We start from the raw sequence: 72,089 nt of genomic DNA, 5'->3' as shown, positions 1-72,089 counted from the left end.
GTCAGAATATTTAGCTCATAGAATGTTGCCAGAGTGAAATAAAAACAGAAAAAAGGATTTGGCATTCGATATGTGATGTCTAGCATGAAGTAGGTGTTCCATAAAGATAGTTATTTGTGTAATTAAAATCAATTTAAGGAAGATGAATGTGAAAAAGTAGATATTGAATTATGTGAACTCAGTTAATTTTGCATGTTTCCCACAGAATATTAAGACTTCCAGTCACCTATGAAATAGCAGCTGCTTTCAATTATGTACTAATTTGAATAAACCAACATCAACTCAGGGAGGTTGTATGAGACAGAGGAAAGGCCAAGCAGGCACATAGCAATCTTTCTATTCCGGGCTGAGAAGCTCAGCAGCTCTGCCAGTGGGCCAAGAGGACTGGTGATTTTGTTCCAGTTTTGGATTGAAGAGCAGAGCTTGTTTCTTCAGACGTGTGCTCAGTCCCTGTTGCTGTGCAGAAAGCCTGTGTGTATAGCAAGAAGGTTTCTCCACAGCCCTCCAGGGGTGTTGCCACTGCCTTGGATAGGCCATGAGCTTCCCCGCAGATTTCCTTCCCTGTCCCTAGATTAATGTAAAAATTATGAGACCTGGTCAAAATATATCTGGAGTTAAACAGAAGGCTTTTGTTTGACAACAGAATCTGTAACAGTAATTCCTCTGACTTCTTTGTGTTTTAAGACCTTCATCGATTTCCCAGGACTGCATAGGTCAGGCGGTGTGTGATACCAAACTGGGGTGCAGCACCTGAGCATGACTGACATGTGGCCTCCAGATGATTTGGGGGCATCATTAGTAGAATTTTCTCACATCTCCATTTTGTGGGTTTTTCCCTTCTACTAAATACAAAGTTCATGGAATTTTAAGCTCAGACACAAAATTTATGGGTGAGCATGTCAAGGCTGGACAGTTTTACTAGGAGAGGAATCTAAACAGATGGCTTTCCCTAAAAAAGCAAATCTGCTGGCTGAACCTGGCTTGTGCCCTGGCTCAATGCACTGACCACCGAGGGAACTCAGAATCCCTGGAGAGGATTCATGAACAGTGTGTCAGCAGCGGCTAGCCCTGCCTCGGATGCATGACCGCCTCTCAGTGGAAGAATAAACGGCACTACTGCTTGGGGCTCTCTCAGAGATGAAGTTGGGATTGGATCTTTTAAAATATCCTTGACTCACTTTTTATTTTTCTGTCTTAAAGCTCATAAATCACACCCAGGTACTTTCTAAAGGAAATATGTACACAGAAGAACAGTCTTTATATGGTCATTCAGTTAGTTTTGAATGAGCTCTAATTGTAAGTTTCATTCTGACTATAACTAGCATTCTTTGGTTCCACCCCTCACCACCCACCCCAGCCTAATCATTGTCATTGAATGATTTTCCTTCTGTAATGCATTCACAGTACCAGTTTCACGGGTGTGCAATCTGTGCAACTGCACAGTGCCCACACTTAGAAGGACCTCATGCTTGTTTCAGTGCTCAACTGTTACTGTCTCAAAATTATATATATATATATATATATATATATATATATATTTAACAAAAGGTGCTGCATTTTCATTTTGTATTGGACTTTACCCTGGTCAGCAATCTGGATTGCAAAGTTAAGCAGAGAAGGAGTCCTTTGTAAGAATATTAGTGGCTTGGAGTTAATGGCTAGTCTCAAGAGACAATCTTGGCAAATCTAGCAACTACTGGGCACTTCAAACCCTAGTGCAGATCCTTTCACAAGAAGGGGTGGTTCTGTTGTCCTCAGTGCTAAACACAGGGTGCCAGTGCCAGTGCCACTAAGTAAGGAGTCTCAATTGTGCCTGTTTCTTTGTGCTACTTGCTCCCAAATTATGCTCCTACTTGGAACTTCTGGCTTGCTGAGATGGATCATTGTTTCCAGCCTAGTTACTAGGTTTGAGAGAGAAAGTGAATATGCTCTTCCATCTTCTGTATTGAGAGTGAATCCTGCCAACTAGCAGGACCCCACAGTGACTTTCCTTAAACAGTGACCAGAAGGTGGTTCACATTCAAAGAGCCAAAACACTGTTCCAAAAAGGGACACCTGTCCCCCTCACCTGCCTTCTAAAAACTGCACTTTTGGGTTCTTTAAACATTGGCTCAATCTTTCTTAGTGTTCTTTACTATGTTATCTTTGTAAGTCTTTTGAAGATGTTGCTTTGAGGCCACTCTAAGTTTTGATTCTTATGTTCATTTTGTGTGAACATTTTTACCCACATGGCTAATGACTTTAAATATCTTTGAGATCAGTTTACCCATGTTCCTCTTCCATGGTATCAATCTCTCTCAGAAAATTCATCTATAACACTGAAATTAGAACTAACTTTTAATATGTTAATTCAAATAAGCCTGATTCAATTATTGCCTAGAACCACTAAGATATCTAAATATCTAATGGCAATTTCCTGAAAACAGAACTACTTTGGTATCCAATTCGAGACTAAAAATCTTTATTCAAATTATTAACCTAAGGAATGGAGTTTAAATATTGAGGAAACTAATTGGGCATGTTTGTTTTTGATATTCCTCCAGGGTGGTTATGCAGGAGAAATGCAATCATTTTAACTATTCAGCTGAGAACTTTTGTTTAAATATTTCTTTTAGATACATGTGATACAGTAGAATATATATTTTTAAAAATTATTTTAGAATTTCTTTCAGTTCTTATTACATTGACTATAGACCTATTGAATCTTTGATAAAGCCCTTTAATTTGCACATCATTAAGAAATCCATGCACTAGCAGGTTCAAAAGGAGAGTTAGGTAGGCCTGAATACACTTTACATAAGTCAAGGAGTAGGCCAGCCTGCTTTCATTTCACCATTGTTCAGGATCATATTAAATTTTACTGGGACCTGTCTTAAGACTGTCTTGTTGCCTTTCTAAAAAGTACATGAAAAAAGGAAGACAGATGAAGGTGGAAGCAGAGGACAGTAAAGAAGGATAAAATACACCAAAGTTAAGACACTATCCCAGGTCTCCACTTACTTTCTCTCACCTTGTCTTTCTTAGCTCTTGAAGCATGAGCCGTGAGCAGAAAAGGAGATGAGGCCTCAGTGCAGCATATACTAACAAGCATTCCTTAACTCTACTTCCTCCATACTTTCATTGAAGTTAATGTATCCTAGAGCAAGTTGTCTGATCAGCTAAAATATAATATTGATATTATTATCAAAATTAAATATTTCCACTGCTGTCTACTATGCTTTTTAAGTAATGCCAATTTAAATGCCTTCCTATGAACAGCTTTTATTTTCACAGTATGTATTTCAATCTACTCACATGTGTCTATTTAAAAGCATCATCAATAAATACTTCATGTTTTTGGTAATAGTTCAGATATTAAGTGATTATTTAAAATATTGCAGGAGTTTTGTTAATATAGGAATAATTGAATAGGGAACTGCAAACACACTGACAGTTACGGGAAATACAAACTACAAGGGCATTCAAAAGAGAAAAACACATATGTACTCATAACACAAAGGCTCATATTTCTGAATTTTACTCACATTTCTTTGTCTCAGGATATACTTCTCTTTTCCAAGGTAAGCTCAAAAACAGAACACTGGAATGAGAATAAATGAGAGCCACTACTCAGTTGCACTGTTCCTCTTTAAATGGTGTATATATCTTACTAATTTCCAAAGTTAAAATTTTAGAACTATGTTCCATGGGTTGTCAGGATCCTTGCGGGTGTAATGCTTGTCATTTCTTCATTGATCTGAAAATCATACAAAACAAAGGTAGATATTAAGCATGGAAGTGCCAAAATTAAATTATGGACATATGTAAATTTGTAGCTCAGTATTCATTTTATCCCTGTTTCCCTTTGCTGTGGTTTCTCCTTGCTGTGGTTTGCAGAATGACATTAAATATTGGAAATGGATTTTATAGAGGTACTTCCTATGATCTTTGTTCTTCTAAGTTCTTTTGTTTCTTTCTACACAGTGACTTTAAGCCATATAGGACTATCATGTTATGCCAATGTCAATTTATCTTTTGTCACAGTAAGTTTCTCAGGACCTGTTCTCTTTACTTGTTCTTATTAAAATCGTAGTCATCCACAATCCTTGGAAATTTCCCCAGGATGTAATGTATTCCTGCATCACGTCCATGTACATTCCAAAGGCAACTGCATTCCATGAGTTCTACAGCTTTTTTCCTGTAGACTTTGCTCCAGAGTACATTGCTTTAGCACAAAGCCACATCACTCCACTCAATTGTAGTCAAGTCCTAACCAGTCACCTGTCCCCAGTTGACTTTCCTTTACTATCTTCTCATTGCCAGCAGAATGGTCTTATACTCAGAGATCATTTCATTTCTCTGATTCAAACTATTCTATGCCATCCAACTACCTTCAGCTAAGATCCAAAATCTTTATTATCACCTACAGTTTTGACAATCTCTCCATCCTGACTCACAGCATCCCTGCCCCAGGTTTTGTGGCCAGTTTATTTCAACATCTTAACAATACCCACAGCCCTTGGACTAACTGCGGCCAGTCTCTTTAAGCACTCTTTCTTGTAGAAAAAGACACTTCCCACCTGCTGCTCATCTGTGTAGTCACCATCAAAACTCACTTCATGTTACACAACTTCTATGAAAACTTTCTTTGCTATCCCCCCAAGTTTTCCAGTTCTTTCTCTGTAACCAACTCCTTTATCCCCATTATACTGTGTAGTTTTCTATCAGAGTGCAGATGGCATTCATTTATGTTTTATTGATCATTACACAGGAATACATGAATTATTATTGATAACTCTGAAGCTGATTTTTTAAAATCAGATATAATTCACTTGTCTGAAATAACCAATTTGAAAATGTACACTTCAGTTGTTATTACTAGATTCACAAAGCTGCACACCCATTGCTACTAATTCAGAATATTTTTATCACCCCAAAAGGAAATGCCATAGCTCTTAGCAGTCTATTCCCGATCTCCTCTTGCACCAGACTTAGAAACCAATAACTGACATTTGTTCGCTATGGATTTGCTTATTCTGGACAGTTCTATAAATAGAATAGTGTAAAATGTGTTCTTTTGTGTCTGGCTTCCTTTACTGGGGTAGATTCATGTTATAGCATGTATCCACACTTATGCTCCATATGTCCTTTACATGGCTGAGGAATGTCCAGCCAGAAATAGGTGTGGCACAGTCAAGACAGTGGTTGCCTTGGGAGAAGTGGGGGGAAGTCTAATAAGAAAGAGACACAAGGGAGACATATTTTCTGGGGTGAAAATGATGAATTATTTCTTAACATGGGAAGTGGTTATGTGAGTACTCACTTTGTATCTATTGGGTTTTATGTATATTCTGTGACTATCTTATATTTATTATGGTACAATTTTTAAATTGTTATCAGGAAAATCTCATTGGTAGGATTATAGATTAGTTTTTTTTTAATTTTGCTTGTATATACAGGCTAGTTTTCTACAATAGAGATGTCACTTTAAAATAATCTTTCCCCAAAGATATTTACAATAGTGATAATTATGGGATAAAAATTGCCCCATAGTACATGATTATATAGTGATTAGTACTTTGTTGACTTTAGTGATTTCTTGTTGATATTCATTTCTTGATGAAGGAAATTCAGAAAACTTTCTCATCAGTCTCTAGAAAACAAACACAAACAAACAACAACTTTCAAACCATTGATGTAAAAAAGGAACCATGTTGGCAAGATAAGTAATTATATGAGTGAGATGCCTTGGATAGGATATCTATCTTAATAGTTGTATGAATTTTCCTTTATTTTAAAATCTAAATGGTCTTTATTAACTAGTTTAGAGTTTCTATAACTGTAATATTCTAAAGAGCAAACAACATGGTAAAAAGGTAGCATATTTACCTTTAATCATGAATTATCAAAAAAAAAGTTTTGGAACACATTGTGTAGTTGACATTGTCCTGCTGAATCTTATTTTTTTTTTAGATTTATTTTATTTATTTATGCATACAAGAACTGGAGTGTAGGCCAGGGGTGGGAGGGAGGGTGAGAGGATTCACCAGAGACAGAGTGGGGAACGGAACAGGCAGATTGACTGTAATATACTGTTGAGGGGAGCAGCAGGTGAGACAGGATAGGTCTGCTGCACCATGTGGGTCACCTCCCTGGCTGGGGATTGAACTCATGTTGCAATGGCTGGCGGTAGCTTGATTGTTCTGAGACTTAATCCCTTGTACCATCAGGGAGGCTCTGAATCTTATTTTTATGTCATCAAGGTCTGTAGTGATTTTGGCATCAAGAAGCCAGAACCTCTTCTCTTGAGTATTTGTTCCTAGTGGATGAGAGAGTAAGATGCAGAGTTTGTATCTTCCCACGAGAAGCTGAGTTGTGCTATGTCTCTCCTATCCTAGAACTAGGGCACTAGAGAAGGTACAACGGTGTGTGCACTGCACACAGTTGTCAAGTGGCTATAAAATCTAGTTGATGTTCCAGGAATCTCAGATTGTACCCTGTTATAGCACTGTCCTGTTTCAAGGAGAAAGGGATTTTATTTTTTGAGGTTCCACTTGTTTCCTAATTTACCTTCTAAGGAGACACCTATTTAAATTTTACAGCAAGGATCCTATTATGTAACATCAGCTGTGCCTATGATTCTATCTGGGTAAATACTGAACAGAATTGTCTTGCACAAAGATAGTTCACTGAGTTTGAATGAAAATATAGTACTGAGAAATATCATTATACCACTGGGAGCCACAGAAATGCATTTGTAGACCTAATAAGTAGAGCGATGGCGCAAGTCAGCTAAGTTCAAGCCGGGTCTCTTCACCCTTTGGACCAATATTTTCTATATTGTATTTGTTTCTTACTGGTGTTGTAACAAATTACCAACAATTGTGACTTCAAAATGCACACATTTAATGTTAAAGTTCTTGAAATTTGCATTCTAAAATCAGTATCACAGAACCAAAATAAAGGTGTCACAGTATGGTGCTTTTTCTAGAGGGTTGAGGAAAATCCATTTTCTTGCATTTTCCACTATGGAGCTGCATTCTTTGTCTTCTTATCTTCTCTCTAGACAAATTGGACATCTTCCCGGTGCATATTTTTCTTCCAGAACTTTTTTGTTTTGTGCTATTTTACACAGGTTATGTATGCATGTATGTATTTTATGGGAAACCACCTTTCTTTATTTGCCTTTAGTAAGAAAATTAATTTTGGCCACATACCATCTTAAACAAAATCTTGGCTACTCCATCTTCAAAGATAGCAGCATAGCATCTTGCTTCACTCCTTACCTTGCTTTCTTCTCTGTAGATAAATCTTCCTCTGCCTCACTCTTACAAGGATACTTCTCATTACAGTTGGGGCCACCCAAATAATCCAGGCTAATTAATCTATCTCCAATACTTAATCCTATCTGCAAATTTTCCTTTGCCCTGTAAGAAACCACACCTCTGGCCTACACCCCAGCTCTTGTATGCATAAATAAACCTTAAAAAAAAGAATATTCTTAAGGTTGGGGGATCCAAACCTGGACATTATGGCAGGTAGGGGGGCATTATTCTGTCTACCACAGGTGCCGTGCTCCCAGCCAATCAAGTATCATGGGTGAGCCCATGAAGTGTTGGAGAACATATGGTTTTAGGGCAATTATATGTCAGATATATGTGGGCGTTAATTGTGAGGAATGGTAACCAAATATCATTTTTAGAATAAATGCTTTAAAGAATGTATTCAAAATCTCTCTTAAAAATGAAAGAAATAGTGGAAAGAATATGGAATTATCAGTCAGGAGGCCTCTAGATTCTGAGTGGTTAGGTCATATTTGGTTAACCAATAAATATCTGTGGGGCACAGTAGATTTATGGGCTTAAAATGAGGGAGCTGTATTTGTAACCTCTAAGGCTCCTTCAGGTCTTAATATTTGTGCATGCATTCATGATTATAGCACATTACTGTACACCTGCCATGTGTACTAGCTGACATTCATATAAATTCTGAATCTGTAAAGAGGAAAAGAAAGTTTTATAATAGTACTACTCCATAAGTTTATCTTAAAAGATACTGAAAAATACAAATGACATGAAATACACACACACACACCCTAAACAACTACATGAAAAATGAGAATAAGAATCCATGTAAATTATTTTGCCAAGAGGAGATGGAATAAACTGGCAAGATATGAGAAGAGGGAGAAACATTTTTTTCTACCTAAGACATGATCTTGGTTTTTGTATTTAGGGGAAAGAGGATGACTGCTTATTTATTTCACTATAGTAAGGTTTCCAATAATTGGTAAGCAGTTTTAATGTGTTAGAGAAAATTCAAGGGAAAAAGTTGCACTACTACATTTTGAAATGTATAGCACTTAAAATCACTGTCTAAATATGTGAGAAAGCAATCTTTCATACTGAATAATGACAATTAGAACCTATGTATTTTAATTGGGTATAAAAAAGGAAAATGTTTATACCTGGAGTAAAATTTTTATAGCTAGAAGAGACTTTAGAGATCATGCATGAATTTTTTCTTTAAACAGATAAAAATAGGTATACAGAATTTCCCAAATATTTACTAAAACATAGGAATAAAACCCAAATATCTTTTTCTCTCGTGCTGTGTTTTCCCCCTATAAACTCTGAATCTGTAAATTATTTCAAATGGAAAATTAATTCAAAAGAAATCCAAACAACAAAAACATTAACAATATTGTGAAATTGTGTATTATTATACTACTGACAAAAATTATTATACTTTCTGCTTGCCTTAGAGTGTGACAACATAAAATCAAGTGATACAGTAGGGGGGAAAAAGGGATCACAAATCAGGAAACCTGAATTCATACCCAAATCTATTATGCCCCAAACTGCAACCTTGGGGGGAGATGTTTAAATTCTCAAGCCTCTGTTTTTTGTCTGTAAGACAAAGGAGTTGAAGGAAATAAAGTTGAGAGAAACTATTAGAATGACTGATTTAAGTGTCATCTTGTGAAATTTGAAACAGACATAAGGAGCTCACAAAAAGGTAAATTGAACCTCATTAATTAGTCCACATCTTTTTTTTTTTTTTGGTATTAGTCATGGCAGAATTGATATCTTTAGGTATAAGTTTTAAAAGTTTTTCAAGAAATCATACTGTCATTTCATCTTTACCCTATGCACCAATCCTATGGTAGATTGTTATGAATTAATGCATAAGTCTCATACTTGAATAAAAAGAGAAATTTTGCTTTTAATTCCATCACAATGTTTTCTCCCGAATAATATTTATGATATTTAGGAGGAATTATCGCTTGATTTTTTTTTTTTTGGTTATAGAATCAAAGGCTAGATTTACATCATTATGTCCTTAATTTTGATTATTGAAGGTGAAGAATAGTCTGCCCCCAAAATGTACAGACATCTTAACCAAGATGTCCAGAACAGGCTTTTACCAAAAAAAAAAAAATCACTGTGGCATGTGGAGTCAAGTTCAATTGAAGTCTGGTGGGCTTCAAAAAAAATGGTCACCATTAGCCTAAAGAAAGATTATCCAGATTTAGAGGCATCTTCTGATATGACCTTTCCAATGAAGAAACTGATCTTGTGGCAGGACAAACATCTAGAGTATCTAGTCATAGTCATATGAGTCACCCTCTTTTTGTCATTTTAGCCACCCCTACCCTCTCCTTGAAGCTGCAGGCTCCTATTCATTCATTAGCTTAAGAATATAAACCATAGTCTAGTCCATTTGCATTAGAATTTACAACCATACAAATTCACCTTACTTATGTAATAAATGTTTTTCCTTTTCTCCTATGAATCTATTTGATGTTAATCTGTTTGCTTAAGCAACTCAGAGGAATATTTTCCCTGTAGCCCAACACAGAAAACATGTCTCTTTCTCACAGACCATTGCTCTTTCCACTTGGGAATTTATTGATTTTATGTGTGACATGTTCTTCATATCCATTTGAGGAGGAACCTAGGAAAAAAGAATAGTTCTATTTAGAAGAGACTTCCTTAAAAACAAAAGACTCATGCATTGTTTTGATGTTTATTGAACCTGCCTTTGTTATATTCCAATTGAGATTCAAACCAGCTTAAAGAGTCAAATGTCTAATGTCCATGAAAAGTATATCTGTTGAATCTTTTATTTTGAATATTATACATATTTCATCCCTCCTAGCTAAATTTTTTCCTGTTTTTAAAATGGTCACATTATTCAGAACAACCCCCCTTGGATAAAAAAAAAAAAAAAAAATCTCCCAATACACCAGAAAAAAGGATCGAAGAAATTTCATTGCAAATGAGACCATGACACCAGTGATTTAGATGGGCTAACATGTTCTGGGTTTCAGCAATAAGATAACAGCTCCCTTGGCTTCTGCTCTTGGAAAGGTTTGAAACTATTCTGGCAGCAGCCTGGCATGATTTAAGGCAGTGATTCTGGCATGCTGTTCATGCTAAAGCAGAGATGAGAGCAGTGGGGGAACTAGAGAAATGCTTGCTTGCCATGGATAGAATGCTGTGGAGAAATTCAAAGGGCTATTTAAACTTGTAGTCAACGATTGAAGATTTCAAAGTTTGGTGAGTGAAAATAAGAAATGTTTGTGGCAGGCTGAAGCAAACAATGGAGGCAACTGTTTTAACTGAGAAAATTTTTGTGGAAGTTCCCTGTTCTGGAAAGTCTAACTGGCTGAGTGTGCTGAGTAATATGACTGGGTTTATGAGATGCAAAGCAAGTGCTTCGAATGTAGGATGTCACTAGATGTCACTCTGGATTTCATTATTTGGTAGTGTGAAAATTTCAGCAGCTTTGCCATTTTGCTACCAGTGTCTCTCGCAGAAGCTGAAGAGACAATGTGAAATGTGCATGAATAACAGGGAACTGCTGACTGAATGTCAATTTTCGAGTGTGTGACTTCTATTGATCATTCATTATTGACATGAAGGTCTCTAGCGTCTTTGCTTTTTCACTTTAAACTCTTTCTCAGCTAAAATTTCCAAGCATCTGAACAGTGAGGCCTTGAAGATCGGGATGATTCAGGTCTCACAGGATGTTTTACAAAGTACTTTGACCTCTGGAAAAAATCACAGATACTTTTCATAAAGACTCAACAACTGCTTTGAATAAAAATTCAAATAGCAAGACAGGAAAGAAAGTACATCCTTTTCATATTTAAACAGGTTAATTTGTACCTATCTGAGTTTATAAATAGCTAAGGAGAACTTTGATGAGAAAAATTCTTGCATTTTTATTGTTATGTTTTATAAATTTGCATGCTTTATTTGGTGTGCAGCTAGTAAAATTGGAGTGTCCCCCCACCCAATGGTGATAAATGACATGCCGTACAGTCTCCTGTGATTGTGGATCCATGGTTTTATTTCTTTTAGCTTTGTATACATTAATTAGGTATACACAATCAGAGCTGAGTGCAGAGGCAGCTAAATAAACAAATGACACTGTGGAAAGGTCTTTCTGCATACTAATCATATCCTACATCTGCAAGCAAAAGCTCTATAAATCGATTTGCTCTTTCACATCAAAAGACAAACAGTGATGCAAGTCAGCAGTTCCTTTGTCAAAGTCACAGAGATTGCTGTTCTTCACAAACGCATCTTTACAAAGCTGGATTCAACCATTTGACGATTAGCATTATTGGCAACTCTTCAAAGAAGATTCATCAAGTGATTTGCAATTGGATTGGTTACCACTTTTATGATGCTGCTCCATGAAATCTAACTAAAAGTGATTGACATTTGAATTCTTGTTTGGAGGATGAGGAAGCCAGCAAAAGAAAAGAAGTCTTCTGGTTCTATGGAGATGGTGCCATAGTTGTGTGTGTGTGTGTGCGTGTGTGTGCTAGTGTGTCAGCCACAGGGCACAATTGGCAAGGCTGACATGAAATAGATGGCATCTCCAAGGAATGGCCTGAGAATGGGTCCTTGAATTGACCTATTTGTGCTAAAAGTACAATCACCAACTCTCAATCAGTTTTTCAAGAATGTAGTAAGATATCCTATTTTGTTCCACTATTTGAGAACAAAATGTCAGTTTGCACTGGGGAAAACCGAGGTGGTCCTCTTTAACTAGACACTGAGTGTGTTGTGTTAGTTGAATAGAGAGTGAGATGAGGGGGGTGAAGCAGGGAAAAAAGATGTGGGATCTTCTTTATAAAGAAATATGTATCAAAAATTATGAAATGCCTGCATGATCTATAGAGCAGTGAGCAATTAAGTTAATAGTGCACCAACTTAGTAGAACTTAGGCATGGCCAGTATCTCTAAGAGCAGAGATTTTTAAGTATGAGTCAGGTATGTAAAGGAAAATTATAGCAACATTTCCTATTGAATATGACATTACCTATTTAATCTGGTTATTAAATGTTACATTTTCTTTAGCTTTACATGAGATACCTTTAAGAAATAGACTGTTCCTAAAACAAAGATTGATAGTTCCATGACCTCTCCAGGTTATTCTTGATACATTTCAGGTGCATAACTGAACTCTTTCATTATTTTCAAAAGAGTTCTAACATTAACCTTGAAAGACTTACTTACTAAGTAATGAACCTTAAACAGATGGAGATGTAACTTACACATTTATTTTGTTCTCAAATTATACTTCAGTTGAGGAGATTTTCACTTTGGGGAAATCTCCTTAAGATTGCATCTTAAAATATCAGAGAATTGATTTTAAAAATCACACTTGTCGTTACTCCTCTTAGAAGCAGTATTCACAGTTGTTGAGTGAAACCAGGCTGACCTGGGAGCATGGCACTTTAAGTAACATTGCTGAGTTTTCAGCTCAGGGCACTGACTGACTTTAAACAGGTGACTCGAGCCCATTGTGCCTCAATTTCCTACTTGTTAAGTGGAGGCGAAAATATTGACTTATTACTGAAGAGTGTTCTGACGATTAGCTAATAAATGATGGTAGGAGAGCTCTGTGCAATTCTAAAGTGCTATATAAGTGATATATTGTTATCACCATCACTACTAATAATTATAACGATCATAAAAAGTGAATGACTCTGCTGTGGAGAGCTTGAGTCCCACAGGAAAGTTATTTTTTCTTAGTCTGTTTTCACGTTTTAACCGAATCCTTAAAGCTGCTTAATTGAATAAAAGCAGGATGTCAGTGCTTGCAGCATTTGTAACCTCATGTGGAAACTTTGCCCCAAAACCCATGGTGGCTAGAATTGCCATCTGTGGGTGCTCTACATTTAAGGAATTATTCCTATCTTCAGATTATTTGTACAAAATAAAGAGAAGAATTGTTATTGACAGCTATTGCCCCTCTTTAGATAACTATCGCATATAAGCACTGGAAGGAGTCTAGATAATCTAAGTCAACAGAGAAGTTGATATAAATCATACACATTATTCATAGAGGAACATTCTGGTCTGTTATCAGGGTGTTTTTACCCTTGTTTATGCCAAATTCCAACACATCTATTTATCTGCTTCATAAAAGAGTGAATTGGAAGAGTAAGGCTAGTGTGTTCCAGTTGTCTCTTGTGTAGCTAACCACCCCACCATTTAGTGGCAGAAAGCATCGACCAAATTTATTTACCTAATGGGTCTGAAATTTGGGTAGAGCTCAGTGGGGATGGGTCTTTTCTGTTCTACTGGCATCTAGCTTCACTGGTTCAAACCTGGGGATTGGAACCCCCTGAAGTCTCACTCACTTAAATGTGTAGCACTTAGGCTGCAAAGACTGGAAGAGCTGGACCTGGAACAGCTAGTGCTCCTCAGGCCTGCTTCTCTGCCTTTATGTGTCTCACCTCATGATCTTCCCAGCATGGCAGCAGCATGTTAGCTAGATCCCATGGTATGTTTTCTGAGAGGGAGGGAGGGAGGCAGGATGAACCTGTATGGCATTTAAGACCTAGGTTTTGAAATCACATATGTTCACCATCTTAGTCAACTTGAGCTGCCTTAACACAATACCATGAATTGAAAGACTTAAACAATAGACACTTATTTATCACAGTTCTAGAGGCTGAGATAGGGGAGCAGCATGGTCAAGTTCTGACGAGAGCTTTATTCCTAGCTGATATGCAGTCTCACATGACAGAGAAAGGAAATATTGGTCTCTCTTCCTCTTCTTATAAGGGCCCTAATCCCATCATAGGGGCTTCTGCCTCAACACCTTATCTAAACCTAATCACCTCCCAAAGGGCCTCCCTCCTACTACCATCACACTGGGGGCTAGGGTTTCAACACATGAATTTGGGCAGGGAACAGGCATTCAACCCATCACTTTGGCTACATTTTGTTGATTAGAAGGAAGTTTCTGAGATCAGCCCATGTACAAAGAAATAGGAATTAAATTTCATATTTAGGGAGGTAGGATGTTAAAATATTTTCCGAACTGTTTTCAAGCCACCATAGTCAGAATAGAAAGGTGAGTGACAGATTATGGCACCTTCAGCAAGACTCAAGGGCTGCTGCCTGACCTCTGCCTGCTTTGCTGTTGTTTCCATCACTAAGTTGCAACCACACTTGCATCTCTCAGTTCTCACATTTGGGAATGTGTACATGGTAGTCTCTTCACTCTTGTGTCCCCACATTCTCTTCTTTCCATATTTCTCTACTGTTCAGTCTGGCTAACTCTCATACACCTAAACATAGTATAGTGTAGGATCAAACAGTTTGGATTTTGGCAGTGCACTGTGGGTTTGAATGCTCTATCAACAACTAGACTAGTGACCTTGGACAAGATACTTAAACTCTCTTTCTGGGGATATAAAAATTGTAACAGCTGTCTGTTGTTACAGAACAAAGTACTTCATAATTTGGTACCTTCAACAGCAGCCTGCTGTTTCTCATGATTCTGTGAGTTGGTGGGTGATTCTTCTGGTTTTTCCTGGGCTCCCTCAATTCGCCAGCGGTCATCTAGTGACTGAGTGGGACCAGGGGATGGAGGAAGTTATGACCTTCTAGGGTCACCAAAGTCACAAGGCCAGCTATGATTTAAGGATGGTGACACAGACTTCATCTGTTGATGAGAGAGTTAGCAAACTATCATGTCCATATTTTTCAATCTATTAATATAACAGTTGTACCTACCTCATAGTGTTTTTTGAAATTAACTAACTCTATAAAGCACTTCATATAACATCTCTCTATTAGTTTTGAAACTTAAGTTTTGATGAATGTTTTGCTGTGTTTTTCCTAAATACTCCAATGATCTATTAAAGATTCATTAGCACTTTTTCTGTATGCTCAGACAAATCAAGTAATTTCTACTTTTTCATTCCCCTATTCTCACCTGGTCATCTATGTTGATATTGCAATGATCCTGACTGATAGAAAGGCTGAGCAACTGAGCTAGAACATCTTCAGTAATCAATTATGAAGCAACCACTTGTTTATGAAGAGACTGATAAGCAGACACATGAAAGATAAGTTCAGATAAAAACCTGGCTATTCTGAGATGTTCCTTCTAAATCAAAATTAGTACATCATTCTGATAATAAGCCTCTGAAAAGTAGTATAAAGAAAGGGGCTGAATTCAAGGCAATTTGAGAAACTTATGGACTCCATGCTTGTAGTCTTGAAGCTTTCTTCAAACTTTGGTGAGAACCTCTGGAAACTCCCACACTGAGAAGGCGGCAACCCTTCCTTGCAGATGGAAGGATTCCAGAAACTCTCTAGATGAGGTCCCAGCCTCTATGCATACCATTCTCCCAAAATTTTGCCAAAAGGAGTATTAGCTTCCCATTTTTGCTGCCAGTTGAAATGCTTGCTTATAAAGTGGGCTTATTATAAAGTGGGCTCCCTCTCTCTCCCCCCTCTCCCCACAAATTCATATTGTGGTTCTGTGCATTTGGTTTGAATCATAAGTGACACCTTCCTGCCATGACAAAATACTACAATCTGGGAGGTCTAAACAACAGAAATTTATTTTGTCATATATTGGGAGACTGGAATTCCAAGATCAAGGTGCTGGCAGGTTTGGTTCCTCCTGAGACCTCTCTCCTTGGTTTGGGAAAAGCACTTTCTCATAGTGTCTTCACAAGCTGTCTCTGTGTACATGTATACCTGGTGCCTTCTTTACTGTCCAGTTTCCCCTTCTTATAAGTACATTGGTCAGATTAGATTAGTGCCTACCCTAGTGGCCTCAGTTATTTTTATCACCTATTTATAGGTCTTATCTTTGAATACAGTGTTATTAGGTACAGTGTTTCAACATATATGTGTAGGATGAACACATTTCAGTCCACAACAAATATTTAATAATTTTACATTTCTTTGTCAAATTTTATGTCACCAAATAGGGTGACATACTTGCATGTATTTGAATATAAGTAGGCTATATTTAACATTTAATAAGTATGTAAGATTTCAATTTGAAGTTAGCCCAGATACAGAAATACTGCAAATTTGTTCAATTGCAGCCTATTGAAGTCAACCCTCAAAAAAAGGTATTAGATTAGTACCATGGCTTCCCTAAATTGAATCAGAATTGGAAACTCAGGGGAGGAGACCCAAGAATTTATGTTTTAAACAGCACCCTGGTGATTCACATGTACATTTCGTTTTGGGAACCATTAGATTAGATAAAACAGTGATATTTAAATCTACCCATTACCAATTATGCATATTTATTTTTTAATATAACAACAGTAATCCAGTTCTAATCTCTTATGGTTCTCTGGAGGTATACTAATTCTACTTGTTACTTTTCTGCTGAAGAATCTGCATCAAAAAAATGGAGAGAGCCAAGTATTAGCTAGAAACATAATTTCCATAGAATGGCTGGATAGTTCTATTCTTAAGCACTATATAAAAATTGTAAATTAAAACAATGATGCACAAAATGACTCTTTAAATATTACAGCTATTTAATGGAGAATGTAGAACTAAGTAAAGAGTAAAATTTATCTAAAATATCTTTTTTTCTAGAGCAATGTATTTTGTAGATAAACAGTTTTTTTTTTCCTTTCTACAGATGTTTGAGCAGGCAATGCACTATATTATCGTGCATTAAGAATGTGGGTATAAATGACACAAAACATTGGCCTACTACAAAAGAAAAAAAAATTGAGTAGTTTGTGCCAGTAGTTCTTATTAATTACACCTATAACTACATCTATGCTTGTAAATTTTGACTTACAATGGAAACATACACTTAACACTTACCCAGATACACATGCATTTCCAAACTATTGTGGGGGGACTGCTCTGAGTTGTTAAGATTATGAAACGTTGTGAGTCAAATATAATTGAGATTTCTTCTAATCAATGTTTTTTATTTACAGAAGAGGAAACAGAGGCACAGAAAATTGTATAACATAACCTATAACCCAAATCATTATTTTAACTCTTATTTTGGTTTCTTTTAGGAAAATATGCCATAATTCCTTGGTATATGATCCTGGATTTGGAGACAGTACACACACACACACACACACATACACATACACACACACGCTAACGCACATGCACATGCACACACACACGGCATGTAATAAGATAAAAATAAAACAAAAATAAGATTATAGATCAGAAGTTACAAATGGTTACCCTACAACTGATCTTTGTCTGGTTCACACTATTAATTTTTTTTTTTCTAAATGAGTAGTCAACATATAAAATGTGTGAGATTTTATAGGAAGAGCATCCTTTTTAAAAAATTAGCTCCCGCAATACTAAGCCCCTCCTTACACAAGACATTTGTCCTGTAGTTCACCTTGAGCCCACTGGATCCATAAGACTGAGTCAAGTTTTCTGCTTCCCCTCACTATTATTTCTTTTTAAATAATAGGGTTAAGGAGAAATGCAAATATTTCTTGTATCTATAGCACACTCAAAATTAGAAAAACAAAGTCATATTTCAAAAAATAAACTCTCTTTCTTACTCTCAAATCCTTCATTTATATTATGTGTCTAGCTCTTGCAAGCATCCCAGTGAGCAATGACTGGTGAGAGTGATGGTTCTCAACTTTCCTGCCCCATTATCACTCTTAAGGTCAATGCAAGAGTCACATCATGGCAACCATTGTATTCTGAGGTGGATGGTGGGGCTGTTCCAAGGAAAGATGTGTCAAAATATTAGGCAGGAAAAACTTGAGCATATGAAAGCTGAAAAACTTTGATCTGCTTCTCTCATAAGTACGTCCTTTACTTCATCTCTTCCCACATTATAATAATTTCATACAGTGTCTGCTTTGAAATAGATTTTCTCCACTAAAGCACCCATTTATATAGAATTAAAAACCAAGAATATCTACACATAAACTAAATCTATTCTATGTTTAACTTTTGTTAATCATTAGTCTGTGAATTTTTAAACAAAATTTCCGTTTTGATTTTTCATAACATTTTAAAACAATTTCATTTGAGTGAATTTCTGTTGTTTTACTAAAAGGAAGGAATCCAAGTGAACATGCCAGTATTGACTATTGGAAGTTTCTGGAAACAATATAAACCACAAGATCAAAAGATGAATGACTGGGGGAAGATCCAAAAGTCAGTAGGCATGACCTGGGAAACTCAATTAAAATCATAAAATAAATGCTCTCAATGTTCTATCCAACTATCAAAGCATTTCTTTTATTAGAAAAATGAGCTTTCACAACCCAGAGAGGGTAAATACTCTTCTAATTTCTTCAGTTGTCTTCCATTTAACAGAACCCAGGATGCCATTATTGTCATTGCCTAGCCCTAAAAGGGAATTCCAGACACTCCATAAAAGCATCAAAGTCCATATTCACTTGAACTTCAGATAGACCATTTTTTTAAAGTAACCATTCCCAGATTTGACTTTATATCTGAGAACAGAATGCTGAGAATTAATGACCAGGAAGTCAAAATGGATATTCAATAAAAGCTTACTAGTTAGTGATCAGATTGTTCAAAGAATTGCCTACTTCAAAGTTGTAAGCATTTCTTCAGGAACTGATGAGATAAAAATCTGTACCTTTCTGTTACAGAGCTCCCTCTGCATCACTCTTTTTTATACCCCATGTATCTGGATCTATGAAAGTTAAATTACTTTCAGCTCAGTTATTTTCTTTCAAATGATTTGAGATTTTTGTAAACTAATTACACTGAGTGTGAGAAGATAGTCGTTACTTACCAACAAAACTAACTAACTTCTGGGCCTCCCCGGTGGCGCAGCGGTTGAGCGCTGGGTTGCGAAGCTGCCGGCGACCTCTGCGGCGCCGGTTCGATCCCCAGCTGCTCCCCGGCCACTGGAGGAGGGTCCCACATGGCGCGCAGACCTCTCCTGCCGCCCGCTGCTCCCCTCAGCAGTGTACTTCGGTCCTTCTGCCTGCTCTGCTTCCCGCTCTGGCTCTGGTGAATTCTCTCACCTTCCCGCGCTTCTGACTGTGCCCAGTGCATGTATAAACAAAACAAACAAACAAACAAATAAATAAAAAAACATGCCTCTATAAATAAAAAAAAAAAACTAACTAACTTCTCCTTAATTCTTCTTTTCTTTTCTTCCTTTTTTAAAGTAAAGTTGCTTTTTGGGAGAAGGGCAGAGGGAGGACCCGGCAAGCAGCAACTCAAAATTAATAAAATTAACTGTATTTGAAGAGAGTTGCCATTTCCCCCCAAATAATGGATGTTTCAAAGTGTTTGTGGGGAATCACGGGGGGAAAAATGACAGTATTAATAACTTATTCTAAACAACTTAAAAATTGTATGATAAAGAAAACCTCAGCACAGCAAGGATGGGGTGAGCATTTACACAGAGTCTTCAGGTCTGTGGACTAGCAGAATACATGACAACTTAACAGACCAGTGAAATATTTAGCCAGTTTATTCTTACTGAGGGACATGGCATTATTAATTATTTTTGACACCTTGAATTCAGCTTCCATACTAATTTGAAATAGTAATTTTATTATAAAAGTGATAGAATTCTGGAGGGTGGAGGTGAGCAATAGGCAACTACATTAAAAATAGTTGCCTTAAATATCAGATGCATTCACTTATATGAAGAATAAAAAGTAACAAACAAAGGAACAGCCCAAACTAAACTAACACCAACCTGATAAATCTGACTGCAGATTTCAAGTTGTCATAGTGGAAGGGGGAGAGGTGAGGAATAAAGCATGGAGGGAGTCCAGAGGACCATGGTGGGGGTGATGGGTGATTTTATGGTGAGCATGGTGTGGTAGCTTACATCTGAAAGGGTGTGAGCCTATACCTACCTCTAACTCATATGCAGTGTTGTAAACCAATGTTGCTGCAATAAAAATGTAATTAAATACTTAAAACTAAAATGTCTTATGGATGAAAATATCCAGGACAAAAAAATGAACTGACTAGCTCAAAATAAAATCATTGGTTCATGACAAATGTGTTCATTCAGCAAATCTTTAGAATCTAAGGCTTGTGAGTCCTTCATTTTACATCTGCTTTTCTTATAAATATTTTGTAAAATGTGTATAAACATCTTTCCTGATAAAACAGGGAATTTCTATGTAACATATATATTAACATATAAGCAACATATATTGAAGATTCAAATTCACTGTCCTAACTGGCCTCACCTAAAGTAAATATGTTAACTACAAAAATATTAAAGATTGAAAAGCCCCTCTGTTCCTTATGATTTGTAAGACTGATTTGGATGGCTGTATCCATAAAAAAAAAAAGGTGTCAAGGAAAATTTGAACTACTATCTTCTTCCTATGTTATATGTAAAATTATGACTTTGTCCTAGTGAGTTCCTCATCTACATGCATAGTTTTCCTCAAAGTCGTCTTTTATATTTATCACCATGGAAGAATGCTTGCTGTCCTGGATGTGTGCCTGACCACCATGAAAAATGGCAGATGCATTTCCAGAAGTTACATCTTGAATTTTTGTTTTTGTATATTCTTATTGCCATTCATGCTGACTATCAGAAGAGTAACAGTCACTTTTAAAGCAACAAAGTCCTGATTCAGAAGTGAGATTCTATAAAACTCTTCAAATAGTTCACATGGCTTAAAAAATCAAGCCAGCTCAATGGAGTGGAAGTGTTACTCCCTCACTCCCTATGGTTTCTGAAAGCCATTAGCGACACATCTCCTTAGAAGCATTTATGCTAACATTATTTTCTTTGGTTTGTTTCCCAGTCCTGCTGCCTTTCTTATAAATAACACTTGCAAACAGGAACTTAACTACACAAATGGGGAGAAAAGTTGTCTGGGTTTTTTGTAGTATTTTAGCATCCAAATGGCTGAGAAGATGACCAGCAAATATATCCTCAGCCAGAGGGGATGAGATAAAATTATAGTGTCAAGACTGACTCTCCTATAGCATCACATCCTGAAGACAAACATTACAAATGCTATATAATGGTGTTTCTGCCAATATTCAGTCTTAAAAGTATTAAATATGTATATATGTTATCTAAAAGTAATAAATATATATTTAATACAAAAGAACAGTGATGGGAATTCAGATTTTCATTTGCCAACCTCTTCACTACGAAAAATATTTATTTAATATGATCATAATATGTTAAAAACATGGCATTAATTTTGAATCTTTATTTTTATTTCTTGTCTATAGAAATTAAAAGGCATTTATTTTTATTGAAATCATTCCCAATAGGGGAAAAGTCAGTCACATGATATGTCATGTCCAAGACATGAAACGAGATTGGACTTAATTCTTGAGTTACTTTTCATGTCAGTCAATTAGCATTTTGATGAATGAATCTCCTCCAGTAGATTTTGTTAATGTAACTATTGTGGTGAAAATGAATGAATAAAGAACACTTCCAGGAAGATTGCTTGGGTGGTCAGTCAAATGGTGGTCCTGGACTTTAAGGGCAGTTTGAGAGCATTGGCACCAGAAAGATATAAAGGCTCTGCAAAAGAGTCGAAATACCCAAATAAGAAAGAACACTGTGGACCAATTTTGCTAAAATGAATGACTTTGTCATTAGTATAAATAGTGTCATTGAAATGAAGATTCTATTATTACAGTTATATTGGGGTGAACTAGACGTTTTATGATCTTGGAAGGTCATAAAATTGCCTCTCTTAAAAGAGGTAAGCAAAAATGGATGAGGAAGAAATACAATGTATGGTGAATTTATATCAACTGGGTCACATTTACCTGTATTTTCATTACTCTAATTATTCTACTGCAAAGGTGTAGGAAAATGACATGGTGGTAATGCAGCTACAGGATGGGGAAAATAAAATAATGAATGAGGCATTAGAATAAAAGGAAAATTAGAAAGAAATAAAGTAAATACACTATTTTTCTAGCCAACTGTATTTTACTCAACTTGAAGAAATATGTCCATATACTAATACGCATTTGCTAAGTATTTCTTCAAAAATGTCTTTCAGGTATATTTATCTCATTTAATCTTAACAAAACCTCAACTATTTCTCCTAGTTTTCAGAAAAATGAGGAACTGAACACTGATCAGTTAAATGACTTGGCTAAAGTCTCCTTGTTAATAAGGAAAATGAAAAAAAATTTGCTCTCATAAACTAAATCCCATGTTCTTGTTTTGTCACAACAAATATGTTTCCTGGTAATGTTAAAAAATTTCTATGCGTCACAATATGTATATGCACACATATGTGTGTGTATATATATATATATATATATATATATATAAATGACTCAATTTTAGTATGAACAAAACTTAAAAGAATTCCACAAAAATCAGAGGCCAGGAAAGGTCATTCAGGAAGCCAGACCTTGTAAGTATCCTGTTGTACATCCAGGTGTAGTGCCCAGATGGCCCAGGTATAAAACCTATGAAATGGGAAAAATGAGATTGTGAGTGCTATTATGACTGCTCTATATCTATAATACATTTATCCCAAGAGGCAGTTGTACAGCTGTTAACATATATGGGCTTGTATTTTCTCTTGTACTTGCAAAGATATTTAAGATTTATGATGATGGGTATCTTTCCTCTATAAAGACTGCAAAATAAGGAAATTTACCAAGGGTACAATCAGGCAATGAGATAAATTCACCAAGGATTATTACAGCAAATGAATAAGTAAGAATAAGTAAGATAGTAAGACTTCTTGGTCCTGCCAGCTACAGAGGAATTAAGAATAACATTCTTGTTTTCTCAGTTGGCTTCTATTATTATGTTATCTTTTATTAACTACACTGAAGAATAAATGAACAAACTGCAAAACTGCAGTTTTGCTTTCAGAAAAACTACCTTTAAACAAATGCCCAATTTGACATCATTTTTGAACTTGAAAGAGTGTTTTAATCCTAAAGTGCAAATGCTCTTTGTAGTGTTGCATCAATATAGCTATTGTACAATTGTAGTTAAAAAATAATTTTACATGTCTGCATGGTTTTAAAAAAGATATACATTGAAATTGGTTCATAAAAATGTACAGTCTTCTTCGGAAAGCTTGGGTGTGATTTTAGTTACTATTCCTGATGTTACAAATAAGCCACAAACTTAGTGGCTTACAGTAACAAAATTAATTTTCTAATCCAAAATGGGTCTCACTTGGTTACAATCAAAGTATTGGCAGGGCTGGGGTTTCTTCTGGAGGCTCTAGAGAACAATCTGTCCCTTTCCTTTTTCTATCTTCTAAAGGTCTTCTTCATTCCTTGGCTCCTGGTAACTTCTTCCACCTTCAAAGCCAGCAGCATCTTCAAATCTCCTTCTGACTTTTCCGCTCTTGTGATTACACTGGACCCTCCTGAATCACTCAAGAGAATCTATCTCAAGATCTTTGTATTTGCTTTAGTTATTTTTTTAAAAGATTTATTTATACAAAACCTGGGGTACACGCCAGATGTGTGGGAGGGTGAGAGGATTCACCAGAGACAGAGTGGGGAACAGAACAGGCAACTGACTGAAATACACTGCTGAGGGGAGCAGTGGGTGAGACAGGGAGGTCTGCCGCGCCATGTGGGTATCTCCCTGGCCAGCTGGGGTCAAACCTGCACTCCAGAGGCTGCGGACAGCTTCCCAGTGCTTCACTCAACTGCCTGCACCACCAGGGAGGCCCTTCTTTAGTTATTTTTATTGAAGTGCTATTGGCTTATAACTATATAGGTTTCAGGTGTATAGCATTATAAATAAGCATCTGTATATATCAATATAACTTTATGTTCATCACTAAAATCTAGTTTTCACCTGTCACGATGCAATTCAATCACTTTTCCCTGATGTACTGACCCTCTTCCCTTCCCTTCTGGCAACCATTATTCAGTTTTTTTAGTCTAAGAGTCTGCTTTTGTTCTGTTTGCTCACAAGTTTTGTTTCTTTGTCTTCTAATATGAGTGAAATCATATAGTGCTTATCTTTCTCTATTTGATTATTTCACTAAGCATAATACTCTTTATTTTTTTTTTAGAGGCATGTTTATTTATTTATTATATTTGTTTGTTTGTTTTGTTTATACATGCACTGGGTACAGTCAGAAGCGCGGGAGGGTGAGAGAATTCACCAGAGCCAGAGTGGGGAGCAGAGCAGGCAGAAGGACTGAAGTACACTGCTGAGGGGAGCAGCGGGTGGCAGGAGAGGTCTGCGCACCATGTGGGATCCTCCTCCGGTGGCCGGGGAGCAGCCGGGGATCGAACCGGCGCAGCAGAGGCCGCGGGCAGCTTCGCAACCCAGCGCTCAACCGCTGCGCCACCGGGGAGGCCCAAGCATAATACTCTTTAGATCCATTCATATTGTGGCAAATGGCAGAATTTCATCTTTTATATAGCTGAGTAGGATTTCTTTTTTTTTTTTTAAGATTCATTTATTTATGCATACAAGAGCTGGGGTACAGGCCAGAGATTCAGGGGGTGAGAGGATTCACCAGAGACAGAGTGGGGAACAGAACAGACAGACTGACTGAAATACATTGCTGAGGGGAGCAGCGGGTGAGACAGGAGAGGTCTGCTGTGGTGCCATGTGGGTTGCTCCCTGGCTGGGGATGGAACTGTGCTGCAGAGTCTGCAGATTGCTTTATAGTGTGGTGCTTAACCCCTTACGCCACCAGGGAGGCCCTGAATAGGATTTCATTATGCTTATATCCTGCATCATTTTTATCCAATCTTCTGTTAATAGGCATTTAGGTTGTTTCCAACTTTGGGCTATTGTGAATAATACTTTGATAAATATGGGTGTGCATGTCAAAGCATTATTCAGAAATTAGTGCTTTTTTTTAATTCTTTGGGTAAATACAAAGCGATAGTAGTCAAAGCAGCATGGTACTAGAATAACATCAGACACAGAACAATGGAGCAGAATTGAGATTCCAGAAATAAACCCACATGTATATGGGCATATATGATCTTCAGTTTAATCACACACGCAAACTCTCCTTTGTGTACAGGTTCTGGGGATTAGGATTTAGAAATCTTTGGAGGGTCATTATTCTGCCTATTGCAGGGGATGCATGTGCTTTGCTTCTACATGAAAAGTTGATTTGCCAACACTATTGCTTTCATACCCTCTGTAATGAAAAAGAAAAAAAAAATTGGCCTGTGACTCTAATATTACTATCAAAAATTCAGTATTAAATTCCAAATTCTATGCAATGGCTTATATATTAATAATGGTCAAAAATGTTTGTGAGCTGATGAGAAACAAGTCTCCATAAGAGGAGCAATGTATTCAGATTTTTTAAATGTCACACTAGCCCTTTGCCCTTCAAAATCAGAGTCTGAATTCAGCAAGTCTTACTCAGAAGAATGGTGTTTGTATAGAGATGCTCTCCTGATTTTCATTTAGGAGCTCCAGTGATTATCAGGAAATAAATCAACCGTCAACTGTCATAGACAGCTATTTAAATCTGAGGTTTGAACATCTTAATTGGTGCATTAAAAGTTAAAGAGCCAAAATCATGTTAGATACCTAAAGCTGCTTGTGTGCATAAACTATAGCACGATATTCCATGGTTAAGAAATCATCATATTTTTATCTGCATTAAATTTACTCATCTTGAAACTTTTACTTGCAAAAATGAGGAAAAGTAGAATAAAAAGCTTAGGTAATACTGCAAGATGGTACAGTTGTCCAAATGTCTACAGCAAATTCAGAACAGGAACATAACAAACAAAAAAATTTGTTTTTAAACATTGTAATTGTACATTAAAATTGTCATTTAAATTTCTTGACTAGTTCTTAGCTGTTTAAATTCTTCATAATTAACCTTAATATACTTGTCTTTATTTTAAATTTTGGATCAAAAATTTTTCTCAGGGATTTGTTAAATATTGTAATTATCTCACTTTTTACCTCTGTTTTAACTTTGAGTTCATTATAAGAAGTTATTACTCCAAGTTATTACTCCAAAAAAGAACATATTACAGAAAACTCTGCAGTTTTTCTTCACATTCTTTAAAACCACAATCATTAGAAGGTCAAGTCTCTGCGAATTTTAAGATATCCTGACAATCCATTGGACAAACACTTAGTTTTGAACAATATAATGTCTAAATTCTAAAATCTCCTTAGGGTCTATTAAAATACTATTCCCTTAGAGTAGCATTAATTTTACCAAACCAGTTTTGCAACAATCTAATTAATGAGTACTATTCTTACATAGTCAATAAAATGATCTCTGTCAGCTTTACATATTTTATAAAAACCTAACTTAGACAACAAAATATGTTATTTTAAATATTACTTCAGTGGACTACTAAACAATCATTGAAATCTTGAAAGTTACTAGAATTTAGATTTTGTGAAATATTTAAAAAAATTCAAGTATAAAAAAATTCAGCTACATTTTATAAACATGTAACTGTGGATTTAAGCATGCTGTTAGGTGTGACTTTTGATTTAACAATGTAACTAACACTTTTTCCCCATTGAATGTAAAAAGAGTTTTTGTAAAATGAGTAGTTATTTCAATAGAAGTAACTACTCATTTTACAAAAACTCTTTTTACATTCAACTTTCTCAATAAACTAAAGATGTTTAAAAGTGGAATATTCCCATGCCAGCTACTCAATTAAAAATGTGTGGGTTATCTATTTTTGGGATAATTTATGTCAATTTTTAAATCCTGGGTTAATTAAATTTGACCCCACATCCCAGCATGTTATTGGATATTTATTTAAGAAATGCAAATAAGTTTAAATCTAATCTTAATATTAACCACTGCTTATGTAATTAAAAAGTAAAATCAACTAGGGGGGAAATAGAAATACATTTTAAATATTCACACACACACACACACACACACACAATGTTTGTGATAATCCACAATATGCCTTCCTTCTATGGTGGATAATTTAGAGCTGATAAAATGGATTTGTCATTTTTTTATCTTCATTATCACTTGAAGCAACTTTTTAAATTGTTCATATTGCTATTACAGGTTATATTTTTGTTAACAAATACTAGCTTTGCTTTCCCAGTGCTCCACACTTGCTAGAATATTGCTTCCTGTAGAGAGCGTATTTGTTCATCTCAGAAAAATCAAAGTTCAGAAATAATCATTGGGCAAAGACTGGCAACCACACTAGGAACAATCCTTGACTTTGCAATGTAGTAGTTGAATATTTTATAAAATCATGCATCGCTTTATAAAATGTTTTAAAGGAATTGGTTACCAATATATTTATTACATTTTAAAATATTAACTTGAATGTATCCAATTGCACATTTTGGTTTCATATTTTTTACTTGTCTGGTGGATTTATGATAGTACTCTCATATTTTAATCATATCCATACTATCTTTTCAAATAAAACCTTTTAGCAACATTGTTTAATATTTAAATATACCTATTCCTGAAAACAAAAATTTTAAAACATTGTGTATATACATATATTTAAAGTATATATAGCATATATTTAAAATAATGTTCTTACTAAAGTCAGGATAACCATTGAATATTGCAACACGTTGACTACCACCTTCTTGCTAAGTATGTGATATGAACCATGACATTACAATCTTAAAACTGTAACAAGAATGAGTTATGTTTGTACTATTTCCCATTCTCATTATATTCTTTGTCACACAATGAATTAATGTTGTGCCATTTTCTATTCTCATTACAATCTTTTCCTTATGAATGGGGTATCAGAATTTTAATGTCTTTTGTAATCTATGAAATATAGTAGTATGTTTTGTTATACTACTATGACCTTGCTAATATTTTGCATTTTGATTGGTTAGTCCAAGCTGTAATATATAGAGTAAGGTTAGAGTGATTGGCCAATGAAATAATTCTTAGTGTTTTTGACTGCTAGGATCAAATGAGTTTAAGAAACATTTAAAAAATCTTAAATTTTACATGCTTATAAATGATAACCTTGGGATAACAAGTAAGTATATTTCTGTATATCAAATATATTGCAACTTTTCCTATGAAATGCATGCAGCATAGAGAAATTATTTCAGATTCAAAGAAAATTTTAGGAATGCATTATCCTCTAGATTTCATGACTCTTTTAATTGCCCTTTTTGTCTGATTTCAATGCAAAATATCATGGGCTAGCAAATGATTTCATTGCTTGTCTGCACCTTTACCTGCATCTTCCTGATAGCCTGTCATTCGAAAAGTTGTACTGATGCTAAACAGGTTTTTGCAGTACAGGATTTGCTGTTGCTATTCCATGTTCACAATTTAAAATTTTGTCTAATGTTACATTAGATGATAAGTCATTTCTTTGCAATTTCTAATAAAAAAAGTCATTTAAAGAAATGACTTTAAGGTAAGTCTGGGTGATATGTTTTTCAGCTGCTAAACTTCTTTTAGAATGATGCTTCTCATTGGCATTGTCACTATATATATATCCCTCTTTTTATATTTATATCTTCATTTGCTCCATTTTTGGAAATGGTGTTAATGGCACGGGGTAGGCAACGTATAAGAGAGCTACATTTAGATTAAAGTATATAAGGTTAGACGGTAAATAAATTTACAGAGGAGAAAACAAGGTAAAGACACAGGAAGTTGGAAGGAAAAATTGTACAGTTTATAGGTTCACCCCTAACATACAATATCTGATTTGAACTTTAATTTCATGCAATGCATTTTTACTACTTTTAGGGGAGTAGGAGCAAATAAGTGGTAGCATGGTGGCTAGAGAATAAGTAGGTGTTTCCTGATTAGCAAACTCTGATAGTTTATGTTTTGATGAATCCCAGGACCACTTTGAGGCTATGGGTAAGCTCTCAGTATATTACAAACACGAATAAATCAATTAAAATGTTGCCTTATGTTTTTATAAAAACAAGCTGTTCCATTGGCCCATTCGATTTTATTAAGAATAGCATTTAGTCTTTTCATGGTGAAAAGACAAGTGTACTTCTGATTTCTAGAGTCCCAGGTCTTAAGAGTTGCTTAAAAAAAAACTTCTAAATAAATGGCTTTGCTTTGATATTCAATTTTGTAGCTCTATAATTGTTCTTTTTCCTCAATCATTCAGTCACTCAAAAACACTTCACATGTGATTATTCCTACTAAGCACAAAGTTATATTGTAACTTCTAATGCATTGCCAGTTTTATTAGTGAGAAAGAGTCTGATCTGTTTTTCAAGAATGGAAGTAATTATCTTTATGCCATTTATACACAGAGTAATTTCCAGTTTTCATATAAGTGAAAACAAAGCTTTCCCAAAGGCTCATAGTGGCACTTAGAAAATATAATATGAAAGAAAATATTGATTCAAAGACAAGAAAGTTCACTTTAAGAGCAACCCACTATAAACCCGCTGAGTCAAATCTGAGAATTTCCTTACTCTCTGTGAGAATAAAAAAAATGTATCATGCTAAAACATCTTTAAGTGTGTTTGAGGCTACTTCCACTAAATCTTTTATTCAGTAAATCATACATTATTTACATATAATATAGGGTGTTTTTTTTTTTTTAGATTTATTTATTTATTTACACAAGCACTGGGTACAGTCAGAAGCGCAGGAGCGTGAGAGAATTCACCAGAGCCAGAGGGGAGAGCAGAGCAGGCAGACTGATGAAGTACACTGCTGAGGGGAGAAGCGGGAACGGCAGGAGAGGTCTGTCGCACCATGTGGGACCCTTGCCGGCAGCTGGGGATCGAACCGGTGCTGTAGAGGCTGCGAGCAGCTTCGCAGCCCAGCGCTCAACTGCTCCGCCATTGGGGAGGCCCTATAATGTAGGTTTTTAACAGCAATTTCATGTTTGACTTTACATTTCTTAATACCTTTTATTGTGTGTAGAGTGATCTAATTTGCTGAATTTTGTTACAGAAAATACAAGTATCTTATTTGTTATTTTTTTAACTTCAAAATACCTCTGGTCTACAGTATTTAACTTGTTGTATTGGCCATTTTATTTTTAAGTCACTGTTATATTTTAAATTTTGCCATGTAAATACCATTTAAAGAAACTGTGAAGTGAGAATGGCACATACTAAAAAAACTAGCAACAACAAATGTTGGCAAGGATGCGGAGAAAAAGGAACTCTCCTGCATTGCTGGTGGGAGTGCAAATTGGTCCATCCACTAAGGAAAGCTGTGTGGCCATTCCTCAATCTGCTAAATATGGAGCTTCCATATGACCCAGCAATTCCACTCCTAGGTATTTACCCAAAGGGCACAGAATCATTAATTCAAAAGGGCACCTGCACCTCTGTGTTTATAGCAGCACAATTTACAATAGCTAAGCTTTGGAAGCAACCCAAATGACCAAAAATAGATGACTGGCTCAAGATGACGTGGTACATATACACAGTGGAATATTACTCAGCATTCAAAAAAGATAAACCCATGTAATTTGCAGCAACATGGATGGTGCTGGAAGGGATCATGCTCAGCAAAATAAGCCAGAAAGAAAAAGAAAAATACTGGATGGTCTCACTCATAGCAGGAATTTAGAAAACCTAAGTAAGGAACTAGGAAAAAACCTAATTATAATAATATAGTAAAAAGCAAAATCAGCAAGCAAAAACAACTGTAAACCAGAGATACACTACAGGGTGGAGAGGAGGGAATAGGATCAAAACAAGGGGGTGGGAATTGTATGGGGAATATAACCAAGATGAAAATGCATACATTGTGCAAAAATGAAAAATGATGTAAAAATATATAAAATAAAATATTAAAAAAATAAAGAAACTGTGAAAACCTTTAAAACTGAAAAAAAAGTAAAAATAGGAATTCCATAGAATCCATAGTGTATGCCTGGGCATTTACCCCAAAATACAAAAACACTACTTTGAAGTGTTATATACACTCCCATGTTTATTGTTTCATTATTTAAATAGTTAAAAGTTGGGAACAATCTATGTGTTCATCAACAGATCATTGGATAAAAAAGTTGTGGTATATATACACAATGGAATACTACTTAACTATAAAAAAGATGAAATCCTACCATTTACAACCACAGAGGGTATTATGTTTAGTAAAATTAGTCAAATGGAGAAAGACAAATACCATAAAATTTCACTGATGTGCAGTACATGAAGAAACTAAGGAAATGTACTAACTCAAACAAAAAAAAATTAGCAAGGTACCAAACTAAAAAAAAAAAAAAAATCGTTTGGGGCTTCTCTGGTGGCACAGGGGCTAAAGCCTCAGCACTGTCAAACTATCACCAGCCACTGCAGAATGAGTTCGATTCCCGGCCAGGGAGCTGACACACATGGCCCAGCAGACCTCTCCTGTCTCACCCACTGCTCCCCTCAGCAGTGTATTTGAGTGGATCTGACTGTTCTGCTCTCCACTCTGTCTCTGGTGAATCCTCTCAATGCCCCACCCACACCTCTGGCCTATACTCCAGTTCTTGTATGCATAAATAAATAAAATACATCTTTTAAAAAAAATCTTTAAACTCATATTCCTAATGCTCTGACTGAAAATATGCATGAGTATGTAAATAATCATTTAATTAATATGTCAACTGTCCGTCTATAATAAAACATTTCAATTCATTGCTTTCATATTTCACATGTAATTGAAACATGCAGAGATGCTTACATGTCATACAAACCTTTTTTAAAATCTATTTAGAAATAATCCTTTTTTAAATTATTGAACATTTTCTTCATGTTTCAGCACTTGAGTATGCCTGTTATAACATATTCTCTGTATGTTTTTAACATTGACTATATTTTCTCCCTCATATATAAAAATTTAGTATTTCTCATTTCCCAATGATATGTCTTTTTAATTTTGTGAAGAGGGTTTTATTTGTAGTTTAAAAAATTAGCCTACTGTGTGGTTAAAGATAGAATTAAATTTCTTAGTGGTATACTTACTGAAGTATATAAAGATGTTGATTCTTAATGATGGACACCTGTAACTTATATAATGTTAAAATGTAAAGTTGCTTCAATAAAAAAATAACATCATGAGGGTTTATTACCATATTTCCCGAGATTAAGTTTTGATTGGCCATTACATATTTTAAAATTTCCTTTTATAATGACATTCATTAAATAAATTTCAGAGGTCAACATATTTGAATGAATTGTTACAATTTCTTATACTTTGCTGATGCCAAAAAAAAAAAAATTGGCTAATTTTAAAATCAAATCCTCATGGCAAATCAAGCAGTAGAGAAATAAGAGTATAATCATACATGAGTCAAGTCATACTTAAATCTTCATTAAAATGACTGGCAAGATAGCTTTAAGGTGCATCAACAGTTATAACATCTAAGAACACACTCTTCAATAATACTTGTCCAAGATGTCCTATGTGATAAAGGGTGAGCAAATTGCCATGGAAACTTGCTTAATAGAACTTGGGACCAAATTTTGTCTTTTAGTTAATTCCAAAGTTTCCATGGGCTCTAAACAAAGTTGGGAACACACAAGAGGAAAACTTATTTTCAAATGGAAGAAAATAATGTGAAAGTGTTTTATGACTGCTTCCCTTTAATTTAATGAACACATATGCTGATTATCTAAAATCTAATTCTGATTTGACTAAGGCCATCATTCCAGGTTGCATGATTAAGTATCCATGAGATTCAGCATAGTTATTATTTGTTCTTACTCTGCATAAAGAAACAGGGATAAAATTTCAAGGAATAACTGTAATGGTGAAGGAGTCACACTTCACCATGGGTCAAAATGGATTGTTTCTCCAGATTAGAAAATAACAGGTTTTATTTTCAGTATACCAATGTTAATAAATATAACATTTTTAGAGTGTTTTTGTAATACAGGCACTCTGCTAGTATTTTATACGCAATCAATGAATTATCACAACATTCAAGGAGACACTTGCATCTTGCTTTTCTATAGATGAGGAAACTAAAGCATATAAGAAGGCAATGTAAATTTCCCAGGGGTACACAGTAAGTGGTGGTAGGTATAGAATTTAAACTCAGATAATAGGACTTCAGAGTTCTTGTTCTTAACCCCTAAACCACCTCCCTAAATCAAGAAAATATGTCACTATAAAACTGCTTTCCTGATTGTAGTGTCAGCTGAAATTGTCCAGGCCCATTATTTTCCAATTCAGGTGTCTGTGTTTTTCAGAATAATTGGCCACTATACCAAACTGCTTGTAGTTCCCCAAATGTGTTTAATGATGGTAATTATTTCCTAATATGTTCCCTTCTCAACAGTTTAGCATCTTTTCCTGTCCTTTTCTCCCTTTAATGCAAGGATAGGAAAATATAAAGAAGAAAATCCTTTTATGAGAGAAGGACAGAAAGGGTTTTTTCATCTGGGGAGGGAGAGAGAGAAAGGGAGAGAGTGCGTGAAAGAGAGAGTGAGAGAGAGAACAGGAGAATCATTTAGCCATCAATGTCTTTTCTTGGCCCCACCACCCATTTACGTGTAGTATGTCCAACAAGAATGATTTGGAAGCAATTTTAGAGTAGTTCCGATGGAATACCAGTGCACAGGATGAGAAAATTTCCAGGTCATTTGAGAGGCCCTATGCAAATAGGTCAACCCAAATCACAGCAGATATCAGAGAAAGGTGGGGTAGAGTACAAGAGAAACTAACATGGGGCATCCCTGATTTCCCTGGTCTCCAAATGCAATGGAAAAAAATCAGAGATTTTCATGGGACACTCAGAGAGTATCTGAGTATCTGAGTTTCAGAGAGTATCTGAGTGTTACAACCAAAAGAAATGACCATGTAGAGTGAGTGAATCCCACAGCAAATGCTCTGAGGTGTACCCTCCAAAATCATTAGCCAATGAAGAATGAGTTGAGTTTCATGGAGTTCCATACAGAGGGAACAACTGAGTTTTCCAAGAGTCATTCTCACACTAGTCCTTACAGAGATTTCTCACCAGTCAATAAAATAACACCTCAAGTGGAGATCAATAAAAGCAAGTACTGAAGGACCACACAGAGACAAGCCAGTCCCTAACTCTACAGTGAAATGACATGAGCTTTCCCTGTGCTGCCTGTGTGTCAGTAGAAGATGGGCAAGAGGCTGGGGGATTAAGAAGCCCTGAAATAGAGCAAGTTTCTCAAAAGAGACCTAGTTTATCTTAGATAGGGGTGGGTGGTGGGTGGTGCAAGGAGCTAATTATGATTCAGTATTCTCTCTACTGGTGCACATAGTAGTGGATGGGAGAGTTATCCAGAACAAGAGGAAATTCATTAAAGAAAATCCTAAAAGTTACACTTCTATGTGTATGTTGATGAATTTGGGTATTAGGAATTCTCTATTGTTCAAGTATCAATTTATTTTTCTAAGATAATAAATTTGTCAATAAAACTTTTAAATTCATTTTGAGTAATGAAAGTACAATTATACTCCTTCTAAAGACTTAAAACTTGAAGTAGAGAAAGATATTTTTGGTATAAGTGTATTTGAATTGAATATAGAGTCTGATGTGCTGTTGAAAAAAATTGCCAAGCTTTAATAAACTTTCTGCATGACTTGATTGCAATTGTACACCTAAAGAAAACAAATATAGTTCCTAATTAATTCACCTTAGAATAGTAACTATTTGTTTAAAATAAGCACTTTAGTGAAAATTATAGATAATGGTTTCTAGAATTTTTTAGTATGTGGCTTTGTTAAAATTTTAACCTTCATAAAGAGACTTCATTTTTTTATACCTTGTTTTCCCCGGTTCTGTATTATATTTGGGCTTTTTCTAAAACTATTTTCTTACTGTCTTATTTTGATGCTATTCTAAGTTTTAATTTAAAGTCATATGTCAGGAAAAAAATAACCTAAAGGAAAAGTTTTTAATTTTTAGCTCTTTTATTCATGTACTTTCTTTTGTGTATTTTTCATGTGCAGCTCATTTAGAGGAAATGTGAGATTTATTTCTCTGCACAGTTTTCCTTCTTGACCATTTCTACATTTAATCTTTTTATCTTCCACTAGGAAATACAAAGACATTTGAGACACATTTCCTCCTTTAAGGAAGGATCTCGTTTAGGACATAAGACATGCACGCATTCACGCACACAATATCAATACAAAGAATTACATGTGTGTCATTGGACTAAAAGATTATTTCTAAAAATTTTTCGAACTTCATATTCCTGATACTGTGTCATTGAATTTATGAACAAATACTGCTCTAGATAGTCCTGGTAGAGTGATCATTCTGGTCAATGTTGATATAGAAATCTCCCTGCAGGAGGGCATACTTAGAAACTCATATTCTCAGGCTTGAACTACAGAGGTTATTTGAGCCAATACCACACTGTAGGCTTTAGTTCTCTATTTTATAGGTTCATTCAGATAAATACAGAAGAATGCAAATGACAGTCTAGGTAGGAGACATGCTTGGAAAAAATGTACAGTAGCATAAGTGTATGGGGATGATGATGAGGTGGTGAATGTTGAAAACTAGTCAAAATACAGTGAAAGAGAAATGAGGTCAAATTATAATGAATTTTGAATATAAGATGAGAGTTTACATTGCTCCTTATGGACTGACAATTCTGAAGTTTTGTGAGCATGTGTTTTGAATTGGGCAGTCTGATATTTTAAGTATTTGTTCAGGAAAGAAATTGAGAAAGTATCAGATATTTTGATAAAAGGAAAATTCTGTCAGAATACCACATGGATCAAGGGAAGAATTAGAACTTTGCAGGCAGTCTTTGGTATTTCAATCTGTGTGGTTTCTGGCCAGCTCCCCCAAAATGAATGGGATGTGGCAGTGAAGAGGGACATGCTGAAGGCTTCTAATCATACATATTCTCTTTAATCTCAAGTATTTGAAATGCAAGTAAGTAACTGGTGTGGCAGCCCTCCCTGTGCATTTCAAATGTGTGAGTCACAACATGGGAGAGGCGGAAGCCAGCAAAGAATGTGGTGATGTGGTTTCATAATCCATCTGGCAAAGGTCTGTGATCAGCCTGTTGGAAAACCCACCTCCAGGCAATGTAGAACCATTGGAGGTTTTTCATCTGGGAATGGCTGTGATCAAAGTTGTTGAATATGACTTTTATGGGTTGAAGTACTGGAAATGCAGAAACCATTTGAGCAGTTATTTCAAGGGTCCAAATAAGAGGTGATAAATTCTTGGATAAGGAAATAGAACAATCATACTGGAGACAAAGGAGTCAATACAGTCAAATTTAGAAAGACAACTGATAATCACCTTGGCTGATTAGAGGCCTCATTGGCCAATGAAATTAGTTTATATTTTGAATAAAATAGACCTGGTAGTTTCGAAACTTAAGTACAATATGATATGTCACCTAACCTTCCTGATCCTCATTTTCCTTGTCTGTCAAGAAGAAATATTTACTTTTAAAATATTATATTATTTTATTGTATTATTTTATCAGTGACTACTATCACTTTTTATTATTTCTAGTACTGTGTAATATATTGTTACATAGTTGTAAACCAGGACAGAATGCGAAGATGAGTTGGGAATATCAGAGATGAGTGAAATCTTGCACCCGAAGAACTGAGAGTTTTTGTGCCATTAAAAGCGAGGCATTAGGTTGTGTTAGTTCACATATATCTATGTTAACTTATTTTTATTCAATTGCTAGCACAGCAATTGTGCTGTGCACAAATGGTATGTTTAGAAGATGAATCTGATAGATTTCTCGGGAGAAAAATAGGCCTAATAAACGGAATGGACACTGAAGCTCTGACACAGTTGACAAGACTAATAAATGGTGGGGAAAACTTCTGTTGCTAAATCAGTCTTCTAATTTTGGTGTGATATCCATTAGGCTATCCATATACTGAAGGTTGAATGTGGGTTTAGCTAAACATATAATGTGTTTCTATATTGTACTTCATCAAATGACCTACATGAGTTAACATTGAGATTCAGGTGCTTTAGGAACAGATCATTGGGACATGTAAGATTTTTTTGAAAGAAGTTATTATGTCTGTTGAATATAAAAATTAAAGGGTTATAGAAAACTATAACTGTCTAAATAAGAAAGTGAGAAGGTATATCCTTCCTGGTTATCAAAATAGTTTTCAGAAGATAAGTTAGTCCATGATAAAGTTTATGATTTTGCATATAGCTACCTTAGAAAAAAAATAGCATTTTTAAAGAGTGACATTGTGTAGAATTTTGATCCTTTTTATCTTGAGGAACTATTGGGAATTTCTCCATCACTTCTTTTAAGACATTTCATTGTGTGTAGTGAATTTTGTTAAAAGAGCAAGTTCTGAAATGCTCTGACAGCCTTTTCAGCAAAAGATCCAGGATTGTCAGCCATTGATGCAAAGACCTGAATCTGCTTTGACAATCTAGAATAGGCTTCTGGCAATGTTATGTCTTTCTTTTCGATGTTTGGATAAATCACACTGCTCAGAAAGGGCATCATACTTTGTGCTTAAGTCATAAACAAATGCCGTTGATGTAAGGGTATTCCTTAGACCACTGTAATTTGTTTAGTATTTTGAAACTATAGATGTGTCACTTGAACATATCAGTAAACATTTCTTCAGGTTTGGATATGCATTGAAATTGACTTTTACAGAATCTTTTTTATTTGAGTCACCTGAAAGAACTCAGCATCACTATTAATTTTAAGCAACCATATTTTTCTACCAGTAAAATAGCAAAGTAAACTATTTGTGAAAAAAAGATATCTTGGAAAAAAGCCTTTAAAGTATGGAATTCAGTTGGGCTATGTGCAGAATAATCCCCCCTACTCCCCCCTCCAAAAGATGTTCATGTCCGCATCATTATTCTTGGAACCTTTGAATGCTTAGGTTATTGGCAAAGAGGAATTAAAGTAGTACATGGAACGAAGGTTTCTAATCAGCTGACCTTAAGAGAGGAAGATTATCTTGGATTATCCACGTGGGACCAATATAATTACAAGAGTCCTTAAATATCTAAGAAGAAAGCAGAAACGTTAGTGTAAAAGAGATGCCAGTGAGAAAGACTCAATCAGTCTATGTTGAAAACATAGCGGGGCCTCCCTGGAGGTGCAGCGGTTGAGCGCTGGGTTGAGAAGCAGCCTGCAGCCTCTGCAGCACCGGTTCGATCCCCAGCCACCTGGAGAGGGTCCCACATGGCGCACAGACCTCTCCTGCCACCCGCTGCTCCCCTCAGCAGTGCACTTCATCAGTCTGCCTGCTCTGCTCTGCTGTCCGCTCTGCCTCTGGTGAATTCTCTCACCCTCCCGCGCTTCTGACTGTACCCAGTGCTTGTATAAATAAATAAAATAAAATCTTTAAAAAAAGAAAATATAGAAGAAATCAGATTCTCCCTTAGAGACCCAGAAAGGAACATGGCCTTGTTGCCACTTCGATTTCAGTTCAGTGAAACACATTTTACACTTGTGACTTCCAGAACTATAAGATAATCAATATATGTTGTTTTAATCTGTTAAGTTTCTGGTAGTTTGTTAGAGAAGCAATAAGAAAATAATTCAGTCTACTTTTTTCTTTGTTTTTTTATTTTATACATTTTTATGTCATTTTTCATTTTTGCACAAGGTATGCATTTTCATCTTGGTTATAGTCCCCATACAATTCCCACCCCTTTTGTTTTGATCCTACTCCCTCCTCCCCCCACCCCCATAGTGTGTCTCTGGTTTATAGTTGCTTGTTGATTTTGATATTTACTTTATTATAATTAGTTTTTTTCCTTGTCTCTTATTTAGGTTTTCTAAACTCCTGCTATGAGGAGGAGCTGGAAGGGATCATGCTCATCAAAATAAACCAGAAAGAAAAAGAAAAAAATCAGTCTATTTTTTAATAAGGTTTAATACCTGCCTGAATTATGAGGAAGCTTTCAAATTCTTACATTTTAATTAATTGCAAACACTTAATATATCCCATAAAATTGCAATGTTTAAAGTTAGCATTATATAAAAAAAAAAAAACAAACAACACTTTGTACTTGCTTAAAATGACCCTGATCCCAGGACTGCCCCTTTGGCAGGACCACCCCAAATCAACCTCAGAGCCCACAGCAGACCAGGCAAGTGTGGAAGATCCTGTCATCTAACTTGAGACAGTTTTCTTCAACTTCATTTTCATGAAAACAGTTTCATTTTTTTTTCAAATTCTCCAGCATCTGCTTTTTAAGGAAAACATTTTGGGGATTAATTCTGTTAAACCGCACCTCCAGCATTGGCAAAAATTTTAGTATTTGAAAATAATTTAAAATTTTGGTCGGGGCCTCCCCGGTGGTTTCGCGGATTGAGCACAGTGCTGTGAATCTGTCCGCAGCCTCTGCAGAGCAGGTTCTATTCCCAGCCGGCCAGGGAGATACCCACATGGCGCGGGAGACCTCTCCTGTCTCACCTGGTGCTCCCCTCAGCAGTGCTGTTGGTTTTTCTGCTTGTTCTGCTCCCCACTTTGTCTCTGGTGAATCCTCTCACCCTCCCACACCTCTGGCCTGTACCCCAGCTATTGTATAAATAAAATAAATTTTTAAAATAAACAAATAAAATTATTGCTTGTGTGTTGGGATGACAGGCACCTGAAGAGCTGTGAATCTATGCCTTTGAATCACATGTTGTGTTGTACATCAATGTTACCTCAATAATAAATAAATACAGTTATGGATAGCTAGCATGTAATTATTTATTTTTTGGTTTTGGGATACATTTTCCACAACTATTCTGTCCCGACAGTTGAAAGAAATAAAATAGAAAAGTTACATTCTAAATGGATTTTGGTATATACCTGACTCTATTGTAAGTGGGTGGCTTCTATTGATAAATATGTATCAATAACTTTCTGGGAGCTATAGAAAAATGATCTTTTCCATTAGCATTCCATAATGTCACCCAGGAATATTGGAAGAAAGGCAGACAAATATGACACATTAGAAACGTAGTCCACAAAATAGAGTAAAATATTTTAGGTTGTTCACCTTCACATGTTTTGAAATAATAATTGAAAAAGAAAATCTTGTAAATTTAAAATAATTTTTATATATATATGTTGCATTTTATAAGATCAGAAATTCTTTTTATTCATTTTTTTTAAATTTTCTTACATCATTGTTCATTACTCAGCAATCAGAAATTCTTTTTTTTTTTAAGATTTGTTTATTTATGCCAAAAAACCCAAAAAACAAACACTTTTCACTTGCTTAAAATGACCCTGATCCCAGGGCTGCTGCCCCTTTGGCAGGACCACCCTGAAGCAGCCTCAGAGCCCAAAGCAGACCAGGCAAGTGTGGAAGATTTGTTTATTTATGCATACAAGAGCTGGGGTGCAGGCCAGTTGTGTGGGGGGTGAGAGGATTCACCAGAGACAGTATGGGGAACAGAACAGCTAGATTGACTGAAGTGCACTGCTGAGGGGAGCAGCGGGCCAGTCAGGAGAGGTCTGATTTGCCCAGAAATTGTTTCTTTAAAAAATCATTTTACTCTGAAAGGTTTCCCAAATATACAAAAAGGAAGCAAAGTCGTATAATGAATCCCTCAGTATCCAATCACTGAACTTCGACAGTTTTAAACTCATGGCCAATTTGATTTCATCTTTCCCTCATGTATTTGTCTCATAGCTACATACAGTTGAAGCAAATACCATCCTATAAGCTTATTCCTATCTATTATAAATCTATTATATATATAAATTATATATATCTAAAGTAAAATAATTATTTTAATATAAACATTTTTCATTACTTAGAAATTTGGTAATACTTTAAAATATCTAGTATCTAGGTATTATTCAATTTCTATTTATCTCATAAGTGTGTTATTTTTTAACATCATGTTTGTTTTAACCAGATTTCAAATAAAGTCCATATATTATGAAATATATTATGAATGAGTGACATGTATTTTAAGTATCTTTTAGCCTTCTATTCTCCTCCTCATCTGCCCCTCTTCCCCCATCCATCCCAACCCCACGCCATCTCTTTGTTCTTTTATGTAATTATTTGTTACAGAGATCAGGTCATGTAACTCTACTCTTTTTTTTTTTTAATTTATTTATGTATACAAGAACTGGGGTTCAGGCCAGAGGTGTGGAGGGGGGGGCGGTGAGAGGATTCACCAGAGACAGAGTGGGAACAGGCAGATGGACTGAAATGTGCTGCTGAAGGGAGCAGCGGGTGAGACAGGAGAGGTCTGCTGCTGTGTGGGTAGCTCCCTGGCTGGGGATCCATCTCGTGTTGCAGAGGCTGCAGGTAGCTTCTTAGGTTATGTCTTAACCCCTTATGCCACCAGGGAGGCCCCATGTAACTCTACTCTTAGAATCTCCTCTCTCTGGATTTTATAGATAGCATTTGTATGGTGTTGTTTGATATTTTCCTCTCTCTATTTCTTATGCACTGATAGAGCTAGAGTTCTACTAGATTTAGGAGGTTGTCTGACTGCCTCCCTCTTTTTGCAATGTCAGCAGAATGTATTTTATTTTTCAGTACTGGTTGTAAATGAGCAGCTTGTGTTCATTTAAAATTTAATCAGAGTGTAAATTTAATCAGTGTGTAAAGTTAATCAGAGTGTTTACATGGCCCAGGAAATTTTTCAATTTTCTCATTCTAAAGTTCCTTTTAATGCCATTAGTGACTAGAACAAAAAATGACATCTTTCAAAATTATGGGGGAAATATGTTAAGGAAAGAAAAAGCTTATTTTTAAAAAGAAATCATGACTGCTTTAAAAAGATGCAAAAGGGGGTGATTTGAAAAATGAAAGAAATTTTAAATATAGTATTTTTTTAGTTAAGACTTTATCTCTGTTGAAGCTGAATTAGAGGAAATAGAGACCATGTATAAGGAAGTATTGTAGAAGCACAGTAGATGGTACTATAAATAATAACAACAATAGCCAATATTTGGTGACTGTTCACTATATACCAGGCACTGTACTAGGCACTTTATCAATATTATCTTATTAAATCAAGCTTATTTTACAAATTAAAAAATTGAGAAAGTTTAAATAACTTGTCAGGTGTCTAAAGAGCAAATGTCAGAACCAAGATTCAGAGTCAGAAAGAGTGATTCCAGACTTGTTCTTTTAACCTCTTGGCAAAATTGTCTTAAACAACATGTAGTTGAAAAGAAGTCTTACATGTATAAGTAATCAAGAGCTGCACTGATTTTATTTTGCTCTTACAAATGACTATGTAATAATCATCAAAATAACTCACATTGTTCCATATATTTGTCTATAACTCTGTCTTCTGCTGTTTGCTTTACTTCTACTCCCTCTACATAATCTATACATTTTGGCTATTCACAAAGTGGCAAAATGCATTTTTATTGTTTATTCGCTGTATGCTAATTCTTTTATTGTACAACTAGACATGGGGTAAACATATTTAACTTCACAAATGAAATACACAATTATAGGGATGCATTGATTAACAACAGTTTGGTTAATAATGGAATGATTATACAACATTTGTCCAATAGCATATACCATCTAGCCTAGGTGTGTAGTAGGCTGTACCATCTAGGATTTTGTACCTATGCTTGATAGTCACACAACAGTAAAATCACCTAAGGACACATTTCTCAGAACATATTCTTATTAAATTATACTTGGCTATATAAGAATAGAGCTCTCTTATATCCAACTTATAATGTAAACCAATCCTTGGACCAAGAGTGGTCCAATCCTTGGACCACTTTGTGCCCTAAGACACAAAGTGTGGAATAAAGATGAGTGAGAGTAAACTTCGGATCCAAGTATAGTCTTCCTCTTAAAACATTCATATTAACAGGATAAACACAGAAACACACACATCGAGTCATACTCAAATGCTCAGTCGTCCTTTGAGGGACCCCACTGCAAGGCAGAAAAACTACAGTATTTGGAATCAATGACCTTGATTGGAAACTCTTGTAAGTCTCTTGTTGTAGGTATAACATTGTATGTAACCTTTCTGAACCCTATAGTCCTTATCATAAAATGGGTATATTAATAATATAGTAGTAGAGTACTTGATTCATGGTGAAACTTTAAGTTTCCTTAAACTTTAGTCAGGCTGCTCTGAATCCTCCTTCTGACTAGGTCTCAGTCTTGAGCTTATCAGCAATAATCTCTCTTAAAAAAGTTTGAAAAAAAATTCTCCTGCCCTTCATAACTGATCAGACTCCTCAATTTCTAGCTTTGGAATCTGATTATTATCATATCAAATCAAATTTCTTGCCCTACCCTCAATGATATATTATCATCTTGGTCTGCCTTCAGTGAGAATCTTATGCAGAATGGCTAACCAGAATCCCATACCCCTAATGTTTTCTTTTAATAATTTTCCATACACTGACACCCCACTCTTCTAGCTATAAATCTCTATTTGTCCCTATTACATTTGGAATGTGTCCAGCTTTCTCCTGAGGTCTCTCTTCCTCTACTCCAAGAGCACCTGAAGAAAATTTATCTTCACCCCTTTAACTATTGTCTGGCTCTGTTTTTACATCACAGTAGTTGCACTGAGTAAATGTTAATTTTTTTACTTTAATGATATAGCCTGCTTTAAATTTTTACTCCAAATTCAAATCTCCAACTTGGAGATTTCCTCTTACTTTTTCCACACGTCTAAAAATAAAAAGTTAGATGTAAGACCTGAAACCGTGAAATAAATAGAAGAAAACATTGGCAAAATATTCCTTGCCATTGGCTTCAGGAATGCCTTTGGGGACTTCACTATAAATAGCCAGGGGCACAAAAACAAAAATAAATTAATGGGACTGACTGTATCAAACTAAGAACTTCTCCAGAGGAAAAAAGGTATCATTAAAATGAAAAAAGCAATCTACCAAATGAAAGAAGATATTTGTATATCATACATCTCAAAAGGGGCTAATATCCAAAATCTACAAAGTACTCATATAACTCAACAAAAAGAAAACAAAGAACTCAATCAAAAAATGGGCAAAGAGCGAAAGAGAGATCTCTCCAAAGAAATACAAGTGGCCAACATTCACATATAAGATGTTCACAATCACTTATTAGGAAAATGCAAATCAAAACCACAATGAAAAAAATCTCACACTTTGAGAATAGCCCATACAAAAAAGACTAAAATCAAGAAGTACTGGGGGGGAGGGGCTCCCAGGTGGCGCAGCGGTTGAGCGCTGGGTTTTGAAGCTGCCCGCAGCCTCTGCAGCGCCAGTTCGATACCCGGCTGCTGCTCCCCGGCCACCGAAGGAGGGTCCCGCATGGCGCGCAGACGTCTCCTGCCGCCCGCTGCTCCCCTCAGCAGTGTACTTCGGTCCTTCTGCCTGCTCTGCCCCCCGCTCTGGCTCTGGTGAATTCTCTCACCCTCCTGCACTTCTGAATGTACCCAGTGCTTGTATAAATAAATAAATAAATCTTTTAAATAATAAAAAAAAAAGAAGTATTGGGGGAGGCTCGGAACTGGCGGCCACGGGCAGCACAGAGCGGCTGCTGCGAGGAGGGCTCCCAGCGCTACTCGGGCCGCGACTTGAGGGGAGCACCCCTGGCCTGGAGCGCGACTTCAGCCTGTCTTGCAGTCGGGGCATGGTCATCGTGGAGCGCTGGTGGAAGGTGCCGCTGGCTGGAGAGGGCCGGCAGCCGCGTCTGCACCGGCGACACCGCGTCTAGAAGCTGGTGGAGGACGCGAAGCATTGACCCAAAGAGAAGCTGGAGCTCATCCTCACGCAGTCAGTGGAGGGACTTGGAGTCCGGGGTGACCTCGTGTCAGTGAGGAAATCAGTGGGCCGAATCGTCTACTCCCTCAAGGACTGTCTGTGTATGCATCCCCTGAAAACAAAAAGATGTTTGAAGAGGAGAAATTGCTGAGACAAGTAGGAAAATTAGAGAAGATCCAGACCAAGGCAGGTGAGGCGACAGTGAAATTTCTGAGACATTGTCACCTGGAGGTGGGAATAAAGAACAATGTCAAATGGGAGCTAAACCCTGAGATAGTTGCCCGCCACTTCTTCAAAAATCTTGGTGTTGTGGCTGCCCCATATGCCGTAAGGTTACCAGAAGAGCCCATCACTCGGTGGGGCGAGTACTGGTGACGGTAAATGGGCTTGACACTGTGAAGGTACCTATGTATGTGGTGAACTTTGAGAGGCCCAAGACCAAAAGATGTAAGTACTGGTTAGCCCAGCAAACTGCCAAGGGAACAGCTCCCACCAACTCCCAGAGTATCTGAGCCTGCAGTCCCTGAAAACTGCCAAGCAGAGTCAGAGGCACAGGGGAGCAGAGGTGAAGCAGCACCTTGATCTCACTCTGCCCAGCTCTGACCAAATTCGGAATTGTAGAGAGCACGTGGGGCATCAGACTGAACTGTGCTTGTTGGATTCTCCATGTTTGCCTTCTCCATCCTCACTGTTTTCACATGGACCTTGTTGGGACAGTCCTGCCTAAAGAGTACCAGGCTATTGCTTATAAGCTGAAGATTAAAAGACCAGAACAGTCTAGACTCTTATTTAGCCTCTTCCTCCATTGGAACTCATTGGAACAAATGGAAGAGCTAGCCATTTTCTCCAGTATTTGGTTTATGCTCATCATCCAGACTGAACATTTGTATTTCAAAAAGAAATAAAGACCTTGTGTTCTTAAAAAAAGAAGAAGAAGAAGAAGTATTGGGGGAGTGTGGAGAGAAAAGAAACCTTTGTACACTATTAGTTGTAATGTAGACTGGGTCAGGCCCGATGGAAAACTCTATAGAGGTTTTACAAAATATTAAAAATACATCTACTATAACCTTATGGGGGTGCCCAATATTACCACAATTAAAAATAAACAAAAATTCTGAAAAACAAAGATCTACTATATGGATTCAGATTTATATTCTTAGATATCTACCCAAAGAATGCAAAAAAAAAAAAAACCCCACACTATTTCATAGGGATATATGCACTCCTATATTCATTGCAGCAATATTTATAGTGACCAAGTTATAGAAACAATTTAAGTGCCCAAGGACAGGTGAGTGGATTAAGAAGATGTGGTTTATGTACACAGTGGAATACTATTCAGCCAGAAAGAAAGATGAAATCCTGCCATTTGGAACAACATGAATGGAACTGCAGGGAATTATGCTAAGCAAAATAAGTTAAAGGAGAAAGACAAATACTGAATGACTTCACTCATATGTGGAATATAAAGAAGTGAAACAAAGGAAAAAGCAAAACTAAACAAATCAAACCCTAGAAATCTGACAGTAAAATTGAGACAACTAAAGAGAGACGTGGAGTATAGGATAAAACGGAAAGGAGACACAGTGGGCTATAGTCAAGGTCTATGGGTGTTTTGGTGGTGGGGATTGTGTAGTAACATACATCAGAAGAAGTGTGAAACTATACCCTAAATCATGTACGGTGTTGTAAATCAACATTACCTTACTAAAAAATAATACAATTAAAAAATCTTAACCCGTTATTATCTTTGAAAATTTAAATAATTCATATGCACATTGAGTATCAGTTTCTATATCTATAAAATGGGACTAATACTATTTGTATTATTAGTCTTAAAAAAAAATAAGAAAAAGAAACACCATGTCAGAATGGAGTCATTTGTGTTAAACTCCACCAAGACTTAATACATAATATAATTGCAGTTTCAGTCTCTCCCAAAAGTTGAATTTTAAACCAATCCATCTGGAATTATCTGGTCAGCACTACCATGGTAATCTACAGGACAACACTCCACTCCCTTCCTCTAAGAGAAGGTAGTTTTGCCTAGATAATCTCTCTTCTCTTTTTGTATCCTTTTTTCTAACTATCCAAACCTTCCTTTTTGTACAACTCTTTGCAGTGTCTTTCTGCTTGCTAGAGATGCTGCCTGATTCATGAATTGTTTGATAAAGTCAATTGGATATTTATATTTAATCAGATGAATTCTGTTTTTTAACATTAATAGAAGGCTAAGTTGCTATAATTAAAAAGGATACCAGCTACCAAAATACAGTGGATTAAAGATAAAGTTCATTACTCACTTCTTAGCTGAATTATATAAGGCATATAGGCAACTATCTCCATGTGGTGTTTCAGGGACTTCAATAAGGTTACTCTGTCAGTCCTTAGAGTGATTTTGTCATATGTATGGTTGAAGTGAGTAGTTGTCATGTTTGAGTTCCTGTAATAATGAAAGCAAAATATATTGTGAAGGAGGAAATCCCTTTGTTCTGGGACCCAAGTCTGAGATTGTGTGTATTGCTTCTGCTCAGAGTCCCCTTGTGGGAACTTTCCCATGTGACCATAAGTATCTGCAAGAGAGTCTGAAAAGTATGGGCTACTGGGTAGACATTTAATTAGAAAGAAGAGGAGAGAGATTTTTGTGTGCTAACAGCCTTTGTTATTTTTTTCTTCATTAGATTATCATGATGATTAAGTGAGAATATATTTAAGAAGTGTTTGCAAAATGCTTAGCATGTTGCAACTACTGAAAAAAGTTTTAGCTGAGCTACATGTCTGTTGTGTGACTCAAACAGCCTGTGATCTAAGGCGTAAGAATAGAAAGATAAAGTTGTTAGTGACTAAAGAATAAAAGGATATAGTTAATGAGAAAACTGGTGAAAGTATCTGAAAACTACAGCATTTTGGTCTCAATAAATAGTGAATTCTTACTCATGAACTAAACAATTTAGTAGACATTTCCTGTTATTTTTAGTAAACCTCCCACCAAATCAAATGAATTACCTCTGTTTTGAAGATGTGAAAAGCAAGGCTCAAGAGGAATTGGCTAAAAATCACAGGGTGGGTGTTGTTGGAACAGGGATGGAGCAGGATTTGGAATACAGGTGGTTTTAACTTCTGAATTTTCCACCATCAACTACTTTGTTTCAAGAATGGGGAAAAACTCAGGAAACATTAAATAGTCGATTGACTTCTATTTTAAACTTATTGAACAAAGCCCTAGTTTCTCTAAGCAATTTCTCTGCAGTCCTCCCCAGTGTGACTTGGTGGAGTTTGAGGTCACCCCACCCTTCTCCTCCTGAGAATGGGATTAAAGAAAAAAAGCTGCTCACCTCAAACACTGTACTCACCACAGTGCAAAATATGACAAAAACACTCATCTCAGGTCTGTTATATAGTCAGAGAAGTTGGAATTGGATGACTGTTGGTGGTGGTAAAACCTGTTCTGACTCTTAGCATTAGTGGATTTGTTTAAAAAGTAGACTTTCGAATGCCTTATTTAGCTGAGCTTTGGGGCAGGGATAGTCAAGTCGAGCACATGTGAAAAAGCCCACTCAATATTCTATTAAAATATTGTCAAGTTTGATATTTAGCTCTATTCCATGAGGTAGATATGATTGATACCCCATTTTAGAGATAAGGCAACTGGGGTCTCTTGAAGGTTAAGGAAACTGACTCATGTTATACAGTTGGTAATTGACTTTGCTAGGATCGGGGATTATGTTTATCATTCTCGAAACCACTTTCACATTTCCACTATGGCATTTTATTTCAACCAGTAAATCTATTCAACCTCCATAACTTTAATTTTTTAGCTAAATCTATAGAATTGAAAAATTATATTCAGTGGGTCTATGACATAATCATATTCTCTCAGTTAAATACAAGATATAAATCTTGAATTATTAGTATTATACAAGTAAACAAGCAACATCTGATAGATTTCCACTTATATATTATTTATAGACTCAATTTTAAAGAGAGTGGCAATACTCATAAAATAGAGAAAGCAAATAACCATGTGTAGATAGTGAATTGGTCTCTCTATATTTGATAAGCTAAGGGAGAGTTGTTACTATTTATCACAGAACTGTTTGGCTGTAAGAAATAAAACTGATTATCTCATTATAAATTCTTAGAAATAAACATCTACTTAAAAATAATTTCTTTAGTTGGTCCATACTTGGTATTTCTCTGCTAGAAAAATAATAATAAATGTAAGGATTAGCAAAACCGGAGAAAGAAAAATAGTGTCATTTAGATGGTTAGCAACATTATCACAGCAATTCTCCCTAAACTCAAGTGAATTAGGATTAGGTATGAATCCTTATTTAAAGCATTTACTGATATTTGGCAATGCATTTTTTTCTGACTTTTTATTGCATTTTCTACTGTGCAAGTGAGGAAATTATTTTGAGCTTCCTGGTGGTTGGTTATGTAGGAGTTCAGGGAGAGAATTATAACTTAGAAGTTAGCATTGTGTCCTGGCACTACCCAGAGGAGGTTGCCATTCAGCTTTTGGCCAAGTTTTCTTTAACATGTGCAAAATTATTGACAGAGAGCTTGCAGCTCATGGAATGATCCTGAAAATCGGATACTGTCCCCTTGACTGAAATTCCACTTGGCAAAGAAGAAAAAATTTGCATAAATTATGTAGGTAGTTATTAAGTAGTTAGATAAATGGATAAAAGATAGGTAGGAAGGTACATAGGTGAGACATTACTTTGTAGGTATTTTTATATTGAGCACAGTTGTATTTGTTATATCTCATGAAGAACTCTCAAACCAATAAACATCTATGAAAACAAAAGAATATAAGATTTTCAAAAAAGCATATGTAGATGGAAGATGGCATATAAACACAGCAAGAGCTGAATGGTAGACTAATTATAATTTTAAGACATAAATTGGGGTGTAATCATATAAGAATGCATACAAAGATATATTCATTGAAACCAATTCAGAAGTGTCCTCTGTTTGCTCTCTCTGTCTAACTAGCTAGCTGTCTGTCTAATGTTTCTTTGTATTTCATTGTGGAAACATACCTTATGCCAATAATAGTTGGGAGGTTTAGTTTTCTCTTTTGATAGTTGAATAATTCTCTCTTGAAAAGGAGCCCTTGCTTTCAGTAAGAATTATCAGGTTAAAAAAAGGTTTTGATTTAATATTTGAAGACGGAGTTAATCTCCTGCTGTGCTTTAAGCATTTGAAAACCTGCAGCAAGTGGCATTTCAAAGACAGCTTAATATTAAATTCAGTTTGCAATATTCATATCTAATTGTTATAGGATGCACTGTTCTGTTAATAAGTAGCAGAATAACAATGTTATTATGTTTGGCTTTTCACAGGCATTTTTAGACCTTTGTCAAAAGATGCTCTTCTTGTAAATGTGTAGAGAAACATTTATACAAGCATGAACTCCTACAGTTTAAAAAAATATGGATTGTCGTTTTTTTATTCAGCTAAGATATTCTTGAATTGGTACTGTACTTTCTTATTTAAAAAGTCTAGCTTTAAGTTCAAATCCACTGTGTTATAATATAAAACTACCAATGAAGTTAATGTAATACATGCAAAAAATATGCCAGAACATGAAAAAAAAAAACTTACTGAAACCTAGGTATTATAAGTTAATTATTTTGAGTAGAATGGAGATATTGATTGACATTTTTCCTTTCTATTTCAGCTGTTCTGTGTGTTCAAAGTATCTTTTTACCCCCATACAACTAAAAAAATAAAAGTCTTATGTTAGATTACTACTTTTATCTGGTGAAAAAAAAAAACGATTGAGCATACAGTTATTATTAATCATTAATAGCATGCCAGAAAAGTTGACTGCAGTGGGAAAAATCAAGTCAGTTTTATTATTCATTAAGACATTTCTGAAGGCACTAACTTTTCATAGAAAGAATAGACAATAGAATTATAATATTTCACAATTATGATGTGAAATATGACCATGTGCTAAGCTGATTTGCCTTATATCATCATATTTTGCCAATGACCTATGCTTATTTAAACCATAGTATTGCCATTTATAATCATTGCTATTCATATTTAGTTGTTCAATTGTTTTCCATCACATAAACATTAGTAATTTTACCCCTTTTGAAAGGAAACAAGTTTTTTTAGCATGAGATTTAAAAACATGTAAACTATAATATAGTCATTAAAATTTTGAAATAAGCTTTCACTTAAGCATAGTTTCAATTTACACTTGAGAGTCTTTGACCATAACCTTGGCTTCTGTAATGAGTATTTTTCTATGGTAATGACTAGATATATAATTAATTTCCATTTGTATTGTTTTCATAGTTTATGTTTGTTATGACTTAGGCTTATTGAGAAAGATGTCTGAAGGATTTGTTTGATACTGTTTTCATAGTAAAATAAGAAAACATTTTTGTTCAGTTTTAAAAATAAAGATAATGTAATTTTAGCACCTGATTGATAATAGGAGTCAGATAGTATGAGATTAAGGATCATTAACAATATTTATAACTTTTTTTCTGTAAATAAGCTTGACTCTAATTAAATGGGAACAGAAGACATCAAGTATGTTTTTCCTCATTTTGTCCTTTTCTTATTTTGTAATATCCACCATCTCTTACTTCTTTTTCTCCTATACAATAATCAACCTGCCCTTATATTCCTCTATGAGGCTAACACCTTCATTATGCCTTCTCTCTCAGTCTTTCAGACTCCTAAGACCTCCTTCCAATAATTAGCATATTTTCCCCGGTTTCTTCATTCCATCAACTTCCCATTTAATCTCCTTTCCTTTGTGGCCAAACTTACTGAAATTCAATCTCATTGTTTCCATCTTTTGCATTTACTTCTAAGTCACTGCAATTGGATTCCTCTTCCTCTGTCTCTGTAATTCAGATTGAACTGTTGCCATTTCTGTTGAACTTTCCTAAGAGCAGAGGAATAATGCTCTGAGGTATATATCAAAACAATAATTCCTTTTTGTTACTAAGGCAATGAAACTAGTTATGGTAACAGAAATTATGACACTTTTCCAGGTGTCCAGGAGTTACAAGATGGTCAACTGTAAGTATTGAGCAGTGGAAATGGAAAGTGGTAGAGAACTTAAAGAGATTTATCAACGATTACAATCTGGAAAGACCTTGGCAAACTTATAACCCCATTTAAATCTATAAAACACTCAATTATGGCACAGGATGTAAAAATACTACTCTCTTCCCAGGTTAGGAATAACTATGATAATATATAGGGAAGAATATGGAAATTACACTTTACTACACAGTGTAAAGTGATATAGGCTTGGATTGGGAGAAGAAAGGGTTCTCTAATCTCTTTCTTCCTATGACTTTCACAAAAAAAAAAAAAAAATAGAAACAATAGCAAAAAAACCCATCCTGCTACTATGGAGTGGAAGGGAATTTTTAAACCAGAGCACAGAACCATTGTTTTATAGCTTATATAATTAATGTAGGCTGTAAATCCCAACTTTGTATTAGAAGTACTACATAAGTAAACCCAGCTCATATTTCTTTTTAACATACATTCATTTCAGATAGCAAGAAAAAATAATTTCTTTTATAAGCCATGAGGATTGAATTTGAATTTGAGAATTAGTTTAGTTCCATATAGCACATGGGTTACTCATAAAGTTAACATTCATCTTTAAAGAATATTTTGTCCCTAACAAAAGAATTAACAAATTCTCATTAACAAGTTATATGTTTTAATGTAGATATAATTCTTACTAATTTCTCAATTATGCCAAAGCCCCTGTCCCTGGCTTAATTTTTCCCATCACTAATTATTTAAGATACTTGTATAAGAGAAGATTGCTGAGTGTCTGCTCTGCTCCAAATGCTGTGCCAGTGCTAGATACAAATAGAGGTTAGAGGCCATTCTTTACCCTTATCATAAAAAAGCTTCCAATCCAAAAGGAACCAAGAGCTACAATGGAGAAAGGGAAGTCTTTCAACAAATGGTGTTTGTGAAAACTGGAGTTACATGCAAAAAAATGAAACTAGATCACTATCTCATACCTTATACAAAGATTGGCTCAAATGAGTTAAATACTTGGTTGTAAAACCTGAAGCCATGAAATACACATAAAACACAAAATCTCATTGACATTGACTGCAGTGATGTCCTTGGCAACTTGACTTTAAACAGCAAGGGAAACAAAAATAAAATAAGTAAATGTGTCTACATCAAACTAAAATCTTTGCACTGTGAAATAAAATGTCATTAAAACTAAAAGATACCTTAATAATGGGAGGAAATATTTGCACATCATACATTTAACAAGGGACTAATACCCACACAAACAAAACAAAACAAAACAAAACAAAACAAAACAAAACTCAAGTACAAAATGGGCATAAGAGATACATAGACACTTCTCTAAAGAATATATACAGGTGGCCAACAAGCATAAGAAAAAAATGCTCATACATATCATCAGAGAAATGCACATCAAAAGCACCATCAGATATAATCTCACACCTGGTAGAATGGGCAATATCAAAGAGCCCAGAAACTAGTGCTGGAACACTCTGTGTGGGAATGCAGACTGGTCTAGCCACTATGGAAAATACTATGGAGGTTTCTTAAAACACTAAAAAAACAAAACAAAACAAAACAAAAAACCCAAAACAATAAAACTACCATATAGATCTAGCAGTTCTTTTCCTAGGTAACTACCTGAAGAATGCAAAAACACTAAAGGGATATACACATTTCTATGTTCATCACAGCACTATTTATAATGGCCAAGTTATGAAAACAACCTACGTTCCCAAGTACATATGAATGGCTTAAGAAGATGTGGTACATATATGCAATGGATTATTACTCAGCTATGAAAAACAAGAAATCTTGCCATTTGCAATAGCATGGATGAAATTTGAAGATATTATGCTAAGAAAAATAAACTAGAAGGAGAAAGATAAATAGCAGATGATTTTACTCACATGTAGAATATAAAGAAAAAAAACGAAGTGTCAGACAAACTCACATAAAAAGCCCTATGAATGTGACTGTAACACAAAGAATACCAGAGTGGGAGATGGAGGGTGAAGAACAAAGTGTGAAGGAGGCCTAATGGACTCCGGTGAGGACTCTGGGTACCTTGGTGGTTGTGGTGTGGTGATATAAATCTGAAGGGGTGTGATCCTATAACTGAATTATAAACCAATGTTAGCTCAATTTAAAAATTAAGACTCTGAAAACAAACCAAGCGCCCCCCCCCAAAATCTAACAGTCCAGAAGTAGCTCCTCACTGCCACAGGGTCTGTCCACAGACTGTGCTCGCTGTCCATAAGGTCCCCAACTACTTTATCTTCTATCTCCAATTCTATTGTAGATACCACAATAGTAATTGTTAATTTCCCAGAGCTTAGTACACACCAAGCTCTTAGTAGCAGTTCAAAAATGTTTGTGAAGTGATTGAAAGAAAGGATGAATGAATGAGTGATGCAATTATCCACAAAGGGCAGGTGGAGAGAAAAAAGGAGACCAGCCAGGGACAGAATACTGAGTCTCATTAGTATTTCAGAAGCAGACACACTAAGGAAAGATGCGGTGCAGATGCCTGAGAATTGTGAATAAAATGTGAAATAAGTAAGTGTAATGTCATAAACTTCAAACTTAAAGTAATAATGTTAACAATGCTTTAAATATATACACTTCAGCTTCACAGGAACGTCCTTGACCAACTTGTCATTCCTGTCCTCTCACCCTGTTAATTTTTCTTCCTAGTTCTCACTGATGCATTTATATACTTTCATCCATCCATGTGTGCAGTTGGGTATATTATTTTTACAAATTTTATTATTAAATTATTATTATACAAATTTTAACAATTGCTGATGCTCCGTCTCCCCCATAAGAATGCTAGTTGCCGCAGATCAGGACTTTGGCATTTTCATTTTTGCCATCTACATATATAAAGGAGTACGCAGTACATGAGAGGAAGCTAAGACTTTTTTTTTTTTTTTTTGGAAAATGCTGTGTAGCTTGTTTATCAGATTTAGGACCTTAGAAAGTTTCAGAGATGGAGTAGGTAAAACCAAGATTCTATTTCGGACCTATTAAGCTAAACTGGAGCAATTATAGTCCCCCCACCCTAGCATTCCATTCCTAGCTCCATCTAGTCATTGTTGAGATTGAAGTCTGGAATCTGCAGGACATACTTCTGGTGGAAACAATAGGAGAGTCGTCTGCTATTCCCCATATTGACATAATAGACCATGATGAGTTGGGGCAGGGAAATTGCAGTAAACACTTCTGTTTGGAAAGAAAAGAACAGGAGACAATCAGCAGGTTCTATTCTATAGCAAATTTGAAAAGCTTCTGGGAAGACCGAGACACAATTCTGATCTCTAGGGATGACCTGTCCTGTACAATTTTTTGTGACTCCTGTCCCCACTGTGTGGAGGGCGGAGGGTTCTTCATTTCCTGTTATATTCTTGGACTCCATTAAAACTGGCATTGGGGAATACACTCTCCGTGATAGCTTAACAGATTTCTCAGGTAACTTCCTGCTCAAAAAAAATTGGGAACTTGTGATATAAATTCTAATAGTCACATGATTTTTTCCGTCTACTATCAGAGTTGGGGCAGGATAACTTTCTCCAATATGTAAGTAATTCTAAGATTGTAAGTCTCAATTTTTGGAATCTCTTGATTATTTTTCACTCCTGCTTTGATCTATATAGTTCTGTCCTGATTGTGCCTCTTCTAATATCACACCAATTGCAGCTATCCACACAGAAAGCATACCTCTAACAATCTGTTCTTTGTTTCCCTGACACTGCAAGTTCATTAAGCACACAGGCCACTTCACAAATCATAGCAAACAACAGTTTCACCAAATGTTTCATTTCTGAAAAGCATGGATGGCCATCTTTCCAAATTCCAAAATCTGTTCCCTTAATGCTCTGACTGATAAGCCAAGACCACTATTTTAATTTTTTTTTTTTTTGTTATTTGAGCACTCCATTTCCCTGTGCAATTTCTGTATGAGTTTCAATCAACTGAATGTTGTAATACAATTAGCCCCTAAATCGCATTGGTATCACCCCCCCCATTTAATTTCTGTCTCATCAAATGTTCAGTTGAGTTGTGGGTCAGGGTGACTGTCTAATCACTGAACCTAACAATCCTGCCTGTGTCAACCTCGTGTCCACACCATCCGACTCAACACCACAGGTACAATTTCTGAAACAAGAAAATCATAAGCGTTTGGGTGGCTCTGGGACTTCCCTGATAATGTGAGGGTAAAAAATATTGCTTGTCCCTCTCCAAGCTGCAAGCCAAACCTGGAAGTTCAAGAGAATGAGTGAGCCTTATATATACCTTTGACTCCTGGGAACAAGTGAATTAACTTTTCTGCATTTTTTCCTTTACACACAACTGACCTGATTTGTTGTTTACTTAGTTCTTGGAAGAAGTTCCTGCAAAATAAAGCAATTCTTTAGTTTATTGTAAGCAGAAATGCATCTTCGTATTAGACTCTGTCCCTCACCTCACTCCCCTTGCGTTTTTACACCCAATAAGATAACAGATAAAGTAGAAATGAAGAGAGCATCCTAGTAAGTATACTACATTGCCTAAAAAGGCAAACTCTGAGAAATGTGAATAAAAAGTAAAATCAGTAAGTGTAATGTCATAAACTTCAAACTTAAAGTAATAATGTTAACATATTGTCCTGTCATATTGTCCTGTCAATTGTGAAATGCTGTTCCTCCTCAGAAGTCTCTTGACTCTCCCCTTCAGAAACATTGATCATACAATTTTAGTTTATCTGTTTCAGTGCCTATTGCTTTCATCCTTGGGTTATAATTTGGGGGTATTCTTATATATCAATGCATTCAACGTGCAGTTATTTTGAACCAGGCTTTATATGGTACTTACGAATTAAATCAAAAAGACTGAGACCCAGCCATTGAGCAGTGGTGGGGGTAATAAACTTGGTCACAGGCATTCAGTAATTAAGTACTACTGCTAGAACACTACTCAGAAGGACTTTAATTTCAAAGACACTTTCATTTCAAAGCACCACTTACTCTTTCAATAAATATTTATGAATTGTTGCACTCTGTGACTACAGTGAGTTATTTATTTTCTACATTTGTGTATGTGGGAGTGTTAAGTATTCTAGACATCACATTTTTAGGACATATGATAAGTGAAGGAAATTTTTAGGAAGGGGCTGCTGTCACACATGTCCTACAGAAATGATGTGGGAGAATAGATTTGAGGGTCGAAAACTAACATACTTATGTACCCAGTCAGGAAAAATATATTTGGGCAAGAAGTAAATTCTCCCACCTTAACTCCCTCCTTGTATCTCTCCCTTTCGTCTTCATATGCCATAACCTTGATCTTTATATCTAAAGTAAGCATTCTAATTCTCAGCATCATGAAGCTCACTAAAAAACAACTGTGATATATTTACTTAATTAAAGGGCACTGAAATGATACTCTGATTCTATTCTTAAAAAAAAAAAAAACTTGAGGAAGTATTTTACAGTGTTGCAAAATTCTTATACAGTGTCTCACTTAATTCCTCTAGTGCTGTGATGCAAATATTAAAGCAAGATTTAAAAATCAGCAAAAAAAAATGATGAGTGAAATATCATCCAATTTGGATACAAGGCATACTTTCTCATGCTTTGGTTATGGATTTAGTGTATGTAAGAACTGAAAGTTTTCTTAATGTGAAACTTTGGAAATCTAGACTTTCAATCTAAAATCTAATAGAAAAAGCATATGCATATTAGCAAATCAGTGATATTTCTTATCTACAGAAAACCATATAAGATATTTCAGCATTGGAAGGGATCATGCTCAGTGAAATAAAATAAGCCAGAAAGAAAAAGAAAAATACTGGATGGTCTCGCTCATAGCAGGAATTTAGAAAACCTGAGTAAGGAACCAGGAAAAAACCTAATTATAATAAAGTAAAAAGCAAAATCAGCAAGCAACTATAAACCAGAGACACACTACATGGAGTGGGAGGTAGGAGGGAGTAGGATCAAAACAAGGGGGGTTCGGAATTGTATGGGGACTATAACCAAGATGAAAATGCATACATTGTGCAAAATTAAAAATGATGTAAAAATGTATAAAATAAAAAAAATTCAGCATTATTTTATTAATAGCTTTTCTTGAGTTTACTGCATAATATGGGTGAAGCATCCTTGATAAGAAACTGAAAATATTTCCAAAAAAACATAGAGAGCCAGTTTTATTGTAGTCAGCCTGATTATAGATTTTTTTTTTTTTTTGGTAAATGTTCTCACACTCACTAAAATGTAACTTGATTTTTAAAAGTAGAAACATGGCCCAATTAATTTCACAATTAATTCATTTGTTCTACAAAGCTTTGATTTTTTTTTCCTGCCTAAAGATCTTATGTAGGACAGTTAGAAAGACAAGCTCTGTACTCAAAATGGATAATTATTTTCTGCACTAACTCTCCTAAATATAAAGCTACACTAATAACAGGAAAATTAAAAATGAGCATTAACATAGTTATCTCTGAAGCCGTACTACCTTTTGATTGAATGACTATGAAGTGATAGAGCATCATCTCAGTGCTTCTTAACAATAGAACTTGATTTTGACTGAAAATCTTATACCCCAATATTTTAATTTTCATAATTACTTCCTCTAAGTAAGTTAGGTACCATCTAAAATAAGTGAACAGTCACCTCTGACAATATCTAAAGTAAACATGACCATAATTATTATGAAGACAGGGAAAAATGTGGAACTTGCAAGTAAAATTTTGAGAGCATTGGACCTCACTTGATATAATACCAGAATGAACACTACCTAGTCTCATCCCGAGGGTGCATGCAGCCATGCAGTATTTTAATTCAGTGCAAATTTGGTGAACATCAGGGACTCTAAATTTATAAGTTTTGTTTGTGACAGGATTTGTTTTGATTTTGTGATTAATAATTTTCATTTGAGGGAACTGCAATGCTGACTCCCTAATGTAAAATTCTTTACATTCACTTACAGGATTACAGTAACTTGGAGGATGCAAACATGTTCTTGTCATATGTGAATTGCAGATAGTACCTTGGTTTGCAATGCAAATTTTGTTATGTGTGTCACAAAGTAATTTTTAGTGCATACCATTAAATTTTCTTGATAAATTTGTTAGATTATATAAATCTATTGTACATTAGCATATGTCATGGGATTTATATTTGATTCACTTACTTTCAGGTTGTAGATATAAATCTAACAATTAATAAACCTATGGTCTTCCTCATTTTTAATCAGCAAAGAATAAATCATCTGGGTAATAATTATTTAAGAATATAAAAAGGTTTTAGGAAGAAAATGTTAAGTGATGTTCATTTAAGATTTTATTCCAAACATAAAATAGATTCAGTGGGCTAGTTCATATTTAAATATGAGTGTCTGATGCTTGAAAGAAATCTAATTCATTGTTAATTTTTCAAAGATGATAAACAAAACATGTCAACCAGTCACATTACATAAATGGGCCACTAATGATAAATAATGAAACAGTTAATTTTCTTTAGTGAATAATGACAACAAATTTTGAAAAGTAAACATTTAATTTCATGTTGATTAAAAAAACTAACAAGACTTGATTTGGGCATTTTAATGAGAATGAACTAATATTTCCTTGGCCTATCAAAGAGTGATTTGGAAATTATTCTGAATTATTTGGTACTTATACATTTCTATTTACTCAATAACTTTTTGGCTGGATATATAATTATTGTTTTCTAATTTGTTCATTCTATCAATATAATGTTCAGGTCTTCTAGGGTAAATTCATCTCCAAACATGAATTTAAGGATTACCCCTTCCTTGTAATTTTCCTCCCTAAGCAATAGATACTCAAACATGAACTTGATAAACAAAAATCCAAGAAATGCATAATAAATATTATCAATCTATTTATCCCAAGCCAGTTCTAGCCTGTTTTTTATTTTGTGCTCTGAAGACCATGGTATTACTTATGATTTACTTGCCTGAGTTACTCTGCTCCACTCATACTGATTCCGTTGCTTATTGCTTAGACTATTTTATCTACTCCAATTTCTTCTGCTCAAGACCTGAGAAGAGATGATGTTAGAAATAATACAACAAAACCATGAAGAAAGAAAAAGCCGATTACTTTGCTTTTACAATAGAGATAAAACAATACAGGGTAAAAGGTGTTTTCTTCTCTTCAGAGAGGTGCTGTTAAAGCAGAAATTGAAGATATGGAAGAAGACAACACACCTCACAAGGTAGGAGAGAAAGGACTCAGTGACATAAGTTATATATTTAAAGAAAAGGAAATTGGTGACATTGGACAATAGCAATGGCCAATGTAGGAGAGAAAACAAGAGCCATTAAAGGTGAGAGAACCGCACTATCATGCCTAAGCTTCAGAGTGGATGCCATGTAGTTTAAGGACTGCGGTTTTGATGGCAAGCCACACCCTTGCAGAGACTTCTGAAAATGTTGCAAAGACTTTGAGGATGGTCTGAACACTTTGTTACTGTTATTGTGACTGTGCATTTACTACTACGTTCTGTCACCTATTCCTATAACCAGCTATCAGTTTCCATTCACAAAATTTTTTAGAGAGAATAGTTTGCATTAGCTCTATTTCCTCACTTTGCTCACCAATAATCACCAGTTCTGATTAGCCTGAAATAGGGTTTCTAATACCACCAAGTACTCATCCTCTGGTAAAGATCACCAGTGTCCTCCAAATCACCCAATGGTGGGTGAATTTCAGACCTTGAACTTTCTGGGCACTGATGCAGTGAACACGTGTGTCTTTTCAAATGTCTGTTTTTCCTCTGTTCCAAGTGCATTTTGCTCTAGTATTTCCCTCTAAGGCCCTTGCTCCCAATTTTTGCTCCAATTTGCTAATTACTCCTCCTTGGATATTTTAGTGTCTCTGTCCAGTTTTAAAAGATGTCTCTTCTTGAGTTGTTTTAATTTCCCCCTTTTGTTTCCCAGGACACATTTCTCAATTTGCTTCTGTTTTAATTCTCCCTAAGTAATCTCACCCACCCACATGCATTCACATAACCGGCTATAGAAAGTGAAAGGAGTCCAGGAGTATTTTCCCCTTCTTTTACTCATACAACTCCAACAAACTCACCTTCTCCAGAAAATTTTCATTTATGCCTGCAGTTTAATTATAGAAGTTTTCTTCTTGCAGCCCAATATCTTCTTCCCATAAACACTGTCCTCAACACTATTTACATATTCACTTGATGTTCAAGAGTTATTATGTATTTTGTGTCCTTATTTTCTGTTAATTATATTGAAAATCAAGTAAAGTGTTTAACCTAATTTATGTGGCACTTTGTATGATTTATAGAGAGGCAGTGAATTCTCTTTCAGATTTTACAAACAAGGAGTCCAGTGGCCTAGTTCTTTTAAAATTTCAAACACATGCGCTTGCACATACATACACACACACATGCAACACTCACACAGAGCTGAGTATGTCACACTATTTGAAAATAACAGCAAAGTTCTCTTTCTTTCCAAAATTAAGATAATTTTTGTCATATGTGATTTTTCCATTATTTACATTTTGAGTAAGAATCCTTCAAAGCTAGAGCATCAGGTTTTTTATACAGAATTATAACTAGTTTAATTATCTTTTCAAATACTTGGTTAAACTCAAATATGAATTTAATATTACCTATATATTATACATAAGTACAAATAAAACAATGTTTTAAAATTAAAATAAGCCTGTGAAAAAAGTTATAAATATTAGGTAAAGACTAGATTAAAAGTAACCATTTGAAATTTTTATTATTCCCTTTTACTAATTAACTAAGTCTTTCAAGCAAAACTCCAAACAAGGTATTACTGATAAAATACATGACATCAAATTATGAGATGTTTTAAGAATAATAAATTCCATTTAAGGGAAGCATGGCCAGGACTGAAAATATTCCCCCAGACAGAAGGTGATTACTTTAGCTTAGAAATGTCCTGTACTAGTCAGAAACACTGGTGTTAAGTGGAGAACTACTAATTTCATTTCTTAAATCTATATTAAAAAAGAAAAGTTAAAATTAAATATATTAACAAGCTGCCATTCATGAAATAGGGAAAGCTTTCACCTAAAATATGGTGATTTAGTGTCTTCACTGATTGATTATGACTTGGCTCTCCTCTTCCTTCATTTTACTGATGGAGGTTGAGGAAAAGAGCTTATTAACATTGAAAAGAAAAGCGTCAAAGTGTGCATATAAAGTAATCCTTTGAAGAAGTGTAAAAAGATCTGAAGCATAAGATTTTCTCATGGCTGCATATATATATATATCATATATATATGTTATAAATATGCCACATATATATGAAAAAATCTTTAAGTGTTTTATATTTAACAAAGTCAAAATACTTAATCATTTGATATTTTAAAATAATTTCTAATGCCAAATGAGTCAACCACATCTATTTCTATCATTTATGTGTTTGCCATGGTGGCTTATAACTTCTGCTATGTTCGATTTACCTTTTTTCATTTTCCCTAAATTCTGTTACCTCATTTTCAAACTCTTCCTGTTGTCTTATAATATTTTTAAAATTTCTCTTTTTCTTTTGAACTTTTATTTCAAAGTGGATAATGAGAGTAAGTGCTCACACTTAACATTGTATTTAGTATTTATGAAACAAGACTGACAGCACTTCCATCAAATCATTGCCTTCTTTTTCAGGAATCTTTGAGGTAGGGAGGAGTCTTGATCTCTTCATATTTCCAGTGACATAGACACAATAGGCAATTGCCTGGTCCCCCCAAGAGTTAACTTCAGCATGAGGGCTGCGCACACACAGTTTGAGTGAAAGTCCCTGTTAAACCATGATAATTCATTGCCCATTTAACTTTGCATAAATCATAAAGAAGAAAGGTCTGCTTTAAATGTTCTTTTCCTCTCTGACTTACCTTAATGACTGACACATAATGTCCCTATGATTTTGTTTGTGAAATTAATATTTTGTTTTTTTTTTTAAGTGAATTATTTTTGTATATTCCCTGCTGGTTCCTTCATAGCAATTGAGTGAGGGAAATGCCTCTAAAGTGAGATATTTTGTGAAATTTTAACTAAGAGGAATTGAACTGGCAATTAACTTGAGGAATTGAACTGGCAATGATTCTGAACTTTCTGCAAAGCACCTTTTCACTTTAATCCGGGCATGCACCTCCCTTCATGGCCTATGGTATTTGAAGTTTGCTCATTCTATTTGAAGATGACCAGTAGCTGCAAGCTCATTATTGCTTCACCACCTTGCCTCAATCGCACCCCACTTGGGTTATGGTTCATAAATTTCTTTCAGCCTCAGTATCCCCTGCTATTCTAGATGTAGAACCAGATTCATGCATGACTTTGGAGCTTGTTTTTAAAGGTAAGGGATGGAGAGAAATCTGACTATGATTAGGATACAAAGATTTGTGAATAACTTCACATCCCTAAGCCTCAAAGACTGCTGAACTCTTCTGTGATTTTTTTTTAAAGATTTTATTTATTTATACAAGATCTGGAGTACAGGCCAGAGGTGTGGGAGGGTGGTAGGATTCACCAGAGACAGAGTGGGGAGCAGAACAGGCAGACTGACTGAAATACATTGCTGAAGGGAGCAGCGGGCGAAGCAGGAGAAGTCTGCTGCACCATGTGGGTATCTCCCTGGCAGGCCAGGAATTGAACCCATGCAGCAGAGGCTGTGGACAGCTTCACAGCGCTGCACTCAACTGCCTGCGGCACCGGGGGGGGGGGCCTCATCTATGATATTTGATGATATCTCTTTATCCTTATGTGAAATTCTGCTCTTACTTAACATCATAACAGTAATTCCTCCTGCCTCTCCTGAGGCAGGTCTTGCCTCCTCTGACCTCTTTCAATGCTGGTATCCTCCAGGCTTCTCTCCTGGAGTCTCTTGACTTGTGATGTGACACAGTTTCCTTCAGGGATATTATCACCATCACCTTTCATTGTACAAGATCTTCACCTAGGCTAGCCATTCCCTCATCTGTAGCTTCAGTCTAGCAGTCCTACTGTTTATTCCTACATTTTCCTACTATTTTCAGACATTTTAAATGTCATGTCCTACAGATCCCCTTGTCATATCTTAAATTGAGCAAATGTTTGGCCTCCCTGGTGGCGCAAGGGGTTAAGATGCAACCTACGAAGCTGTCTGCAGCCGTTATAGAACAAGTTCCATCCCCTGCTGGGGAGCTACCCACATGGCACAGCAGACCTCTCCTGTCTTGCCCACTGCTCCCCTCAGCAGTGTATTTCAGTCACTCTGCCTGTTCTGTTCCCCATTCTGACTCTGATGAAACCTCTCACCCCCCACACCTCTGGCCTGCACCCCAGCTCTTGTATGCATGAATAAATCTTTTTAAGAAAAAGTGAGCCAATTTTCTGTCTTCATAAACTCATGCCTTCTTTTTGTACATATTGGTTAATAATATGAGATTATTTTTAGCCAACCAAGCAGATACTCAGGCTCTCTAGCCATCATTTTCTGCATTCTGTCCTTCTCACATGACCATGTCTGGTGGTTCTGCCTTTCTGATGTCTACTGTATCTCTTCTCTTGTATACATTACATAAGCCAGCATCCAGTCTTACACTCCTCAGATCCACTCCCTCTCTTGCTGTTAGAGGGAAATTCCTAACATTCAGAATCGATCATGTCTCTGCTAGAAGTCTACTACTGGTGTGATTCAACATCTTAGTTCTTCAGTTTCCCCCATTCAAGAAGGCAGGCAACAAGAGTACCCTTTCATGGTGCTGTTTTAAAAAATTAAGGGGTCAGCTAGGGACTATGGTGACAGTTCAATGGTGATGTGGTGGTGGGAGATTTATGGGGAAACATCTGAGGGGAGAAATCAAATATTGTACAAAAATGAACGAAGATGAAATAAGCAAATGAAAAAGTTTAAATAATAAAAAAGATTAAGTGGGACAAATGAGAAGCACCTGGTAGGTAGAAAGTACTCAAAAAAATGTGCACATTTATTATAGATGCCCACTGCTTCTTCAAACTGAACTCCTTTCCATTTTCTGAGTATAGTGTGATCTCTCTCACTGTACTCTCACTATAGTTGCTTCTTTTGGAAAATCTTCTGTACCATCTTTAACTGCATAATTTCTAGTCATCCTTTGGCTCTCAACTTATCCTCACTTCCTGGCATACATCTCCAATACTTGGAAGTAGACCCAGTGTCATTAGTTTTCGCTCCAAGCATTTTTCCTGTTCTCAAACTACCTTTAACCAATTTTAGGCATCATGAAAATCTAACACAGCACCTGGAATGCAGAAGTGATTTAAATATTTTTGAGTGAAGGAATAAAAGTGTCCTGGGCTTTTATGTTGATCCATGTTATTTTTTTAATTAAATTTTGGCTATCTGCAATTTTACCTTCATGACATAGCATTGTGGCTCATTTGTCTGCAGGTCCTGTTAACAGATCTCAAACCACTGTACTCTGAATTCTTGTCACACTGATTTTCTATAAAGTTTACATGGGCCCATTCCATGGAAGTGACTTCCTGTCTGCTTTGCATCATTACTAACAATTATCTAACAATTTCAGACCATATTGAAATTATCTGTTCCTACTTATTTATGTATCCAGCTACCTGGCTAATCTGTGTACCCGTTTTATTATTCATGTCCTATCTGTGGCACCTTGTTAGCTATTCTCAGGAGCCAACTCTCTTCCTCCACTCTGAGCATTTCTTTTCCCTGCTCTCCTTTTTTAAAATTTATTTTTATTATATATATATATGTGTGTGTTTTTTAAAGACTATTTATTTATACAAGAACCGGGGTACAGGCCAGATTCGTGGGAAGGTGAGAGTATTCACCAGAGACAGAGCAAGGAAAAGAACAGGCAAACTATTGGAATACACTGCTGAGGGGAGCAGAGGGCATGACAGGAGAGGTCTGCCACACCATGTGGGACCCTTGCCAGCTGGCCGGGATGAAACTGGCGCTGCAAAGGCTGTGGATAGCTTCACAGCGCTGTGCTCAAACCACCTGCGCCACCAGGGGAGGCCCATATTTTAAATATATTTTTTACATCATTGTTCATTTTAAACAATGTTTCCTCCCCCTGTCCTCCAGAGGTAGTCCCCATAGAATTTCCTTCACCAATGCCCCCGTGCACCATCACCCCAGTCCCCTGGGCTTCTTCCTCCCTCCCTCTGATCCCTCTCCCTCCCCTGCCCCTGCAGTACGTCTCTGATTTATAATTGTCTGTTTGTTTTTGTTTTGTTGTGTTGTGTTTTGTATTGTTATTATTTTTTCTGTTAATGTCTTATTTGGTATATTCCCCCTATAAGTGAAACCATCCGATATTTTTCTTTTTCCTTCTGATGTATTTCACTGAGCACAATTCCTTCTAGCTCCTTCCATGTTGCTGCAAATGGCATGAGTTTATCTTTTTTGATTGCTGAATAGTATTCCATTGTGTATATATACCACATCTTCTGCTCTTGCAGGCTGACCTGGGTAGACTCCATCACTTAGTGAGTCCAACCAGGGGAAGCACAGGCAGAAATGGTGAGCACAGGAGGAAGTTCTGCCGGCCTCTGGCTTCCTTGCTGTTGGGCTACAGGCCACAGTTGAGGTGCAGTCATCCCCTGTCCTCCCCTCATAGTCTCAATCTCTGGACTCTGGTTACACCATCTTTTCCATTCTTCCAGATCTAAGAGTGGGTTACTGACTCCCTGGATTCCTACTTTTTCTATCTTGAAGACCTAATAAATCCATTGTTGGTGTTTCTTTTTTATATATTTTTTTTATTTTTTACATCATTGTTCATTTTTAAACAATATTTGCTTCCCCCACCCCCTCAGGTGTAGTCCCTATAGAGTTTCCTTCCCCAATGCACCCGTGCACCATCACCCCAGCACTCTGTGCTCCTCCCTCCCTCCCTCCCTCTGATCCCTTTCCCTCATCCTCCCCTGCAGTATGTCTCTGATTTATAATTGTCTGTTTTTGCTTTGTTGTTCTTTGTACTGTTATTATTTTTTTACAATGATATCTTATTTGGTTCCCCTATATTCCTGCTGTATGTGAAACCATGTGATATTTTTCTCTTTCCTTCTGGCTTATTTCACTGAGCATAATTCCTTCTGGTTCCAGCCATGTTTCTGTGAATGGCATGAGTTTATCTTTTTTGATTGCTGAGTAATATTCCATTGTGTATATATACCACATCTTCTTGATCCAGTCATCTATTGTTGGGCAGTTAGATTGTTTCCAGATTTTACCTATTGTCAATAGTGTTGCAATAAACATAGGGGTGCAGGTGTTCTTTTGAATCAATGTTTTTGTGATCTACCTTTGGGTAGAACCCTAGGAGTGGAATTGCCAGGTCATATGCTAGCTCCATTTTTAGTAGACTGAGGAAGCTCTAAACAGCTTTCCATAGTGGTTGGACCAGTTTGTACTCTCACCAGCAATGTAGGAGAGTTCCTTTTTTACCACATCCTCGCCAACATTTTCTGTTGCTTGTTTTTTTGATATGTGCCATTCTTTCTGGAGTAAGGTGGTATCTCAATGTGGTTTTGATTTGCATTTCCCTGATTATAAGGCTTGTTGAACATTTTTTCATATGCCTGTTGGCCATTTGCATTTCCTCTTTGGAGAAATGTCTTTTAAGTTCTTCTGCCCATTTCTTGACTGGATTGTTTACTTTGTTTTTGTTGAGTTATGTGAGTTCTTTGTATATCTTTGTGATCAGTCCCTTATCAGTTGTATTGAATGCAAAGATTTTTTTTTCCCAATCAGTGTGGTGTCTCTGTTTTGATTAATGTCTCTTCCACTGTGCAGAAGCTTTTACCTACATCTCTCTTTAAAAAGTTCCTTTCAAAATTTTACTTCAGAATTCTAACTGAGAATTTGCAGCCTTCTGCTACCTGCTGCAATTATGGGGAACAACATATACCTCATAGTGCCAGACATATAGAAAATGTTGAATGAGACTATACTAAACACACAGGAAAAGTGAGTGAGTGAGTGGATGGATGGGTGCTTAGTTCATTGAATTCATCTTTCTTTTTTTTTTTTCTTTTTAAATTCTTTTTATTAATTCATCTTTCTTTTGTAAAAATCTTGTTTTATCTTGTTTTTCCAATCTCTGCAATGGAGTAAAATCTATAGTCACAAATTATTATGAGATCTTAACAACTATTAACAATGTATAATAACCAACAATAAAAAAATCTCATTGGAACAAAATAATCTCTTTCTAATTCCAGAGTTGATTATACATTGCCTTAAAAAAATGAAAATTTCATGAAACCTGCATGATTTTTTGAGAACACAAATGGAAGAACATCTTTTATTTGTGACAGATGTATCAGTGAATACAAAGTTGATGGAAAGAAAATGGCATTGCAGCTAATATAGTAGTGTTCTGTTTTAGAAAGTGAGGAATGTTTCAGAGAAAATGCATCTGCTGAAGATTTTTTTTCCAAGCTGCATATCTCTTAAATCTATTACATTAAAAATATATACATGGATAGATATTTCGTAAGACCTGTAGGTTATTGATCGGCATAAAGGCAAGAGAATAATTACTTATAGAGAATAACCAGAAGATGAGAAATATGAAAAGATGTAGAAAATATGATAGAGGAAAAGGGAATGCTGTTTTTTCCTAAAACCACTAAAAACTAAAACACAAATCAAGGAAATAGTGTTAAGTCACCCAGGAAACTACTAGACTTACTTTAAAAAATGTTTAAGGGTTTAGATCTTTAAAGCCTTTGTCCCTGAAAGCCTGTTGTTCTGGATTCATAGACACTTATCCAAAAGTGAGAAATAATACAAAATTTCTGACAGGTTAGCCAGCATAATAATTTAACTAATATATTGATGTGCCCTCCTTATTTTCAGTAATTGAGGAGAGTTGCCAAGAGCCACAGGGCTTCTACCAGTAGTAGTAGTTCTGTCTTTCTAGTTCACAGATTGTACTTATATACCCTGGTATTTATATTAGAGATGGTGGATCGATGCATTTTTCCCATAAAATATTTAAAATGTCTGTTAAAAAAAGTGCCATCCCAAAAGACCTCATACGGGTATAAAATTTCATATCATAGTCACTTTAAAAAGAATATCCAAAGGAGTGAGAAGGCAATTACTATTTTTCTGTTATCTCTTTTTAATTTTTACACTGTAGCCATCTCTCCTGTAAAAGGTTAAAAGGTTATTTATCATTATTTTATGTTGTTCTTGTTACCATTGATTAGTAAATTTGGATGTGCACAATTTGTTTAGAAAGAACTATGGGCTACTTCTCAGACTTTTGGCTAAGATCATGTGTAATATCTGTTCTTATCAGTATCAATTTTAAAAGGATTATAGAAAACATGTAAGTTTGCCATTAAATTACATTTAAAAATATTTTACAAATTAGATTTATCTCATCAGATAATAGGTATACAGATTTAGATATTTCAATTTAAAATTCTAAACATATTTAATGATAGAATAGGATTTTGCTGAGTTAATATTTGCTAGAGGAAACTAATTAATAGATTTCAGGAATCTTGACTAGCTCTTCCCAAGATGATGTGAGGTGAATAAACCAACCGGTAATAATGGTGATCATTTAATAGTTTATAGATTGACATGACTCTTACGAAGGTTAAATTTTCTTCTACCAGTTTTTTATCCTCATTAAATTTCTTTATGTCATTTTCTTACATGTTCTCTGACAAACATTGAACTATCAGTGCATGTGGGCAAACAACATGAATTCACCCCATTATACAAATATGTGCTCACAGCCACATGCCTATAGAGATTTCTGTTCGTAGGTGAAGTGATTTCAGCTTCCTCTGTGTAGAGGGACACTTGCATGCTCAGCCGTCAGAATGCAGTGCAGGAAAGATCCTCCAAGGGGAGCCCAACCACAGCCTACAGCCCAGTATCCGAGGGCCCTACCACCTTGGTGCAAGGTCATTCAAATTCCTTCCCTCTTTCTTTCTCCTTTATCCAACTGGGAATTCAACAATACAATCTTGACTGGAGTCTTCAGACTATACCATTAGCTTATTGAGCAACTGCACCTGCTTTTAAATTTTAATGATGCATTTTTAATATGATAAATGTAGTATACTTGAATGGTTTTATATGCAGGTCAGATAAACTACGATTTTTTGTTACTCTTCAAATATTACTTTCTGAAGAATAGACTTATAATCATATGACTTATAAAGTTACAGATGTGCCTGTGCTTTCAGAATCACTGCTGTTCTGTCCCAATGAACAGAAAGTAGTTGTTGTGAGCAATTGCTCTAAGGAGTTTACAAATTGAGGCAGTTTAACTTAGAACTGGTAAGAGTGAAAATATGTTTAACCCATACCCTTGCTGATAGTGTTTAAAGAAACTTAACTTTACTGAACCCACATAAAAATGACATGTAGAAGTTACCATGGAAACTGTTTAGGACTCCATTTTTTCATGATTTGGGGAAACAGAACTTTAGAAGTTTTGATGTAATCGTTAAGTGATTAAAACTGGAAATCAGACTCATTTAAAATTTGGGGTCTTCTTGCATAGCCTTCATACCTTTAATCTTTTAGGTACCTTTAATCTTTAATCTTACATTTCCATAGGCACTGACAATGACCCAAAAGGAATGAGAGGAGGAAATAGTTTTTTTTTTTTTTAAGACTGTTTAAGCTACAGAGTGAAACAGCAGATTGAGGTGGAAGATCCAGACAATTACCTGGGTCTTTCCTTTAAATTACTGCAGTTATCTGGATATTTCAAAAGAAGAAAGGACATTTGATTTGAATTAATAGGATAATAAACCCATTTCTGCAGCTTTAGCTTATGCTTTTAAAAACATGCTTTGGAACACATAATGATTTTTCAAAGTGTCGTTTCTTTGTAAGTATAAAATCTCTAACATTGGTTAAGAAATATATTTCCTAAGTAAGAGACAGTCCTCTTTTGCTTTAAAATGTTTTCCTTTTGTTTCTGTTATGATTGCTATTACACCTTCATTGTATTCCACAAAAATGGAATTTTGTGTATACCTTAAAATTGTGTATACCTCAAAAATACATAAAATGCATATGAGATTAAGTGCCTAAAACATGACACAGGGCCTCCCTGGTGGCACAAGGGGCTAAGTCTCAGCACTACAAGGCTATTGGCAGCCACTGCAGCATGAATTCGATCCCTGGTCAGCCAGGTAGCTGACCCACATGATGCAGCAGACTTTTCCTATCTCTCCCACTGCTCCCCACAACCATGTATTTCGGTAGATCCCCCTGTTCTGCTCCCCACTCTGTCTCTGGTCAATTCTCCCAATCCCCGGCCACCTGCTCCTCTGGCCTGCACCCCAGCTCTTATATGCATCAATAAATAAATCTTTAAAAAATAAATAAATAAAACATGAAACAATATTCTTAAAATATTCTTCACTAAAGGTAAGCATGGGAGGTAGCAGAAAGCATCAGTGCTTCCTGAAGAAAAAAAAAATTATCAATCTCATGAAATATTGCAATAGTCATCTTACCAAAAGTGGCCCAATTTAGCCTGGGCTTCCCCATTGAACATAATATAAATCCTGTTGAGCTTGTAAAGTTAGATCTTGAAAACACACACAACATGCATATATCCTTATATCACAGCTACTTGTGCTCAAAGTTTTGGATAATACAAGCAATTAGAAAGGAAAAAAAAACATAGTTAATGCATATGTAGCAATAGGTTGAGAACATGAAACGAATATGATAGGAATCTCATATATCTGGATGAGGCAATTCACCAGAAGAATGTGCCTATTTTTTAATGACCAAAGAACAATCAATTGTTTTATCTAACAGTAGTTTTACATACAGTTAGTCTTATATCTTTCCCTCTGTCACAGGAGTTGGCGATGTTTCAGTGTGAACTAAAGTCTGAAGTTAATTTAATTAATTACATAACCCACAATAGTGGAAGGAATCAGGAAATTAGACAAGGATAATAGATAGTGTAGTGCATCTCACATGTCAAATGACAATATTTATCATCACGCTCTGAGAGATTAACTAAAAATAATTTGTGTTACTAATTTAACACATTTTAAAGCTTGTTTTATACATTGAAACTAATTTGTTGATTGTGTAAACCGTGTGGTCCTAGAAAAATAATGGACCTTGCAGCAAATGGCTGAATGAAAAAGTAGGAGCAGAGTAAGCAGCTCCTGGTCTCAGGAGACCTGGTTCCAGTTGCCCTTTGTGACCAAATAGAATATGTGTCTTCCTT

General features: G+C 35.7%; 1 pseudogene across 1 annotated transcript; it reads left to right on the top strand.

Annotated features, from left to right (window-relative positions):
- The first annotated feature begins 44,501 nt into the window (after window positions 1-44,501).
- Window positions 44,502-45,312, top strand: LOC311171865 (large ribosomal subunit protein bL9m-like; annotated as a pseudogene). The gene has a single exon. The product of its transcript is annotated as a large ribosomal subunit protein bL9m-like (transcript).
- Window positions 45,313-72,089: the final 26,777 nt, after the last annotated feature.

This window comes from Talpa europaea (genome assembly GCF_964194135.1).
Source record: "Talpa europaea genome assembly, chromosome: 6".
In the NCBI taxonomy this organism is placed as follows: domain Eukaryota; kingdom Metazoa; phylum Chordata; class Mammalia; order Eulipotyphla; family Talpidae; genus Talpa; species Talpa europaea.
The sequence above is the reverse complement of the archived record's forward strand: the minus strand, read 5'-3'. Positions and strand labels throughout refer to the sequence as shown.